Source organism: Lytechinus variegatus, chromosome 14 (assembly GCF_018143015.1).
Source record: "Lytechinus variegatus isolate NC3 chromosome 14, Lvar_3.0, whole genome shotgun sequence".
Taxonomy (NCBI): domain Eukaryota; kingdom Metazoa; phylum Echinodermata; class Echinoidea; order Temnopleuroida; family Toxopneustidae; genus Lytechinus; species Lytechinus variegatus.
The window spans coordinates 19,458,104-19,530,192 of record NC_054753.1 but is presented as its reverse complement, the minus strand read 5'-3'; the positions used below and the strand labels follow the sequence as shown (position 1 = coordinate 19,530,192).

At 36.6% G+C, this 72,089-nt stretch overlaps 2 protein-coding genes across 2 annotated transcripts in view; one reads left to right on the top strand and one right to left on the bottom strand.

Annotated features, from left to right (window-relative positions):
• Positions 1–4,974, top strand: part of LOC121427979 — a 6,261-nt gene extending 1,287 nt beyond the window's left edge. Inside the window, exons 2-3 of the mRNA XM_041624558.1 lie at positions 1–131; positions 1,372–4,974. The exon at positions 1–131 is cut by the window's left edge and continues 224 nt beyond it. Of these exons, the coding sequence (XP_041480492.1) occupies positions 1–131; positions 1,372–2,276 (1,036 nt within the window). The 3' untranslated portion in view covers positions 2,277–4,974. The remainder of the gene's footprint in view (positions 132–1,371) is intronic.
• Positions 4,975–28,520: 23,546 nt separating this feature from the next.
• On the bottom strand, positions 28,521–53,487 carry LOC121427976 (alpha-2B adrenergic receptor-like). The gene is made up of 2 exons (XM_041624555.1): positions 53,436–53,487; positions 28,521–31,134 (listed from the first exon to the last, which is right to left on the bottom strand). Exons 1-2 carry the CDS (start codon positions 53,485–53,487, stop codon positions 29,864–29,866), a joined length of 1,323 nt encoding a protein of 440 aa, XP_041480489.1. The 3' UTR covers positions 28,521–29,863.
• Between the last annotated feature and the right edge of the window lie 18,602 nt (positions 53,488–72,089).

The window sequence follows — 72,089 nt, the reverse complement described above, 5'->3', positions numbered from 1 at the left end:
GCACGTAGGTGCACTGGAACCACTGGCTACAGGGTTCCTCCCCAGCCGCTACTCTGGCCAGAGGAAGAGGTTCTTGACAGGTGCCTTGGAACCCATCAGCAGCGGATTCATCAAGAAAGGTTTTAACGGAGGTAGGCTATACCACACTCTTGCTACGGGCACACCAACGAAATCGTCTCCAATAGGACCGATAATTTGCCATTGCCAATAACCTGATAGCTTTGATCGGTCTGGAGTAGGTTTCGACGGAGTGACTACAGCATTAACAATGCATGCTAAGTTGCATGTTACTCCTTTGATTGTTTGAAGATGTATTTATCAGTGGTGGGTATAAAGAAATCCAAATCGGGACCGATATACATTTTGCCTAGTTGAGATAAGAAATAGGAATTGAAGCTCATTGCAATTTGATTTTGAATCTGTTACAACCCTTCGTGTGGCGAGGCCCTGCCTACCGTTTCATGAGTGTCATCATCATTGGCAGACAAGATATTCACAGGTATTTGCCATAGGGACAAGCTGCTCAGCCAATCATACTAAGGATATCACTGAAATTGTCAATGAATTAATAACAGTTAGTTAGTGAATGGCGGTAGCCATCGTTAAAAAGGGCCAAACGACCCCATGCCTGATTGTCTGACGGTAGATAACAATAACAGAAATTTATTATCGATATATGATACTCCTGCTAATAAACATATACATCCCCCACAAAATCTTTTGATATGCACTGAAACACAAATTGACGATCACAGGTGGTGTTTTTAAGATTAAACTCATCTGAATAAAAATATATTTGCTGACATTGAATTGTATTCCCACTGTCCGAGGCCAAGATCAAAGTAAAGGACCAGACGTCAGAAGCTCCAAATCAAGCCCAAGCAAAGGTTGCGATGGGCACATTGGTCTTTATTTAGAATACATAACCACAATGTCTTAATGATACCAGTTCTTGATAATCACTTACATTCTTAATTGCAACCAACCATGATTCTTTTCGCGTATAATTGAGTCAACTTAAAAACATAGAACTGCTGCTCACAAGCACCTGTGTTCTAACATTTCTAAAGAATAGCACTTGATATCTGCATTGTTTGCAAACTTAAAATATTATCTTCCCAGAACCATTACATATTTAAGACTCCAGCACAATTCTATTTATTTTTTTTCTGAATGAATTTATTTTTTAGAAACAGGGTAATGAAATCCGTTTTTACCTATACTAAACTTTGCTTTCCAGTGGGTTCCCTTTTTTCATTTCTGTATATCATATTTTTGTGTTTTGCAGTACATTGTAACTTTTGTTGAATTTTGGAATGGAAAGGAATAAATGCAATCAATCAATCTTCATGTCTTCTAAATGCATACCAGGTGCTATGGAGCCCTTAGGGTCTGGCTTCTTCAAGAAAGGATTTAACAGTGGTGCCATGGAACCACTGTCGTCAGGGTTTATCAAGAAAGGCTTCAACAGTGGTGCAATGGAGCCTCTGTCATCAGGATTCATCAAGAAAGGCTTTAACAGTGGTGCCATGGAACCGCTCTCGTCAGGATTCATCAAGAAAGGTTTCAACAGTGGTGCCATGGAACCCCTTTCATCTGGATTCATCAAGAAAGGTTTTCACAGTGGTGCCATGGAACCTCTGTCATCTGGATTCATCAAGAAAGGTTTTCACAGTGGTGCCATGGAACCTCTTTCATCAGGATTCATCAAGAAAGGTTTCAACAGTGGTGCAATGGAACCACTATCATCAGGATTTATCAAGAAAGGCTTCAACAGTGGTGCCATGGAGCCATTATCATCAGGATTTATCAAGAAAGGCTTCAACAGTGGTGCAATGGAACCACTGTCATCAGGATTTATCAAGAAAGGATTCAACAGTGGTGCAATGGAACCACTATCATCAGGATTTATCAAGAAAGGCTTCAACAGTGGTGCAATGGAACCACTGTCATCAGGATTTATCAAGAAAGGCTTCAACAGTGGTGCAATGGAACCACTGTCATCGGGATTTATCAAGAAAGGATTCAACAGTGGTGCAATGGAACCGCTGTCATCGGGGTTCATCAAGAAAGGATTTAACAACGCTGCCATGGAACCACTTGCTTCCGGATTTATGGACGGTAAACGCGGTTTCTACAGCGGTGCAATGGAGCCAATAAGCTCAGGTTTCCACGGGGGAAAGAGGGGATTCCACGAAGAGGATATGGAAAAAGACAAGAAAGGGTTTAATAATGGTGCTCTTGAACCGCTTCAAACAGGCTTTTTAAAAGACTAGATGTTCCGTCCAGTTCCTTCTGGACTCAGTTCTTGCTTTTCGGCCACTAATTTAGAGGTATATATTTAGAATATCAACAGCCATCTTGATACTCGTTTATTTTTTCTTGGGAATCGTAATATTAATTTTCATTCTTGTTTACTAATATAACATTTTTTAAACAATAATCTCTTGAATTATTACCTTGAATATTTTTCCTTGACTCGCTACATATTCAAAGTTTCAATGAAATTTATTTTTACATTACTGTTTTTCTTCCATTCTTTAGAGCAGGCGCACAAACTAACACCCCACCAACATGACCAACGGTTATCTCAATGCTTTTCTTTCTTATTGATTATTACTCTTGAAAAAATACGAAGGTCGTTGTTTATCAACCTTATTTTCCTTGGCAATGTTTTTTAAGCATTAAATTATTGGATTAACCGTTTATCAACATGATTGCACATCTGTTCGATATGTAAACATGGATTCTTAATGTACAACCTAAAATGCTTATCGCGAAGGAATACATTGTTTGTTTACCTAAAGAACTATCCCGTTTAATGTGTCCTGTAAAAAAAAAATCCGCTTTGTTCTCGAATTTCAGTTGACGCTTGAAGTTGTCATCACTGCCTAAATGGCCGGCTCTGACGATTTCAGTGAAATCATTACGTGATTTTAAGCGAGGTGTTAGCCTTAGTGTTGGTGTTGAAATTTTGATTGCTTCCCCTAGCTCCAAATCTTATTCAGCGTAATTTGTAAAAACTTATCCAGATCACATTATTGACATCTCATCAGGTAGTGGGTGACTTTTCGGGACCATCCTCATTTTCTGTTTTGTGTTATAATCGTGTGAACATTGACCTAACACCAACACCAAAATGTCAACACTGAACTTGAAAGCACCCAATGGCTGAGAAGCATTGGGCCCTGACAACTGCTCAGTGTTGACAAACTTTGGGAAATGGTGCCTGGGGTTGTTTCACGGAGACTCTTGTCAGTGATTATTCAGCGGCAAACGTTATAAGCTGCTGCACATCCTTGCTTCTGATTGGCCGACATCGAATTAGTCTGTGAAAATTGCTGACAGAATTCTTCATGAAATGCTCCGGGACCGTCTTTATGGTCACAAGCGTAGTCTATATTGCTTTTCTAAAATGTCTTACTGATTCAAGATGTATTGATGAAAGAAAGTGATGAATGGTGGTCATTTGACCAACATGGCTGATGGAATGGATTTTATGAGACACATTCGATTTGCGGCTACAATTTATTCTCGAAAAACTAAACATTTCAGATAATGCATGAAGATTCATAAGAATATAAAATTGTCATTTCTGAAATGTTCGTTTTGCGTTTGTGAAAGGTTTACAATTCGTATTTCAAGTTGATATAGCCTTTGTTCCTCTTTCAAGTAAACAGCGGTAAGCTCATGGGGAAAATGTATTTTTGTTTGATATTTTACTTCAAACTTTATCATTTCTTTTTGTAATCTTAAAATGCGATTTGTTTTATGTTTTATTCTGTCGAGGTAATATAGCTTATTAAAGTTGATAGAGGTTTCACGAATCATAAGAATGGTTGAGATCTTTATTGGGATTTTTTTTTCTGCTAACCTACGAAGGAAAATTCACCCGAGCCTCTATTTCTGTGTTGTTTGTAGCAAAATAATCATATGCACATTCCAGCGCTAGATTGGTGAAGTTCCAACATTTTCTGGCTTGTAATAAAGATTGTTTCAGCCACTTTCAAAAGAGTTCGTTGTCAAACATCAACTTCGATTTTGTTCTGCTTTGTTTTATTCATGATACGAATTAAAATACATTGTGGCTCTTTTCTGTTCAATCTTTCATTCTTTTATTTGACTTCACTTTGTTTCCGAATGGACAGAAACGTATCCATGTACGAACTGTTAAAGGCGTTATGCTGAAAGTGTGAGTGTTCAAGTAGATGTGAATAAACCGGAAAACAAGTAAACGTTAAACCTCTTAGTTATATGTACCTTTTTAACGTACATGTAGAGCTTGTACATTCTTGTGTTGATGTTAAAAGATTACGTTCTTATTTAACTTGTTTGCACCATATCAACAGTACTCGACGATTGGAAAAGAAAGGGAATATATCATGACTTAACAATTCAAAACAATGATCGTGTGCATGCATGTGTGTGTAAAAGCTGGACTTAAATTCATTATTTTCATTAAATCAAACCTTTAAACTGCATTGATTTTATGAAAACTGAAAATGAACAGATTCAATGGTGAATAAAGGCACACGTGAAGTCTAATTAAGTATGCTATCTGTGGAAATATATATAGCTTTATGTTCGTCAAAAAAAATATTTGGCGGTAATATTTAATAATCATGATAGATTAAAATACTTTTTAGGAGCTTGGGTTTTCCAAAATAACAAAGATTTTTTTTTAGATAATATATTGATTAATAAAACTTTTATTATATGAAAGATTATTTCATCCTAGCCTCTTTATTTATTAATAAATCCACGAACATGATCTTATTCTATTTATTAAGTTTCGTATAAATCATCATTCTTCATGCAGCTTTAATGGAAGAGTATTGTATCAGATATTATCAACTCTATATCTGCTCAATTCCTAATGACAGAGGTATTGCTTTAAGCATGCTGACTATATGTGTGCTATGTAAAATACGGTATGTGAATTATATCTATCAATAAATTAAATTCAAAAGAATACTTCTTACAACCCGTTAGGCCTGCAATTGTGTATTGATTTTGTTGACAACCACTTGACTTATACTTTGTAGAAATATAATCTAGTATTTTCCTTCGTAAAGTATTAAATGTATACTGGTTACGAATATTTGCAGCAAGATCTTTATTTCCAAGTTCTAATTACGAGTGAGCAATCGACCAATCATTTTTTTTCAATAGTGAAAAATGGCTAAAGTGCACTTACTTCTCTTTGCAAAATTGAAAATTTCAAGATCTCCCAGATAAGCAGTAATTAAAACCACATAACGCAGTAACTACCCCCCCCCCTCTTTCTTCCACCTTGCAATGCGGAAACTAGCAAAATTAAGAGGCGCTCACCGTAATCTGTAAAAAGGATGGAGCAGTATAAATCTGACGAGGAGAAGATCGGAAAAGGCTGACAGGGAAAAATAGTGGGGGAGAAGAGAGAATGGCAGAAGACTGCCTATCTAGAGAGATAGGGGGTGGAGAAAAGAAGAAGAGAAAGGAGGAAAGAAAAGCCTTATTATATATAGAGGGGGATCGAGAAAAGAGAGTAAGAAAGGAGGAAAGAAAAGCCTTATTATATATAGAGGGGGATCGAGAAAAGAGAGTAAGAAAGGAGGGAAGAAAAGCCTTATTATATATAGAGAGGGGGTGGAGAAAAAGGAGTAAGAAAGGAGGGAGGAAAAAACCTGATATATATACAGAGAGGGGGGTGGAGAAAAGAGAGGAAGAAAGGAGGGAAGAAGAAGCCTTATATATAAAGAGAGATGGGTGGAGAAAAGAGAGTAAAAAGGAGGGAAGAAGAAGCCTTTGATATAGAGAGAGAGAGGGGTGGAGAAAAAGAGGGTAAGAAAGGACGGATCAAGAAGCCTTATATATATATAGAGAGAGAGGGGGGGGGAGGGAGGTGGAGGAAAGAGGGTAAGAAAGGAGGGAGGAAAAAGCCTGATATATATATATATAGAGAGAGAAAGAGAGAGAGAGAGTGGGGGAGGGAGGTGGAGAAAAAAGGGTAAGAAAGGAGTGAAGAAGAAGCCTCATACAGAGAGAGGGGGTGAAGAAAAGAGAGAGAGAGAAAGGAGGGAGAAAGAAGCCCTATAGAGAGAGAGGGGGAGAAAAGAGGGTAAGAAAAGAGGGAAGAATAAACATAATAGAGGGGGGGTAAAGAGAGTGAGAAATGAGGGAAGAAGAAGCCTTATACAGAGAGGGGGGGAGGTGGTGAAAAGAGGGTAGGAAAGGAGGGAAGAAGAAGCCTTATATAGGAAGAGAGAGGGGGTGGACTAAAGAGAGGAAGAAAGGAGGGAGGACGAAGCCTTATATAGAAAAAGGGAGGGAGGTGGAGAAAAGAGGGTAAGAAAGGAGGGAGGAAAAGGCCTGATATATATATAGAGAGAGAGAAAGTGGTGGAGAAAAGAGGATAAGAAAGGACGGATCAAGAAGCCTTATAGAGAGAGAGAGGGGGGAGGGAGGTGGAGAAAAGAGGGTAAGAAAGGAGGGAAGAAGAAGCCTCATACAGAGAGAGAGGGTGAAGAAAAGAGAGGGAGCGAAAGGAGGGAGAAAGAAGCCCTATAGAGAGAGAGGTGGAGAAAAGAGGGTAAGAAAGGAGGGAAGAATAAGCCTTAATAGAGAGAGGGGGAAGTAAAGAGAGTAAGAAATGAGGGAAGAAGAAGCCTTATACAGAGAGAGGGGGGAGGTAGTGAAAAGAGGGTAAGAAAGGAGGGAAGAATAAGCCTTATATAGTGAGAGAGGGAGAGGGGTGGAGTAAATTAAAGAGAGTAAGAAAGAAGGGAAAAGGAAGCCTTATATAGAGAGAGGGAGAGGGTGGAGAAAAGAGGGTTAAGAAAGGAGGGAAGAAGAAGCCCTATATAGAGAGAGGAGGGTGGAGAAAGAGAGTAAGAAAAGGAGGAAAGAAGATATAGAGAGAGGGGTGGAGAATTAAGAAAGGAGGGAAGAAGCCTTTTATATAGAGAGAGAAAGGGTGGAGAAAAGAGTAAGAAAGAAGGGAAGAAGAAGCCTTATATAGAGAGAGAGGGTGGAGAGAAGAGATAGTAAAAAATGAAGGACATCATGCTGACAAGAGAGAGGGGTGGAGAAAAGAGATAGTACGAAAGAACGGCAGAAAAGGGCTGATAAAGAGAGAGAAAAGTTTGGAGAGAGTGCAAAGCATAAGAGGGTACGAGAGAATTTAAGAGCAGAAGAAGGCTGACAGAGACTAGATCCACCGCTGCATGAGTGTGTGGGTGCCGGAACGGGTGTGTGTGCTTAATTGAGTTAGGTCAGACCTGTAACAATCAGGTTTGATTATTTGCGTTAGGGACCGACCTTTATTCAACGTCACCATCCGAAAGACGTGAGCAGGGCTAGTAATGCGAAACTGCATGGATTAATAATGCCGTGTTATTCCTTTCCGCGGGGGAGGGGGGCACTCTCCACTCTCAATGCCGAGTGGGCACCATGCCTGACCAATAAAACAAAAGGGATCTTTTTCCAAGATAGGAAACGTGCGTAACGTAATAAGGGTGCCAAAAAACTAAAATGATGAAAGAATGGTACATATTTCGATTTAGGAAAACTACAATGATTATGGTCTAATTTGCAAGGGTATAAAAAGACTAAATTACTTTATACAGGATGTACTTTTTGCCACAACACTAGGGGAAGGCGGGGTAAGTTGTGATACTTTTTTGAATTTTGCATGTTAGAATCGATATGAATAATAATAATGCAGAAAAAAGTACCTTGCCTTTAAATTTGATTCTTGGGAAATATTTTTCACCTATGTATAACTTTCTACCCCCACACAAATATTCATTGTGACCTTTGAAAAAACGATGTCAAATGGCTCAATTTGCCCCATATGTGGGGTAAGTTGTGCCTCCTTCTGGGGGTAATTTGAGCCACAAAAACTATGTACAAAATCTATGCGGGAAGCACCAGTATGCCAATTTTTATCATAAGTCTTTTCACTTGCTAAATTTCTCTTTAAATACTAACATCCTCTAAAAGCAAAAGAACTGTCACATGGTTTTGCTCCTTTCTGCCTACATATCAATGGCTTTTTAAAGATTGTATTTTTTTATTTTACGTTACCATATGAATTACCATGGCTCAATTTGCCCCATGTTGGCTGGCTCAACTTACCCCAGTCCTAACTTCATGCAATATTTTTACATCCACACATTTCTTATGCATCCATCATGTAAAAGACTATGACAAGAATGAGGATCCATACCTGGACTAACAATGTTGTTCTTATTTCTTTGTTATATTTAAAGACGTGTGTGGGTAAAAAGCACTTATCTATTTCACACCCTTTTTTACTTTTTTGGCTGAAATTTGTATTTTCCCCTCTAAATAAGTACTTTTTGTTTCAAAGATGAAAACAATGTGGTGGGGTTAGGGGTTATGTAATGGGTCTTCAATACATAACACCACCATAATGTCTGACTCATTCATTATTGGCCTGGGACTAGTGGCTCAACTTACCCCGCCTTCCCCTATGTATTTAGAGTCCGATTAGAGCGAGGTATACCCATTGAAAGTAAAGGTAAAGCCGACGTCCGTGACATAACAATTAAGATATCGTTGTACTTATCCAGGGGGGGGGTTAATTCAGGGAATACTTCTCTAGGGTACAGTTATGTTTCCAATACTTGTTAAGCGAATGGTTTACACGCCAATTAAGGGGTGCATTTTCAAAACATGAAAAATACTTGTTTAGGGTGCTTTTCGAAACCCAATGGTCACTCATGGTATCCACTCGAGGAAGTGCTCCCCCCCCCCTCCTGATTCATATTTATTCAGACCACCTATATAATGTTGTAGCTGGTATGTTAAAACGGCGGTTTTCGACTTGCCGTACACCGCAGTAGATCAAATGTGACTGAGGTATAACTTTCCCACATCATGTATTTTTTATTATATAGGCGCACTTCTCAACCGCTGTACGGGTCAATGACTACACTGAGTGTAGATGGCGCTATCTCAGTAACTAAACCAGAGACATACACTGTTAGAAAAAAAAATCTGTAAAATCAGGGGGGGGGGGTTAACAGTGTAGAGAGATTTCGGCCAACCCGCCTTCAAAGGGTTACCAACATGGCGAATAAAACGCCCAAGTCAAAAGAAATTACGCCATGTTGGTATACCCATTTGATGCTTTCTATCAAAACGCAGAGATAGCCAGAATGTTGTCTCGTAAAGGCCTGCATGGTCACACCGCCCGAGCGATGTTGGAGCGGTCGTGGAGCGGTAGCGAAAGAGGGTCGAATTTCGCTCTCAAAATTGGGGAAAAAATCGAAAACAAAATCGAAAAAAAAAATATCGAAATCGAAAATGGTGAACGGTAGCGAGCGGTGATAATTTTTTTTTCTCTCCGCTCCACGACCGCTCCAACAACTTGCGCTCGGGCGGTGTGACCATGCCTTGAAAGTTTTTAAAACTTTGCGATGATGCAGATAATCTTTGGTCAAAAGCCCTTCATTACAAAACAGATTTTGTCGAAAATCGATGAATCAAAACAGCAGTGTCGTCCTGGGGAGCGTTTCATGAAAGGACTTGTCGGACGTTTTATCTGACAAGTCCAATTTTATCCGACAGTTACCATAGTAACAGTGCCTCTCAGCCAATCAAAATCATGGACAGATGTCAGATCTGACAACTTGTCGGATGAAAATAATGATGAAACGCTCCCCTGGACTTTGCCGGTCAAACGACATATTTGAGATTTGTTGTCCGGTCCGAATCTTAAGAAATTACTTTTCCCACACGAGTTCTGTACCCCAATATGAATATTCATGATTTCGTCTTCGGAATAAGAGTACACATGCGCGTGGACTAGTCCTTACAAAATTGTGTAAATGATCTCAAGTCCTCTCAAATTGTGTTAATGATCTCAAATTGAGTTCGATGAGAACAAAATTACCACAAAAGTGTTTGTATGTATATAAAAATATAGCTCTGAAAGAAAATGCGTAAAACTGCTGAGAAATTTTTCAAAAGTTTTCAAAGCAGTATTAATACACTGTCCCACATATGCCTTTCTGTGTTAGTGATCATCAAAATGATCGATTTTTAGCTAAGATCACATGATTCAGATTGATTTGCCTGGGACTGATATAACGTTGATTAACATGAAATTCGTTAGATATTTAGAAATTGATTTCTGTATTGATCTGAAAAATCTACCAGATTTTAATTATAATAGAGTATTTGATAAACTAAAAAGACAAATGATATGGTCAAAGGGTAATATTGGCCACTTTATGGCCACTTTAGGATCGGTTGCCTTTTGTTTGATATGCTTGGTATCATGTCAATTATATCATTGTTAAAATGTTTATGCAATATATGCCCTATCGGAGGGAAATTAAAAAAAATGGAGAAAAGGAAAGATTTCATGATTTTACATGAATAAGTTTACATTATACAGTGCGTATCAAAAAAAAAGTTTACACTTTGAAAAAGCCCTAGGAATTCAAAAATATACAACATTTGGGTAATTTTTCACATCTAATCTTAGGTTTGGGTCTCATCTATCCAATGAAAGTAAAAGTTTTGACAGAATTTTACACTTGAGTGAGCACTGTCCATTTTTGTAAAGCTCGCAGAAGTCTGTTTGCGCAGACATGGCAGAAATTCTCGTTTTCACGCTGTGTCAAGGGGAAAAGGCGAAATCAAACTTACCCTGCAAAACATTTCCCTTGCACTTTTAGTCAATTGAAATAAAACGGATACATTCAAGCATTTTGTAACAATTTTGCCACCAAAATTGAAATTTCAACATTTAGTAAACACAACATTTACCATTTTTGTGCAAGCTGGATCTGAGGACATTAACTAAATCTGAAGAAATGCTTATATCAGACATCTCCAGCATTTTTTTACCGAGCTTTTATCATTTAAAGTGGGTTTACATTTCATTTTTCATCTAATACTTGTTTCTTCACACTTTTCCAAACTTGACAATGATTAACATAAGTAAAATTAAGTCTAAGCCATTTCATGTAAATCACAGCTCAATGTAAAGCAAATATCGTCTCGATGGCCTCGGTGTGTGGGGGAGTGGGGTGGGGCGCAATGCCCACTTCGAAGTGTTTTGGGCATGGAAACAAGTTTTAAAAGGTAAAATATTTCTTCAAATCAATTTTACTAGCTAAAATCCACGTTTTCTTTATGATTTAGGTCTAATTTTATTTGCATAACTATTTTAAAGTTCTGCGCAAATCATTTTTCATTAAATTTTCAAAAGCAAGTGGTGCTCACAGAATCGGAAATATTTTTCGACAGTTATATCGTCATTTGCTTAAATGGATCAATACCAATGTTAAATTGTGGAAAAATCTTCAGGATATTACAAATGTATAATTTTACAGGATTTTTTCAAAGTGTAAACTTTTTTTTTGATACGCACTGTAATGTACCAGATCTAGATTTATGATAATATTTTGACAATTAGCCTCGATTTAAAAAAGAAATTCTCATGAAATAGAAAGACTATCAAAAGAGAAAAATGAATAGGGAAAGGAAAATGTGTGAAATATGGTAATATTATGTGAATATTATGTTACAATTTATTTTTAAAAAATGTAATAAAAGAGGTGACTGGGCTGATGTAACCAGCGGAATACCGCAAGGGGGTGTCCTCGGACCCCTGCTTTTTGTAATGTACATTAATGATCTACCAGATCAGATATTGTAAAGTACTGTTCATTTATTTGCAGATGACACCAAGTTATACAAGCATGTAAAAAATGACAGAGATGCTGAGCTATTACAAGCGGACTTAGATCGTCTAGTTTCATGGTCAGACGAGTGGCTATTAAAGTTCCATCCGGATAAATGTTGTGTACATACACTAGGTAAAAGAAATGATGATTTCAATGACTATATAATGACACATGATAATGCCTGACATAATCTATCACAAGTTGAAACTAGTAAAGATTTAGGAGTGATTGTCGACACAAAGCTTAGTTTTGACCAGCACTTTCAGTCAAAGATAAATAAAGCCATTACGCTAATGAATCTAATTAGGAGAAAATTTGTTTATCTTCACAAGGAGAACTTCTTGCTCCTATACAAATCATTGATTAGACCTCAATTGGAGTATGCTCATGCAGTATGGAGTCCATACTTAAAGAAACATATTCAAGCAATAGAAAATGTACAAAGAAGGGCCACTAAGTTGGTACCTGAGGTTAAGAACCTCCCATATGAACAAAGATTGATTCAACTAAAACTTCCTACATTAGCTTATCGCCGTGCGCGAGGAGACATGATCGAAACATACAAGTTATTTCACAGGTATGACCAGGAGGTAGTGCCAGATTTGGGACAGGTGCAGGGGCCTACCAGGGGTCATGATAAAAAATTGTACATTCCGAGGTCAGTAACTGAGAAACGTAAGAATTCCTTTTACATAAGAATGAGGAAACCTTGGAATAGCCTAAGTAATGAATTAGTAAATGCACCCAGTGTCCACAGCTTCGAAAATGGATTGGATAAGTATTGGAGATGTGAACCTGTGAAGTTCAAGTTTGATGCTGACCCACCAGGACATGATCCGGCCAACCTAAAAAGGAGACAGAATTTGGAACTGAATATAGAGTCTTAGACTGCGTTCAGAAGCATCCATAGGTATATCCATAGGTAGGTGATTTTGGGGGGCTCGCTCACTTCTCTCGCAGCTCTATTTAAATTTCGCCCCATACGCCATGCTCGGCTCTCTCTTTCTTTTGGGGGTGGGCTTGGAGGCATATCATGCTACTCCAACCCCAACTCCAACTTCACCGCCCAAATGAAAAAAAAAATGAGAGAGCCGGACATGGTGCATGGAGCTTAATTTATATAGAGCTGCGAGCGAGAGAAGTGAGCGAGCAAAAAATCACCTTTATCATTACAAATATCTATTCTAAAAAAAAATAACATGATATTCAGATAATAGTGCCATATTCCACACATATTCCTTTCCTTATCTTTTTTCCTCTTGTAATTCTTAGTCATAAATTTTGGACGCCAGTGGGAAGAGTACGAATCAAGTTTTGATTAAGAATGTGGGTATAGATACAGACTTCCATAAAGAGCAGTAACAATATAACGACTGCGTAAAATTTATAAATTCTTATGTTATCTGACTTTATCTACGAATTTATTGACATTTTGTGAGGCTCATTGAGGAGAAAATGGATGATCTTCACAAATTTATTTTTAAGTTATATCAGGCCAATTCAAGAATTCAAGATTCAAGAAGTTTATTTTCCTTTCTATAACAAAATCAAATACAAATACAAATCAAAGTACGAATACAAAATCATTCTGACTTAGCATAATTATATAACAAAAGCTTGTATAAAAAAAAGCGTATATGGAAATGAGGGGATCCACAAAAAAGCATTGCTTGTAGAGCGTGGATCCCCAATAGCAAGTTGAATAAATAATTTGTATTAAACAATTAAGACAAGGCAAAGCAATAAAAATTAAGTAAATATGGAAATTCATTCGAAATACGGGACATGTATTATCAAAGACACACACATACAGACACACAAAACAAACAAAGAAAAACGCGTGTCTGTATAGTATAGTGACATATTAAAGGATGGAGGAGAGAGAGAGAAAAAAAATAATTAGGCTGACCGATACAGAAGTCCAGTAGATGGTCTCATAGGCCATGTACAAGACCTGGAAAAGTTGTTAAGTACAAGGTTTTTTTTGTTGATTCGTGTTCTAGATGGGAATTGAAGTAAATTCAGCTTGGTTGCCACCTTGGCAACCTTGAGCAATTTTTTTAATTAGCCTAATTAGCATAATCATCTAATTAGCATATGTAAGATATGTAATATACTAGTTCTCTTAAACCAGAAAGACTAAAAACATAAACAATATCATTTTTCTAAGAGGTCCAGTGACGTTGAATCCATGCATAATAATATTTTAAATATCTAAGTTATGCAATCATCGTAATCAGCCTAATTAGCTTAATGAGCTAATTAGCATAGGTGTAATACACTGTATATATGTATTTGTGGATGTCTATCCAGAAAATTCCCAATACGTAAATAATACAACCCTTTTATGGTTTTCTATAGCGAGGAATTCATTTATGACATTATTTTTCCATTTTAACCAATGTAATCGCTGTAATTAGCATAATTAGCAAAATGCACTAATTAACATATATGTGTGTAATATATATTAAATACATATTTCTTTTCACATTTCATATCGAGAATGCCCGAAAAATGAATAATACAACTATCCTGTGGTTTTCTATGGCGAGGAATTCATTTATGACATTATTTTTCCATTTTAACCAATGCATTCGTTGTAATTAGCATAATTAGCATAATCAACCTAATGCACTAATTAACATATACATATAGATTTATTTGACATCGTACTACAACAGCCTGAAAACATAAATAATACAGCTATCCTATGGTATTATTCTATGAGGAATTATTTTGTGAAATTATTTTTCCCGTTTAACAAATGTTGTTTTTAATTAGCGTAATTAGCATAATGCGCTAATTAACTTATGAGCAATATTTTACATATGAATGTGTATTCCTTTGCATCAAGAATGCCCCAAAACATGAATAGTACAGCTATCCGATGATTTCCTATGACTAGGAATTCACTGATGACATTATTTTTACCTTTTACCAATGTAATTTTCGTAATTAGCATAATGCGCTAATTAACATATATGTGCAGTATATATATATATATATATATATATATATATATATATATATATATATATATATATTCCTTTGTCATTTTATATTGAGAAAGCCTGAAAACAAACAATTACAGCTGTCCAATGGTTTTCTATGATGAAGAATTCTTTTGTGACATTATTTTCCCAGTTCAACAAATGTTATTGTGTAATTAATGCAATTAGTATACTGCGCTAATTAACATAATGAACAATTACATATATATATATATTCCTTTGTCATTTTATCTTTACAAAATGCCCGAAAACATGAATAATACAGCTATTTCATAGTTTTCTATGACAAGGAATTCATTTATGATATCGTATTTCACTTTAAACAATGTTAATGGTGTAATTAGCTTAATTGGCATAATGAGCTAAGTGGAACGCCTCTGGCAGTCTAGCCTGCATTACGCGATTTTATATAGCAGCAGTTTTGACTTTGAAAACAGCTATTGCATAAAATATTCGCGTAAGAACAATTCATATGATGTCCATTGATCCAAAATGGTCTTAGACCATGATCAAATGACCTAACATGTGTGCAAAACAATCCTTCATCCCTGATTACCCATATGTTTATGTTTCATGAACTAGATCCATAAACTTTCTAAGATATGATGCCAAGTTAAAAAATACCCCTAACATGGCCAAAACTCATTGACCTTACCTTTGATCTTGGTCATTTGACCTGACATGCGCACAGGATATAAAGGGATAGGCCTACATGGTTGCATTTATGTCCAAGTTTCATTAACTACATGTGGATGCACCGAAGTTAACTTTTAAAGTTATGACAATTCCACAAATACCCCCAACATGGCCACAGTTCATTGACGCAAAGTGACCTTTGACCTAGGTCATGTGACCTGAAACTCAAACAGAATATTCAGTATTACTTGATTACCCGTATGTTTTAGTTTCGTGAACTATAGGTCCATACACTTTTTATGGCGACATTTCAAAAACTTATCTTTGGTTAAGATTTCGATATGTATTCCCCCAACAAGATCTTAGTTCATTGGCCGTAAACATGGTGAATGACAATTGACCTTAGTCATGCGACCTGAAACTAAGGCAAGATGTATTACTTTTATGTCCCAGTTTCATGAACTAGCTTCATATACTTTCTAAGTTATAATGACATTGACATTGCTTGGTTTATATGATATCAATGTTGACGACGCTGCCATCGCCGCCACCATCGGAAAAGCGGCGCTTATAGTTTCCCTCTGCTATATGCAGGCGAGACAATAACTTCAGTGACAACGAAATATATGTATTGCACCTGTATTTTAATTACCACTAACCATAGGATAGCTGTATTTTTCATGTTTTCAGGCACACTCGATATAAACTAACATAGAAAAAAAATGAAAAAATGAAAATCCATAATTTATTGTTCGAAATAGACATGAAATACTCCGAAAATTTGCTTTGCCCAATTATTGATCGTGGGCCCGACAGCCGCTGAGCATGGCCAGATCGACGAGGCTCTATCCCTTTAGTCGTTGAACGTCAAACAGGGTAGCACCAACTCCCAACTTTTAACGTCTTTTGGTCTGACGCGGCCGGGGTTTGAACCCCGACCTCCCGGTTGTGAGACGGACGCTCTACCAACTGAGCCAACACACTGGTCGTAGGAATATATAACTGATATATTGCACATGGATGTTAATTAGTGCATTGGGCCAGTAATCCTAATAAGGCATTGACATTGGTTAAAATAAAAAATTACTGTCATAAATGAATTCATCAACATCGAAAAAATTAGAAGAGCTGTATTATATATGTTTTCATGCCGATGTAGACAGTACTTTGACACAGAAATCTATTTATTGCAAATATATATTAATTAGCGCATTATGCTTATTAAGCTAATTATAACAATAACATTGTTTAAAGGAAAAAAAGATAATGTCACAAAAGAATTCCTCATCGAATAACTATAGGATAGCTGTATTATTTATGTTTTCGGGAATTCTCACTCAGTATAAAATGACAAAGGAATATATATATTGCACATATATGTTAATTAGCGCATTATGCTAATTATACTAATTACGACAATAACATTGGTAAAAAGGGGAAAAAATAATGTCAGAAATTAATTCTTCGTCATAGAAAACCATGGGATAGATGTATTATTCATGTATTCGGGCATTTTTTTTTATATAAAATGACAAATGAATATATGTATTGCACATATATGTTAATTAGCGCATTATGCTAATTATATTAATTAGGACAATTACATGGCAAAGAGGGGAAAAATAATGTCAGAAATTCATTCCTCGTCATAGAAAACAAGCATAGGGTAGCTGTATTAATCATGTTTTCAGACATTCTCGACATGAAATGACATAGAAATATATATTTTTATATATGTATTACACATATACATGTACATGTGTATGTGTTAATTAGTGCATTATGCTAATTATGTTAATTACAGCAATTACATAGGTAAAAAAGGGGGAAAAATAATGTCAGAAATTAATTCTTCGTCATAGAAAACCATGGGATAGATGTATTATTCATGTATTTGGCATTTTCGATATAAAATGACAAAGGAATGTATATTTTGCACATATATGGTAATTAGCGCATTATGCTAATTATGGTAATTACGACAATTACATAAGAAGGGAAAATTAATGTCATAAATGAATTCCTCGCCATAGAAAACAAGCATAGGGTAGCTGTATTAATCATGTTTTCAGACATTCTCGACATGAAATGACATAGAAATATATATTTTTATATATGTATGACACATATACATGTACATGCATATGTGTTAATTAGTGCATTATGCTAATTATGTTAATTACAGCAATTACATAGGTTAAGGTTGAAAAATAATGTCATAAATGAATTCCTCGCTATAGAAAACCCTAAAAAAGATGCATTATCTACATATTGGGAATTTTTTGGATAGACATCCACAAATACGTATATATTACACTTATGCTAATTAGCTCATTATGCTAATTAGGCTGATTACGATAATTGCATACCTTAAATATTTAGATTATTGCTATAAATCGATTCCTCGTCACAGGACCTCTTAGTAAAATGACATTATTTATGTTTTTTTAATCCTTCTGGTTTAAGAGAAGTAACATATTACATATCGTAATATGCTAATTAGGCTAATTAAAAAAAATGCTCAAGGTTGCCAAGGTGGCAACCAAGCTGAATTTACTTCAATACCCATCTAGAACGCAAATCAACAAAAAAACCTTGTACTTAACAACTTTTCCAGGTATGAAAAATATCTACTGGACTACAGGGAGAGAGAGATGTTTGGGGTCTCTGAATTAATTTCTTTTTGCCATGATTTTTCGATTTGTCAGAATAGCCATGCAATTTTCTTGATCCCAGGTAGTCTGCAAGGAGAGGCGTTCCACTTAATTTTTTTTGAGGGGGAGGGGCTCCTTTATTCCTCGGGTTTGTCGATCTATTCCAGTAATCTCCCCATGTCTGTTTTTTTATAGCTAAGGTGATTGTCGTGTACAAGATGATTTTTTTTTCCTTCATATATGTTAATGGTTTCTGTCGTGTTTTTTTTTTGGTAATTTCTAATTTGTTTTTATACTGTTTTTGTTTCATTTTGTAAATCGATTTTATTTAGATTTGAATTCACCGATTGAGGGCGTACTGTTATTTGTAGTCATGGCAAGCGTGTCGCTTGCCAGTTCAGTTGTTAAATTTCTGTAATTTCGTGATACGAGCCCAATGACGTAAGTTTCATTTTGTTTATTTTGAAGTTTATTAGTTATATTCTCAGATAAGCCGAGTGGCATGCTGAAATATGGTTTAAGTTATTACGAATTAATATGTCAAAGTTAATGTAGGCTGAGTGAATTTGTTCAAATGAAAACGCCGTATACGTGTAGGTGCATGCATTGTGTAATAGAAAGCGTACGTGGCTGTATACGTAGTTGTGTGTGTGACTTGAATTTGGCGCCTTCGGGCACGTAATGTGTGCATTGTCATAAGCCATGTAAACATAAAGAAGTAAACAGATTCGCATTTAAAGTAGTAGTTGATTTCTTTTATTATGAAAACTGTTTTACAAAAAAGGATGAATTTAGGGAGCATTAATCTATACATGACATTTACAGTGTGCTTAAACTTGATGTGACCTTGAAACTTGTCAAGGTCATTCTTGGTTGTTTATTTGTGTCATGACATGTTGTCATTTCAGTTTATACAAGTATTGTTTATTCTGTTATTAAATTTCAGATTGAACCAGTCAGTCTCATCAACACTATAGTCTAGACTCAGTCTGATTCTTGGGTTTTGTTTCGACGTATCACACGCCACAGTTTCGTTTTCGTTCTATGATCTAAGTTTACGTAAAAAGCGGCTCTAAAATCGTCGTGGAGGAAGTGTTGCCCAGAGTTGCAGACTAATTTCGTTTTTATTTTCATGGCGCAAGCGCAATGACGTGAAAGGAACTACTTGTTATCTTAAGATCATTTAAGTATGTTTTCTTTTGAGCCGATTTGCATGATGAAATAGAATGTTTGACATGAGTGAAAATATTTCATGTTTGTACAAGTGATTGTCTTGGAATGGATAGTGCGAAGTCTTATGTGGTCATGTAAAAGCGAAGGGAATGAGACGCCTTAGCTTCGGACAGATGAGCTTGTAATTTACATAAGAAAAAAATATAAACGAGACACCGTTGTTCTCGAAGATGCATGATATATTTGCTTTATTTTGGCAATTATGACAATAAACAATGACATAAACAGTGTACTTGAAACGACCTTTAATGGTGTCAAGGTCATTTACAGTTGTTGCTAAACATGTTGAAGCAGATAAGTTGCCATGTTGTAAGCCAACATTTGTTTGTTTTGTTTTGAAATCAGATAAAACGGAAAATGTTATATAAGTATGGCATGTTATTATGAAGACAGTTTATGTAACCGCTGTGAATTCTTGATTATTCCTTATGTAATTGCCGATTGAGCCGCACATCGTCTCCATGTCCATCTAACAAGAAGAGTGGTCTGATTATTTTGGTCGGTGCACTTGCTCAGTGCAACCACCCTGTCTGCGGTGGGTCTACATATGCCACGTACACTGCAAGAACTCCGGTGTTGATTTAACACCAGTTCGGAATCATAATATGTCCACACCAGAGAGGTGTTAAACAACACCGATTTCGGTATTAGTCTGACACCAGTATTAAAAGAGCATCGGTTTGACTCCAAACTGGTGTTGTTTGAACACTTCTCTGGTGTCGACATACATAGATTCTGGGCTGGTGTTAAATCGAAACCGGAGTTTTTGCAGTGTACAACGCAGATTTAAAAATATAAGTCTTTAAGATATCATTCTGTAACAAAAAATACTCAGTTCCATTCATTTATGGTTTGTTTACATTATAAAATTGGTGATCATTTTTTTTACTCACCAGAGCGCTCACATGCTTTAATTTTAGCACATTTTTGTGTGGGCCCTCTATTGGTTGAAAGTGAAGATGGTCTGAAAGGGATAATCACATGCATTCTTTTAATTAAGGAAAAATAATTTCAACCATTTCATTTTACTTTAGTTCCAAGTTCTATGATGAATGACTGGAATCAAAATTGACAGTGTCAAAATTCAAGCATTTTATCCATAAGAACAAGAGGAAATAAGCCAAATATTGCTAACCTTATTTCGCCACCTCGTACATTGGATGAGTTGGTCAGAGTAGCAGGTTACCGTATCACACGCCACGGCGGTTAAACTTACATGTTGCTCATTGACATTTGAATGTATATTAAAACTATTTCTTCTCAATTTACCTATTTATATTGCCTATACCTCCATTTATTTGTGCTTGCATTCTGCAAATTATTTCTTGTTACGCAAATTACTAACATGTATTTGGCATACTTCAAGTTTTGCCATGATGCTTGTGCCATAGCGCCATCTCATAGATAGAAAATGTCTCCTAATATTGAAGGGTTGGACAGGAAGATGTAAATGTAACAGAACTGTTAAACAATTATGAATTAATTTCCCGGATTTTTTAAGTATCAATTACCTGCAACATTGCAAATAGAATATTTAATTATCCAATGATCTCGCTCAACTACTATTCAGCCTTCAAAAGCAAGGCTATCAAACGAGATCCGAAAATTTAACTCTTAATTTGATCATAATTATCATAGGTCCATATGTTTGTATTGGCAGGGCAGAGATTCTGAGATAATAAGAATAATGGCTGGATTTATAAAGCGCTTTCTACCAGAGGATAGAAAGCGCTGCTGTTATTACCCCGGCTTTAGCTCGAGCTACCATCATCAGTGCATGCAAGGAATTACTCCTGCCAGGTACCCATTCACCTTACCTGGGTCGAGTGCAGCAACGTGTGGATAAATTTCTTGCTGAAGGAAAGCACGCCATGGCTACGATTCGAACCCAAGACCCTCTGTCTCAAAGGCAAGAGTCAGAACCACTAGACCACGACGCAACCACAACGGCTTTTCCATCCAGTCCAAGGAGAGTGTGCTGAATCAGGATTGCTGGACAGGTGAGGATGCAGTAGGTACATAATTAGAGAACCTAACCCTAACCGCGTACCTAGGGTTTAATTTTGGAGGGGGCGGTAGGTGAACGCGAAGCGTGCCAATATTTACAGAGCGCGAGAAGTGCGCTCCGTGGGGGGGGGTGCAGGGAGGCGTATCTTGTGTCTCTAGTATACCCTTATAAACTCGAACATTGACTTGCTGTGATTAAGAAAAAAAAATCGAAAGAAATTATGAGCGCCCCCAAAATGGAAGATTGAAGAAAGCACGGAAGCTTTAAACGTTTTATAAAAATTGGGAACAGAAATGATTATGCCTACCTTGGTCACATGACATTTGATTGTAAAAAGTGTATCCACATTAAATATTGTTAACTCAAGTCGCAAAACAGAGTAGAAGACTGGTATATACAGGAAGGAAATACGCGCTATTCCTTCCCGCGAATGGCGTTGAAGCCCTGAATATTAAATAATTTCTCTGAAAATTTAACCTGTTCTAATTTTGATATTTCTTAGATTATATAGAACTGGATTAAGAAATGTGAAAGCTCAAAATGAGAAAGGAATAATGCAAGCTAGTAGCGGGATTTTCTTTTCCTGTGCTCGTGAAGCACGTAAACCTCTGTGATTTGTTTTGGAAGAAAAACAATTGTGAAATTTCGCTCATATTAAGCGCTCTCTTTAAAAAAATCAGTGATATTCACAATTTCAAATCAATGGCGCGATATGGAATTAAGTTTTATATCGTACAAACTTTTGCATATAGCACGGTACGAATGTAATGCTTCCCCCTTTGAGCAGATACTTTGCTAAATTGCTGAAAAGTGGAAAAATAGCATTTGGGGACTCAGGGAGTGACAGTAATGTTTACCCGCTCCGAACAGGACAGCCAAAATTTTGTGTCAATGCAATATTTGAAAAAAATGCTTGTCATGCTCTTTACATCCATGTATACTTTATAATGTCTGCCAAGAATATACGATTTTCACAGCCGGGAAGGGAAAAACGGAGAAGAAAAAAGATATGTGAAACAAAAGAAAGTGTCAATTCTGATATTTTTCCAGCGCGGAAGCATAATAATAATGATAATAATAACTTATTTACCCAGGGTAGCCATTCTCAGCTGCTGTAAGCTGTACTTCCAGCGGGCCCTGCATAACATAATATTATATTTTATTATTGCCTTTCGCCATCCTGTACGTCGAGCGCCTGACATAAAGGCAGAAGGTCCAATTCTTAAAAGTCTTTGATATGACTCGGCCGGGGATCGAACCCACGACCTCCCGTTCATGAGGCTTGCGCTCTTTTACCACTGAGCCATCATGTCCGGTGCAAAATTTTGTATGGATAGAGAAAAATGTCTCATTTAGGTTTTATTATTTTGACCAAAATATAAGGGGAAAAAACAACAATGCTATGCCTTTCTTCCTTTATCTGCTTTATCTTTTTCATCTTCTTTTCTCCTTCTGTTTTCTTTCTTTTTGGGAGCGTGGCTAATGGCTTTACCCACAAATGTAATAAATTTGAAGGGATTTTTGGCGAATCCGTTCTAAACTAAAATCCTATAGTAATGCGTTCATATAGCACAAAAGTGCAAAGTCTTTTTTTCAGACCGGGTTAATAAAACATCAAAGTACAAGTCCAAAGTCTTTTTTCCAGACCCGGTTGTTTCAAAAATTATAATATAAATCCAGTCTTTTTTCCAGACCCGGTTGTTTAAAAAATATAAAAGTCCAAAGTCTTTTTTTTCCAGACCCGGTTGTTTCAAAAATTGTGATATAAGTCCAAAGTCTTTTTTCCAGACCCGGTTGTTTCAAAAATTATAATATAAATCCAAAGTCTTTTTTCCAGACCCGGTTGTTTCAAGAATTTTGATAAGTCCAAAGTCTTTTTCCAGACCCAGTTATTTCAAAATTTATAATATAAGTCCAAACTAAGATACGATAATGATATTCCTGTGGAAAAAATGGGAATCGAGCTTAGTCTTTTCTCCAGACCCAGTTAATTAAAACTGGTGGAATTAATGTCTTTGTTGTTGTTTCAACTTATACGGTGTATATTGTGAATATATGAGAGTAAATTGAGAATCAAGCGTAGTCTTTTCTCCAGACCCGGTTACCTGTTATTTAAACATTATGAATAACAGTTTAAAAACAGTATAAAGACCCCATAATCTTATTAATGCTGGATATAGCGTAGTCTTTCAGCCCGACCATTTTTTCTTTAAAAAAACGCTAATAGTAAGAATTAAAAAAAATCAAAGTCTAAGACCAAACAAACCTTCAACCTAAGAACCTGTTTTAAAAGAGGTTTAGAGTGTTGTCTTTATTCCAGACCTAAAACAGTTACGAAAAAAAAATCTTCTAACATAAGACCTTATATTCTTATTCTCGTGGAATAACACGAGTTTTAAAACGTACTCTTTCCTCCAGACCCGGCTATTAAAAAAAGTAACTGAAAAACTTCAAATCTAAGACCAAATTTTCAAAGTTTCACCTAGTAAAAATATGTCTTTTTTTAGATAATACTACTACCCCTACTAATGCGTGGGTAAAGCAGACATCCTTTCTCCAGACTTGGTTACTATTTGAAAAATAAAATAATTTTTACAAATATTCTAAAACGAATACCCAATAATCTAATTACTGTGGAACAACATGAAGACCGATTGTCGAAGATCGACTTTCCTCCAGACACAATTATTTCAGGAATAAAAAATCAATAAAACTCAACCCCCAACAACGAATCTAAGAACCAACAATCCTCCAAATTAAGACCATGCATGTAGAAAAGCACATGTTTAGAGCGTTGTCTTTATTCCAGACCCGGTGATTTAAAAATGATTTAAACAATCCTAAAAACAAAAGACTCATATTCTTATTCTTGTGGAATAACACGAGTATTATGCTTAGTCTTTCGTCTGGACCCGGTTATTTAAAAGATAAAGAAATATTGAAAAAAAATGACAGCTGAGACCAATCTTCAAAATTAAACCCACTTAAAATGCTTGGGCTTAGAGTGTTGTCTTTACCCCTCACCGACGTATATTATAACTTTTGAAACGACCGGGTCTGAAAAAAAGACTTTGGACTTGCATTATAATTTTTGAATTAACCGGGTCTGGAAAAAAGACTTTGGATGTATATTATAATTTTGAAACAACCGGGTCTGGTAAAAATACTTTGGACGTATATTATAATTTTGAAAAACCGGGTCTGAAAAAAGACTTTGAACTTTTGTGCTCTTTGAACGCATTACTATAGGATATTAGTTTAGAACGAATTCGCCAAAAATCACTTCAAATTTATTACATTTGTGGGTAAAGTCATTATTACATTTGTGGGTAAAGTGCATTATTACATTTGTGGGTAAAGTGTTATTACATTTGTGGGCGTTATTACATTTGTGGGTAAAGTGTTATTACATTTGTGGGCGATCAAAAATTATTACATTTGTGGGTAAAGTGTTATTACATTTGTGGGCATTATTACATTTGTGGGTTAATTGTCATTACATTTGTGGGCGTTATACATTTGTGGGCGATTATTACATTTGTGGGTGTAACAGGGGGAACAACCCCTACCGCCCCCGGCTAAGCGCCTGAGGGAATCCCTCTTTCTTTTTCTTTCTTTCTTTCTTTCTATCTTCCTTCCTGTCCTATCCTAACCTATCCTTCCTTCCTTCTTTCCTTCTTTCTTTCTTTCTATCTTTCTTTCCTTCCTCCTTTCTTTCTTTCTTTCTTTCTCTTTCTCTCTCTCCATCTCTCTCTCCATTCCCCCTCTTCACCCTCTCTCTTCCTAGATGTGGGTCTTTCTCAGTGGCGTATCTTGGGTGGGGGAATGGGGCACGTGCCCCCCCCCCCCCCATCGGCTGGTAAAACAAAAAGACGGGGGAAAAGGAGAAAAAGAACGCGAAAAAAGGAGAGGCATAGTAGAGGAAGAAGAAACTCGTACATGTATATTATATTACATAAATATTTTTTTCATAACTTTATGAAACATATTTTGCTGAGGGCCTATGACATTGTGTTCATCATTCCTGGTGCTTGCAATTTTAGTTATTGTTTTATACACTTCATGTTTTTATACTGTTTCTACACTTCATGTTTTTTACCTCTTTCATAATGTTTGTACCTTCTTTTCTTCTGACTTTCTGCTCCACTCCTTCCCTTCACTCCCCCTGTCTCTCTCTCTATCCCTATCCACCCCTCTCTCTCTCTATCTGCCTCTCCTCCTTCCCACCTATATCTTACCTTTCCAAAATTCCACAACAATACCATGCTTTATCCGTATTATTTATTTTGTAATTAACTGTGTTATCGTTTGAATATTTTTTTTTATTATTATTACCTTGTGAATACATCGCAATTCGGCCTTAGCCGCGATGATGTCTTGATTTTTATTAATAAACCATTCTATCTATCTATCTTCTATCTTTATGTAGTGACATGCTTCTCTTTAATGACTACTTAAAGGAGATTGCCCCATTTTAAAGTCTGAATATAAAATATTCCCAGTTAGTGCTTCCGTTTGTATAAGTGGATTAGTGAGATATGTCATATATAATTGGTGATATATGAATTCCTGAAATCTGGTCTGAAAACTCTGTAAGAAATTTTCAGCTTTAATAAGTGAAATACGTATGGTCTTAGTGATTTTTTACAAACAAGCCTAAGAATGCCCCTTTTCAGGTCTGAATTTCAAAAATTTCAGCTCGTGCTTTGCGCTCGTAGTGTTCGATTAGTGAGATATATATCATGTTCATGTTTACAATGAGTACAAAAGTACTTCATGTTTTTAGGTGTAATTCATGCAAAAATCATCAAGCGCTTGACGCACGCATTTCATGACTGGTGAGATATGTATGCTCTTCATTAATTCTCAAAACCTAGTCCTTTTGTCCCTGTTTGGGGTTATATATACAAAACTTTCAGCTTGCGCTTCGCGCTCGAATTGTTTATTTAGTGAGACAGGTACGTATTATGATTACAAATATTGCTTATATCCCTTTTTAGGTCTGGATGTCAGAAATGTTCAGCTCGCGCTTCGCGCTCGCATTATTTCATAAGTGAGATACATATCAGTTTAATGACACAGGCTTTAAAATGCTTCTACTAGGTCCGTATACCTGCAAACGCACTTCGCGCGCCCAGTAAGTGACTCAAATTTTTGTACTAATGCCCCCCATGCCGTGACCCACGGTACGCCACTGGTCTTTCTTACACATTTTTTATTTTGTCTTTCCGTTTCTCCTCAGCCTTTGTAATTTTCATGTCCCCCCCCCCCGCCCCTCTTTCTCTCTTACATCATGTTTCCATTAGTGGGGAATGTCCCAGTCACACCGGCAGACTTCATTCCAGACTGACAAAAATCTATTGTTATTTCCAATGACAGACACTACTATCGATCAGTTTCGAATCCGTTTGTGGTGACTGTAACATTACATATCATTACTTGGGATATTAGGATCACACCCCCTCTATTTCAAACAAATTTAGTCACTTTATACCTTTGATTTATATAGTGGGGTAGTGAGCCAAAACAAAACTGAATGGTTCAACATGCCGTATATATAGGAAAATATCTATAAAGTCACCAGCTAGCTAAACGAGTGAGTGACATTTTTGTTTTAATGAACCTCAAATGATAGATTGTGACTTAACATTCAACAAAATGATATCATAAAATCATCCCTTTTCCTTCTCTTTCGTTTTCTCCTCCTTTCCTTAATTTCCTTGTATAGTGGATTTTTTAGGGGATGGACACAGCCCCTAAACCCCTCCCCCATTTATTAGCCTGTGGGTTCGATAAGAGCTAATAATAGTTTTTAATAAAATATGACACATAGTAGTCATGGTGGTAACAGTACTGTTTATTTACAGAACATTTTCACTCTTTTTTTATTTCCACACTGAATAAAAAAATATTTGATGTACAAAAAGGAATGTTTATTGTTGCATAAAAATAACAAAATAATTTTGTGTAACATCCAATTAACAGATATGGTATCAGTGCAAATTAAGAAGAAAACCACTTAGCAGACAAAGCATAGTTACACATTGTACCAAAATGTAACTTAATCTTTTTAACATGTGCAATGTAGTATCTAAATACTCTGGTAAAATAAATTTATAAAGAAGGAGGTACTCTGGGCTGAAAATAATATAATTTAAATGAATAAAGAGATTAGAGAAGAAAGCAACTGACATTCCCGATGAAAATTACGAAGGAATGAATCGAGGGATCACAGACAGACGCATATACATGTAGACACTGCTTTATATGCTTTTCACACTGCACCTTTTGTCCTAAATAATGTGGCTAAGGGGGGGGGGGGCCTTAGCCCCACCAATTTCTCGGGGTTAAAGGACAAGTCCACCCCAACAAAAACTTGATTTGAATAAGAAGAAAAAAATTCAACAAGCATAACACTGAAAATTTCATCAAAATCGGATGTAAAATAAGAAAGTTATGACATTTCAAAGTTTCGCTTCATTTCACAAAAAAACAGTTATATGAACGAGCCAGCTGACATCCAAATGAGAGAGTCGATGATGTCATTCACTCGCTATTTCTTTTGTTTTTTATTGTTTGAAATATGAAATATTTTGATTTTCTCGTCATTGTCATGTGAAATGAAGTTTCATTCCTCCCTGAACGCGTGGAATTCCATTATTTTAACATTTTGTGCTTCAGGCAAGGAGGTCCTAATCGTCAAATTCGTAAAAATTGAAATATTGTATAATTCAAACAATAAAAAACAAAAGAAATAGTGAGTGAGTGACATCATCAACTCTCCGATTTGGATGTAACTGGCTCATGTAACTGGCTCATGTAACTGGCTCATATAACTATTTTGTTAAAAATAAGCGAAACTTTGAAATGTTATAACTTATTTTACATCCGATTTTGATGAAATCTTCAGCATTGTGTTTGTCTGATTTTTCTCTATTGATTCAAATTAACATTTTTCTGAGGTGGACTTGACCTTTAAGCTTAGCCCACTTCGTTTTTCACACTACGTTTTAGCAAAGTGGGCTAGCACGGTAAATATTACGGTACTATCTGGCCCTGCAAAAAAGCAGGGTTAGCCGGCTAGCACCACAATTGCGGTGCAAAGAGATGCAGTGTGAAAACGAAACAGGGCTAAGGAAAGTGGGGCTAAGCATTAGCCAATCACAGAAGTCGAATTGCACGTTAATCACGCTCTGTTTGGTAAAACCATCAATATTTATGAGCTGAGGGATAGTCCGGGGTTAAGGCATTAACCACGGTTGAGCAGATAGTATGGGGTTAAGAAAGACAGTGTGAATCGAAAAAAAGATAGTATGGGGTAAAGGATAGTATGGGGTTAAGGATATGCAATGTGAAAAACATACCAGCTATGAGACGTCATCAATTTTCACTTTTTTGCATATCAGCGCTTTTTATACCACATTTTAGTAGAACATGATAAAAAAAAACACTACCAAAATTTGATGGGAATCGGTCAATGGGGACCTTAGATATGACCTCAAGAATACATAATTAACCCCATTGAAGTTAGTGTATAATTGGCTTGGTTCTAAACGTTAGGAACTTCTTTGTGACGTCATCACTTCGATACTCTATTGATATAGCACACATTTTCATCTATCATGAAAATTAAGATCAAGAATACCAGGATTCGTTTTATCTGACGAGTTAAGTTTAATCCAAATATGATATTTAGTCCACTTCGGACAAAGATTTACATAAATTCGAACACGACGATAGAATGAGCTCAACTGTTACATATTAAAACTTAAATTACATAGTGAGATTGATCTCTGTCGATATGAATTGATCGCAACACTCTGAAGATGGGACCATTGCCTCATACCATGATATCAGTTTTTTTTTGTTCAAATCTCTTAAGCATTGTTAAATCCTTAAAATCAAAATCATTTCCGGTACCCATGTACACCTGGGTAGATAACGGGGGAAAAAGGCGAGTATCTTGGCAAAAGGAACTTTTCGCAGAGGGACGGGACTTGCATGAGGAAGCGGATTTAGACCTGTCGACTGTCACAGTTTGGTAGATTGTCGACAGGTCTAAATCCGCTTCGTCTACTCATCCAACCTGGTCCAATCTTAGTTTGTCTTCAACCAGTTTGTCTACCAACCGTTTTGGTATCACTGAAATTTAGCACACTAGACCTTTGTCTAATATCCAGTTAGCTTGTATCCACTCGCTATAATACCATGTAGTCTGCAGGCTTATTGTTCGTTTGGCAATGTAAATGATAAGGACACGAAGTGGAAAGTATTCCGTTACACTAGAAGATGGTCTCAGACAAAGTACTGTATAGCCAAACTGCAATAAACCAGATTAATATGCAAACTGTGTATAGTCCATCTGGTATTAGACACTCTGGAAAGTTTATCAAATGATTAATATAAATCCACAGTTCAACAATTACTGTAAAACATTTAGAATACTATATTTAGGGTTCACACAACATTTGACCCAATACCGTAAATTAACAAATATAGTGTACCGTTCGTGCTGAGATGGTTTACCAGTATGGTGTGCATAGTTTTTTATCCATGAGAAGTGGCTTCGTGCAGTTATGAAATAAGAGGTTCATTATTTCGCCAGGCCTTGAATTGTTATCCAACAGATCCTATTGTGGATGTATTTAAGTTTATCCCGTCTACTTGGAATGTAGTGTTACCATTATTGGTTTTCCTGTGTCTCCATCTGCAGAGAATGCTCTTGTAGCCAGCACGGAACCTCTTGTTCATAACCCCGTAGATGATGGGGTTACAGCAACTATTCAGGTACCCCAGAAGCAAGGTGCCCATGTCTACAGGACGTGGGACGGCGTTGTCCCTATTCGAGAAAACGCTCCAGAACATGGTAATACAAAACGGAAACCAGCAAAGAACGAAGACAAAGATGACAACCAAGAATGACTTGGTTAGTTTTAGTTCCTCTTCTTTCCGCCGCTTCTCCGATTCGGATCTGTTTTTCTTTCGCTGCTTTCTCCTCACCAGGTCTGTGGGCGTCGGAACAGCAAGACGGGCAAATGAACTTTTTTCTGTTTCTTTCTGGCTCTTTGGTCTACCGTTAAGTCTGTTGCTGTTACTGTCTTCGCCATCTTTGGGGGATGTTGATCCTGTAATGCTCGCTATGGATGACCTTTTCTCCGGAACAATCCATTTGATTTCTCTTGGCTTGGGTCTGAGTGAACTAATACCGTTTGTTTTTACAGGAGAACTTTCTGCACTGTCGGTCCTATTTTGCCCCGAACTGTCACGTCCGGAATCATCCGAATCGGATTGATCAATTTGAGAATTATTCTGCGACAGGCTATTTTGCGACATTTCGATCGTTTTTGTCCGGATGATATCATTCAGATGGGACCGCAGCATTTGACGGGCATCGCTTCCATTTACCGCTTCAACGGTTGGGTTAACCGAATCGTGGACCGCGCCCTTTAACGGCGACCGCGTTCCGTTATTATCCTTCATCACACAGAACGATAGCGTGGAGTTTTTAGATTCTGCCTTTGGAGACCCTGTACGTTTCTTTGGTTTTTGCTGCATGGTTGGCATCGGGTTACTGGCTACGCGTTTCCTGCTTTGACGGACGACTTTGAGGATGTTGACGTAACAGAAGGTCATCACTGAACATGGTCCACCGAAGCACACACCTACCATGAAGAAGGTGTAGGAGATACTGGTTCGCCACCTGCAGAAGCAGAAGGATTGGTTTGGAAGAAAGCCATAGTCTCCCCATCCCCGAGTGAGGGGTGGTAAAGAAAGGATTACTGCAAGGGTCCACACACCTGCACAAAGAAAAGAGGATAAGATTTGTTTAATATAAAAAGATAGTATGATATAAAGCGTGCATTTGTAGAACAAAGGCAACGATTTTTCTGAATGAAAGGATAACAATAAGTGAATTGGGAAACTTAAAGTAAATGAGAGACAGAAATGTGAATAGAGTGAATGAAAGAAGGACTGAGTGGAGACAATAAAAGGCCAATAAATCAAGATAGTATAACATCACGCTTTGCAAAATAGATCTCGTGTTATATACCAATATAGTTATCGTAATATCAACATGTTGCATTAACATAGTCATCATTCATTGAAAAGGCTAGACAAAAACAGATGATCATGTTGACATTTTGACTTGGTTATTTAACAGTTCATCCGGTTTACGATCTATTTTTCTCCATGTTATGAATGAATTTGATGACATGATTATTGAATAAGTTCCGTGCTTTTGATATTCCTTTAATGTTTCTCATAAACCACTACAGTACTGCGGTGTTCGATCCTCTTCGGAAAAATGTTAAAAAGATCATGTGTTGACGATAATAATAGCTTGGTAATGCACACCAACGGATCAAGGAAACAACATCCAAACAGGAAGATTAGGATGTTTGGCGCCCTCTCCCAGGCACCGTTGACCCCAATTATTCTCGAATTGATCTCTTTGTAAATTCGTTTATGTTCAACTTGAACAGGGAAATGAATACATGTATGAGGAAATCCTGACACTGACATCCTGGCAGGGATATGCTTCATGTTCTCCTGTTTATCGGATAGGAAATAACCGACGAACCCTGCTTCCCTAGTAGTCAAAACATTACTGGTGCCAGAACAAGTAATGTCAAACATTGTCAAAATTGGATTCGGTAGGTGATCGATGTGCAGATCGATCCCAACAAGATATTAGTGTTAATTTGAATGATATTCATTGGTATTGTTACTGTCCCTGCTTCTACTATTGATTTTGAGTTACTGTAGTTGCTCTACCAATATTAAAACACCACCATTTTTTTTCCTATGATAATAATGGAATGACGGTTCTATAATGAAAGGTGCTGTGTAATAATTTTTTCTTTTCAATTTTCTTTAAATTGATTTTTTTAATGAAACAAAGGTTTGACAAATCTTGATTCATTTAAAGATTCACGGATTTCACAGAGCAGGGGGGGGGGGGGCGGATGACTTCTGGTGGATAAAGTAATAAATTAAACATTTAGGAACACATGTTACAGGGTCGATGGTATGATAATTATGCTTGGTCTTTTTTTAATGTTACATTGCATGGCATCCATTTGCCTATTCGGTATTTTGTTTTTCGTAAACAAAGCGGGAAGTGGGGATAGCTCCAGACCAACTCATCCAACTTTTTAAAGCCATGGGGATATTGCGAATAAACAAACCCTCAGCTTGGTCGTTTCGCTCTGTCGCTGGTATGCATTTTAAAAACATATTTCGCCCCCCCCCCCCGGAAAATAACTCTGCGTATGGCCTGCTATATGCTGGCGTCAAGAATTTTCAGGTTTAGGCCTTTTTGGACTGGATTCTAGTGGTGAAGGAAGAGCTGAGTGTCAATCTGATAGGAGATATCTTATCCCAGCGGATATCCGCGAGCCACTGAAAGATTGCCTTTTCGTTTCGTAACTACCCAGATCATGGACTACTAGTCTGCAATCTTAAGGGTGGGAAATAAAAGAGCTGGCCCAGTTTCTGTGGATAACGATGTATTATTGGGTTCGAAATATGGTTAAAGGACAAGTCCACCCCAACAAAAATTAGATTTGAATAATGAGAAAAATTCCCACAAGCATAACACTAAAAATTTCATCGAAATAGAACGTAAAATAAGAAAATTATGACATGTTTAAGTTTTGCTTAATTTCACAAAACACATATGTGCACATTCTAGTCGGTATGCAAATGAGAGGACTGATGGCATCCCTCATTCACTATTTATTTTTGTATTTTGTTATATGAACAATGAAATATTCCAATTGTTGTCCTGTGAAAGAGATTCATTCCTCCCAGAGAATTTGGTATTACTCCCATTGTTTTAATTTTTTGGTTCTGTCAACTTGATCATTATTTTCAAACCTGTAAAAATTTAAGTATTGTATAATTCAAACAATATAAGACAAAATAAATAGTGAGTGAGAGATATAATCGACTCTCTCATTTGCATGTCGCTGGGCTGTGCATAATACGTTTTTTTGAAAAATAAGCGAAACTTCAAATGGTCGTAACTTTCTTATTTTACATCCCTTTTACATCCATTTTACATTTTGATGAAGTTTCAGCGTTATGCTTGTCTGATTTTCCTCTATTGATTCATATCAACAATTTTCTGAGATGGACTTGAACTTTAAATCATAGTAGACCTATTACCGGAAGACACATGCGTTAAATAGTATCCTGTCTAATGCCACTTTTACACCGACGAACCCGAATTAAAGGCCTCCCGTATGCCCCCCCCCCACCAAAAAAAAATCATCTCACAAGTTAATGCGATGCCTTTGCTAATATCGGTGGTCATGATGATGGGGGGGGGGGGCGGTAAGTGGAAAAACAAAAGTTTTGAGCTACATTTTGAAACGCGTTATTGCAGGAAAGCCGAGCAATGAATATTGAGCAAGGCGAGGACCCAGAGACGAAATTCTTCGGGGTGCGACAGGATCCAGGATTTTTGAAAATGGGCGGCACGCTACCAGTTGGAAATTTAACAAGCAAAAAGAAAACCAAGTTTTCACCTTTTTAAAGGTCAATTTGTCTCCTTTTTTTCTTTTTGTTTTACGGGGGGGGGCTAGCGCATCTTCAGCCCGCTCCCCCTGGATCCGCGCCTTAATTCATTAATATCTTCTATCAACCAGATAAACATTAAGATCGATTTCCTAAGTTATATTGATATGAGATGAATCGAAATAAAGCAAACCAAATCAGAGCTTGAGTATCGTAATTTTACACACAAACAACTTGATTAATATCCTGTCCAATGTTTGTCATACGGTGATGAAGTTTCATGCCCGTCACCGGTTGTCAGTGATACGACCGACTGCGAGCATCGATAAGGCTGCAGCCCCAACCACGAGATCGAGTCCTTATCGACCGATTGCATATCCATATGAAATAACGAAAAAAAAACGGCGGTCTGATATCGGTTTCGTCGGTGGGACTGAAGTGACAGGCTTCTGACCCGAGGAAAGGATGTGATCAAAAGAGGTAAAGCTTTCCTTTCCCATGTTACTTACTTTCCCATGACAAATAGCACTCATTTAGGAACACATACCTACGCGTAACGTGCTGTGTCATACGCTATCACGGTTACCGCTATTACCACAAACAGAAATGAAATACCTTGACTTGTTGTCCTAATAATCAGCCACCCAAGGGCCGCAGAACGAGGAATCGTATTGTAAATTTTACCCTTTTTTCCAGACATTTATCAAAAAGCGATGCTTATCACCCCCTCCTCCCCCCCCCCGCCCTCTGGATTCCGAGGCCTCTGAATTACGCCTGTGAAGAGCTACATTTAAACCGTGTTTACATTTGATCGGCTTTTGGTTCAGAACCGCGAGCCGATGCAAATTAATCGCGTTTACACGCTATAAAAAAGCCGATGCAAAATCCGATCACATGTAAACACGGTAATAGCTAGTCTTCGATAGGCGCTTAACCCTGATCAACGGATTTGATCACTCTAGCCCGCTTAAAGAGTATATGGATCAAAACCTACATGTATGCACAATCTCCACTCCCTGAGTATTCGATAAACGATTCCACATTAAAATGATTGTAATTACTGCATTCAATCACATGGTTTATCTTTAACAAAACAGTTGCACCATTTGAATTGAAAAAAATACCTTATAATTTGATTCTTGTCCTAAATTAGAGCCTTGCGCCAAAGTGAAGGACACAGTATGTCGCGGGGGCGGCCCGGATAAAAAGTGCAAGTACAACATTTCCTTCGATGACAGCCCCCCCCAAAAAAAAAAAAACCCAAATATACCCATCTAAAATGCAATGGCGCCAGCCTAATTCCATTTCATTCATATTTTGTATGAAAATGAAACGCGAATATGTGAATAACGCATGAATGCGTTCATTTCTACGCAGTTATTTACCGCCATTAATTATAAGAATTTTTTTTCCAAGACGAGTCATCCAGTAACATTTCTGTATAGGCACTGTATACTGACAGAAAATGGCAAAACGTTCGGCTGAATGGTGTGACCTTTCTGAAATCATTTAACCATTTTTCTACGGCTTTTACGTGAATTCAGAAGTAACTGACGGGTATATAAGTGTTACAGTTATTATGTGATAACTTGTGGATTGGAAGAGGCGTCCGTGAAGGAAGATTTTTATTTAAAAAAATACCGGGAGAAGGGTGAAATATATACAATGAATTTGGTAAATGTATAACCTGATATGTGCAGATGACAAAGTACATGTGCAGATGACAAAGTTGTTCGTGGAAAAGAATGAAGGCTTTTCACCGTCCTTGTTCTACAAGAAATAATTGAAAATAGAGGCATATTTCCAGCATGGGCGGAAATCCCAGGGGGGGCATGTACCCCCCCCCCCCTACTATTTTTGGTCTTTTATGATGGAGAAAAATACTTCACTTCACAGTCGAAATAATACATGTATTTTGGACTAAAATGACCTTACATTTTTGGTATTTTTTTTGTTTTTGCTTGCCAAAATTTTGTTAGGGTTAAATTGACCTTACATTTTTGGTAATAACTTTTTTTAGCTAGTGAAATATTCAAGGCCCTGGTCCCCCTACCTTTGGGGACAAATTTTCGCCCAGAAATAAACAGATAGATCGTGCCTGGAAATCACGTTACCTAACTTCTCTTTCACTTCCGTATTCCGTCTTGGTCAAGAGTCTGACCACGCTGTCACTTGAAAATAGTGTATTGACGAAACTTGAATAACCTTCTTATCTCACGTTAATAATTAGTATTTTAACTTGTATAAGGCGCTTTCCCCGGCATAAGGCCCAAAGTGGAATACAATACAAAAATTCAAAGGAATGTTATATGGCTAAAACTAAAACCTACAAAAGGGATGGATTTTAACGCATACAATTGTAATTCCGAAGCTTCGTTATTCCGAAGGTTCAGACATTGCGAAGGTTCGTTATTCCGAAGGTTCGTATCTCCGAAGGTTCGTAATTCCGAAGGTTCGTCAGTCCGAAAACGAAATGAGGTTCGTTAGTCCAAAAACAAATTGAGGTTCGTAATTCCGACGGTTCGTTAAACCGAAAACGAAATGAAGTTCGTATTCCAAAGGTTCGTCAGTCCGAAAACCTAATGATTAACGAACCTTATTTCGTTTTCGGACTAACGAACCTTCGTAAACAATGAACCTTATTTCGTTTTCGAACTAGCGAACCTTCGGAACATCGAACCTTATTTCCTTTTCGGACTATCGAATCTTCGGAATAACGAATAGGAATAACGCCACAAATGTTCGGATTAACGAACCCTTTTACGTTTTCGGATTAACGAACATCGAGGCATAGGCAATTATGCGTGTTTCGGAATTACGAACCTTCGGAATTACGAAGTGTAACCGGATTTTAATGCCTTTCTGAAAATTGATATTGATGGAGACTGTATTATTATAGGAGGGAAATCATTCCAGTATTTGAAGCTGACACAAAGTTCTATCGCAGGCTAATACACAAGTTGTAATATGAGAATAAAAGGCTAAATGCTTTATTTTCTGTGTAGTAATAGCTCAAACTTAGCTTTATTTGTAAGTAATATTCTTAGAAACTTTATCTTTTTTGCCCTAGGTTAGATTATGTCATCTATGTCTGTATTTGTCGATTATGGACAAGCCTGAGGTTTCATACAGGAAGGGGACATCAGAATGTCAGAATTTCCGAAAGACACCCCCTCCCCACCCCATGACTAAAGTTGTTACTGCTTTAAGAACACAACTGCATCCTTAAAAATCTACCGGCAAATAAAACATTAAAAAATTGTTGTCTCCAAGGGATAATAACAAATTTTGATGGGGGGGGGGGGGCGTTTCATAAAGCAGTTCTCGCTGGTGATCATTTCTTGTGGTAAATGATATTGACCATTGAATGTTCATTATTCAGCGCATGAGATCGGTTCACCAGTCGTTCTTAAAGTCGCTCTCAAATTACGAACAGCTTTTTGAAACACCCACCCGATCTATATTCTTACTAAACCAAAAAGTGGTCCCCATTCCCAAATACGATCCATCTGTTTATTTCTGGAAATCTGCCAGTGAAAATCCTTCATTCTGTTCCACGAAATGCATTGTTTAAATTTCACCTTCGCTCTGTATTTTTGTTATTAAAATCTATTCCATCTTCATGTGACGGACGCCACCTGAACTAGATATATCACCACTGTAACACTATATACCTTTCAGTAACTCCTGAATGCACGTAAAGCAGAAGCAAAAAGGTTTAATACCTTTAGAAAGATCACATCATTCAGAAGTACAGTTTTTTTTTTGGGGGGGGGAGGGTGAAACGTACGTTTCACAAGAACTGTATATAGCAGGGATTCTTTGTAACTGTTGCAGCTAGCTACATTTTGCACCATAATGGATGCAGAGTTGCACCCTCCAAGAAAGGGTCAAAATTTCCACGTTTTTGTTTGTTAATGATTTTGCACCCTTTTACTGTGCAGAGTTGCACCATTTAGGGTGCAAAGAAGTTTTGTTATAACGGCGCAGAGATTCACCTTTTCCATGTGGGGTGCAAAGCTTTATTTGTGTGTAGGCCTATATGGATGATAGTTCTGGACTGAAATAGTTGTGACATTGTATTCACGAGGCGTCGCATTGATCTTGCTGGAGTAGATTTTAGAAGGATAATGTCCCTGAAAATTAATGGACGTCTGACTTCTTCTATGTGTTTTCATTACAAGCTTTTGCTGCTCTTATCGGCAACAGTTAATTTGCTTAGTGTGAAGTCATCCAAATATCTTTCTGAAACGCATATACACACGAGCGAAAGTACAATTTTTGCATGAAATGCAATTAATGCTGCAAGCATTCCTATTCGTTTCTCCTCAGTTCCATGTGCTTATATTTTCACATGACGGCTTTCAGTAGCTAGCGTATTTCTTGGAGTGAATGATCCTACAGAATTGGATCATATGTCATTGATGAAAGCATAAAAGCATAAAGATTTTTTTTTACCGATATACCAATGGCAAAAGCAAAGCATTCAAGAAGAAAATACACCTTCATGATGAAAACAGTCACTCCACATGTTTGCAATGGGCGGCGTATAATGCAACAGTGCCAAATCCAGTTTAATAACCTCTCTATTCATATTAAGTTAGGGATTCAAATTCAAATTAGAAATTCAAATTGAAATTTTAATTTGAAATCAAATTGATCTAAATTCAACTTCAAATTTAAGATTGAAGTCAAATTCGATTTCAAATTCGATTATAAATTCAAATTCGATTCTGAATTTAGATTGAAATTCCAATTTTAATTTCAAATTCAGATTCAGATTAAAATTCAAATTAAAAACACAAACTGAAATTAAAACTAGAATTAAAGAAATCGAAGTCAAATTAAAATTCAAATTTGAATTCATGGCAAAAGATGAAATATCAGGAAAGACTATTTTCTTGAGAGTGTGTCATTCCCTTGGAAAAAACCCAGTTGATGAGCAAAAGAGAAGTTTTACTTGACATGCAAACTACTCATGAGGTATAATTTATTGACGTCCATTTTCTCGATATGGTAATGACAAAGCGAGATCTATAGCATCCACGTGGAAAATATGTCTAGAGACGGGGCTTCAGTCACAACTGCGAAATCTGACCCTAGATCGATCAAAGCTATTACGTCATTACCTATAACAGATCAGCGGTCTGTTTGAGTTGGTTTCCTTGGAGTGACTGGAGCTTCGGGGGTTGGAAAAATGAGCGATGGTGGGTAGAAAAAAAGGGGAAAGTGAGGAGAGGGTGAGTTATGCACAGTTCATGAAACTAAGAAGAAACACAGTTAAGGTTAAATGCAATCAGAGATATCATCCTCGACAAGAGAATTTGAATAGTTCGGTTGATACAGGGGAATTGACAAGCTGACAAAGGGCAAGGCTGTGACAGAAAGGGTGAGCAAGAAGGCGAAGGAAAAAGGAAGGGGTAGAATAAAATATAGAAAGAGGTTGGGGGTCGTAGACAGAGGGGGTTGAACAATAAAGAAATGGGGGCGTGAGAGAGGTAGAGAGAAATGGGTATACAGTTGTATCTGTGAGGAGGGTGTTTGTGTGTGTGTGTGTGTGCGCGCATGTGCGTCAATGCAGGTTTTGCTGCGTCTATTTGCCAAATATAACCCAGCCGTGACTTAGTCCTCGAACATATATTGTGTGCACGAGGGTGCATGTGAGAGATGGTGGGCGTGTGAGGGTGTGTGTGTGTGTTGTTATGTGCATGGACCTTAATTATCCTTCCTTGATCTATATCTACATTACGATTCTACAAAATGGATTAAATGTAAAAAAAAATGTGTCATAGACATGATGAATAAATTCATAAGCAATCCAGGGTCAATTCCAGTATCAACTAACAAGTATATAATCAAAAGTAATGTGGGGTGAGGCAATTAGGAGAAGTACATACCAATCATGATAACTAACGCTTCTACCAAGGTTAAGGAGTAGGCCTGTGCCGTTGATACCCAAACGCAATCAACCTGATTAATTTTTTTTCTGATGAAAAATGGAGAAGCTAGAAATGGACTGAAGAATAAGCCATTGTCTACCTGTTGAATTAATAGAATTCGATATACCTGTATACGGGATAAAGCATTTGAACCCATATGTTTGCGGCGCCCACACATCTCTACAATCCTTATGATAACTTACCGTGACGCGCATTCAATATCGAACCAGCGAAATTGAATCAATAAACGAACACTGTTAAACGATATCGCAGTTAATTGATTATTGGGGATTCGGAGAGGATTAAAATGACCATTATCGAATTAAAATCATTCAATTGATGTGCATTTACGGCCGATTGGATTTCAATAGTATAAAAAAGAGAACGTTTTAACCGAACGTGCGAATGGAGGATTTCGTTGGGGTTAGAACTCACGCTCTTCCTTGCCGAGATTTATTCCTATTCATTAGCCTACCGAGGGGGGGGTAGAGGTGGCAGACTGCCCCCTCCCCCTGACGAGTAGCAACCTATGCAAGGGACGTATCCCTGCCCCCCCCCCCCCCCCCCGACGAGTCACAACGGATCCCTGACGAGCCACAAGTAGCCCGCTCCTTTGAACTTTAAGACCTTTTTTTTGGCTTGTCAATTTTATTTCAAGTACGAAATCCTTTATCAAAGTATCAAAGCGCATTTGAGTATATGCACATAGAAACTGCGCAATATAAATGGACATATTATTATTAATATTTGTGGCTGAAGGCCTTTTTTTTTGCTTGACAATTTTTTTGGCGGACGAATTTGCCCCCCCCCCCCTGTGGCAAATTCTAGGTAAGCCACTGTCAATATTTATAAACTTTTCATTTATTCTTCTTTACATGTTTTTGTCTTACATGTCTCTCTTTCTTTTCCTTTCTTCTTTATCTTAGTTCTCCTTATCCAGCTCATTCTCTCTTCTATCAAACACGCAAGCACCCATCCTCACACCACACATACATACCAACGTCCCCAGGCACGCATACTAAACTAAAGAGCAAGTACTATCACTTTATTTGAATAAAAACAATGTACTGCCCAAAATTAATGTGATCATACAGTATTACTTGACATATCAGTATGCGTAGTGGGAGGGGGCAATAATAATGTAGTGATGCATTATACCATTGCATAAAACTCATGTTAAGTAATTTTCCAAGTATTTTTTTATAAATTATGAACGAATAAAATGCTCAGTTTGATTAAACATAATGCGCTTGGCAATAACCGCCATTTTAAATGGTCATTAATAATCACGATAATAATAAATATTGCTTATAAAGCGCATATCACAGTGATAACATCACGTCTCTATGCGGAAAAGAAAAGAAAAAAAAACACCCGTTTACGGAGGAGCATATTATTCAATAATGTACATGTACATCTTGCCTTAGAAATAAGAATGTCTTCAAAAGGTACTTAAATAATTACTCATTATTAGCCTGCTTAATTATTTAAGTACCTTTTGAAGACATTCGTATTTCTAAGGTAAGATGTACATGTACATTATTGAATAATATGCTCCTCCTGCAAGTTGTTCAAAAGCTCAGCAGATGTCATTTTGAAAGAACGAGAGCCATAGAATTGAGTATTAATTTTCTTTTAAATTACCAGTAGAGATTTCTCATTTGATCTTAATTTTCTTTGGGGCACATATTGATCAATAAGTTCGTTGAGATAAGATGGCTAATAACCTTGCAAGCATCGGTATGTAAGGAGTAATATATTGTATTTAAAACGAGATTTACACGTAGCCAATTTATTTTTTGTAGTGTAAGTGTTATGTGTTCCATGGGCTTTGTTCTAGTTATTACTCTTGCTGCCGAGTTTTGGCTCCATTGTAGTTTGTGAATTTGATTATCAGGAAGGCCATACAATTAGCTGTTGCACAAATCAATGCGCGATATTACAATAGCATGAACCAATTTTCTTTGTGGCTTCTGACGATAGAAATTGGCGAATTTTTCCAATGTTATACAAGGAAAACGAACTAGTTTTACATTTTGAGCTACCATACTTAGTTTTCTATCGAGTTGTACACCAAAAATTCTTGCAGTATCAACACATTTAATATGGGTGTTATTAAGTTTTATTTCTACTATTTGTCTTCTATTTATGAATTTATTAGTGAGATGAAGCATTCAGTTCTATTACAATCGAGCAATACGACTATCCTAAATAAGAAATTAATATAACTTATTCTAAGAGTAATAACAAGCAAATTTATGTGCAGACCTACTTAAATATTGATTATGAACTCTTATTAAATAAAAGAAGACTTGGTGTATTCATTTATGTGTAGATGCAATCGCTGAAAACATAAAGATATCATCCATCTGATGGCAGATTTCAAACAGAAATCAATAACCCAAGTCATTAGCAAAGACATCTCTTAGGCAACAGAGTTTGGTGCACTCCGCGCACCATCTGTTTCTGCTGGCGTCGAAAGGAGGATGCCGGGGAAACGCAATGTATTATTCAGTGGAAGTGATTTTGTAAGGCATATTATCAAATGATTTGACAAGGGACTGCGACACCGGTCGACAGGGGGCGAACACCCACTAGGTTTTGCAAGGTGCATATTAAAAAAGGGGGATAATTCAAGAAATATATAGAAGGAGGAAAATGGAGAAAGGAGATTAAAAAAAGTATAACAGAGAGACGTGTAGGTCGTGTAACTGTATCTTAAATATGTATAGGGGTCCCCCCCCCCTTCATTAAAATGCTCTGGCGTCTCCCAAGACGCACATGACATTTCACTAAAACCACATTGAGAGATAGGTGAATGTATCTTTCAGAGGATATAATGAACCAGCAGACTGTAAAAGTTCTATACTTCCCAGAGTAGAAGCAGAAAATAGATTTTCGTGAAATAAGCAATCTAGTATTCCCTTTTTAAACACGAAACGCTAACCATAATCGGAAACATTGCAATTGTATGAATAATGATTTCAGCGTTTTCATTTATATTAATGTAGTATGAAAACGCATTGGTGAATAAATGGCGTGGCTAGGAATCGAACCTCGGACTTTCATATGTCTCGCCAGGCACTACTCGGTCACTCCACCTCGACCCCCCCCCCCAGAAATCCCCACACCCCGCACACGTACCCACGCACACCCCCATCCACAGACACCCTCTTCCATTCATAAGACACCTTTGCCAAAAGCACCCAAGCTCGTTTTGGCTCTACTTGCTTAAATTCTTCCGGTTTTTTCTTTAGGCATCCGTTGTCATGGCGAGATAAGTTTTTTAATCAGCCTAGGTAACTCTTTCTTGTATTTGTAGAGAGCTAGCTAAATGAAAACGCATGCTAGACGCGCGAGAGAGAGAGTAACCGGAAAGTATACATACCCCTATATCAACACGTAACGTCAACATTCGTATTTACGTATTCTCAAACTTGATTTTGCGTAAAAACAGACGGATGATTTCAAGGTCAATTCCTTTTGTATTCACACGCAAGAATCAAAGGCACACTCAAATTGGTTTGACATGCTGCTTGTTGATATTTCCATTTTATAGCCTACTGTTTTATTCACGTACAAACCGGTAGATGATGACACCTACCAACCACCAACCTAAAACGAGTACTGAAAATAACACAGTAAAATACTGACATACAAAAACATGATGAGCTATGTTGAATTTTCGTCATCATTGTGAAGGTCGCAGAACCCCCCCCCCCCCGTTTACACATTTCTTTTCTACCAATACACATAAAGTAAAAATGATTATCAAATATTGTGATTTCTCCCACCTTCAAAATTGTTCCGCAGTCCCCGCATTGTGGTGTAGGCCAATATGACCGGAAACATTAAAAAAAATCGTAACTACTGATTCGTATACCTATTTAAATAGAAAAGTCTTCTATAAATAGTAGCCGACGAAGCCATAGAATATTTATTTTTGTTAGTTTCCGAAAGGTAACTAAGAAAACCGAAAATATCCTCCCAATTTAGCTTGGATGTCAACGAATCTGAAATAAGGGAAAATGGAATGTTCACTCTAAATTACAGGGATTTAAAAATAAGTCCTCATGGACTGTAGTTAGGGACCAATCGAAGTCCGGATTTAGTTTGAATCCATAAGATTCATTTTTAAATCTCGAAAGTTTTAAATTTAAATCATTTGAGATTTAAATTTAAGTCTTTAGGAATAAAACTAAATCCAGAAATCGACTGGTCCCTAACTACAGTCCAGCTGGACTTATTTTAAATCCCTGTAATTTAGAGTGTTGTTAACAAAGTGAGCGGCGCTACTGGGGGTTACCCTAAAAATTCAAGTAATGAACAAACGGAGAAAGGAAGAGTGAGATAAAAAGAAGAAAGCAACAGAATAGAGAGCATCAAAATATTGATCTTGCACTTTACAGTGCGTCCCAGAAAAAACGAAACCGAGATTTAGCGATGATTTATCATAACTTAATCATAAATAAAATAGACAAATGACCTATCAATGTAAAGCTTAGAATCTCCTCTTTCATCTGGTATTAGTTAGATTATTCCTCATTCACGCATGAGTGAGTAAAAACAATTCGAAGAGAGGATGCCAAAAACTCACTTGGCGGGGAGTATCTGAATTTCAAAAAGAAAATCACATGACTAAAAAGTTCAATATCTGCTCTTTTCTTTGATACCTCAATCACAGAAAATGGTAGAGAATTAAAAAAGTTATGATCCCTCAAAATAATGCTTGTATTTCCCTAATTTCATTAAATAAACTTGTTTTCACCGGTTTCCCAAAGAAGCTATCGCACGGTAACAAAAGACTTCATGCATGGCTGATCGTTAACAAAACGGAGTGTCGGGTGAGTTTGAACGCTAGCCTGTAAAACCTCTTCATTTTCTGAAATTATTGAAATTCAAGCCTTATTTCAAATAACCAGAACTTTGTTATTTCTTGACTATTTTCTGTAATTGAGGTATCAAATTAAAGAGCAGATATTGAACTTTTTAAAAATGTGGTTTTCTTTTTAAAACACAGATACGGCCCGCCAAGTGACTTTTTGGTATCCCCTTTTCAAATTGTTTTTGCTCACTCATGCGTGAATGAGAAATAATCTAAGTAATACCAGATGAAAGAGGAGATTCTAAGCTTTACATTGATAGGTCATTTGTCTATTTTATTTATGATTAAGTCATGATAAATCATCACTAAATCTCGGTTTCGTTTTTTCTGGGATGCACTTTATAATCTACAATACCCCTCTTTATGAATCGAGTAATAAGGGCCAATCTTAAAAGATCGCCATGCCCCCAATCAAGATGTCACCACCTTGTCTGAAAAAAAAACAGGAGTTTCATAACGTGTTACTACACGGTAATAAAGATTTCGAATACACAGAGCTGTAAAAAGAGAAAATCCGATCAGGAGAAGAGGTTTTATCTTTCGCTACAAAATACTATACAATAATCTCAAAGCTCGCGCCTTACGAGGTTATTCGAAAAAATCTTTGGATAGTAAGTGTTTTCAAACTTGCGGAAGAGCTCAAACATGGACTGACTTAGAAATAATACTATGTATGACAGGATATGTAACCGGTGCTACCGGTGTTAAATTAACACCGGTGACTGAGACGTGAAGGCTAAGTTACACCGCACCGAATCAGCTGCGAATCCATCCGAATACACGTATTCGGGTGGTTTCGGAAGTATTTTGTTCCCCCTCCGCGAATGCGAGAAAATTCAGGAAGGATTCGAGAACATTCGAATCCATCGAAACCATCCGAATTAGGCCGAATTCGGATAGAATCGGTTCAAATTTATTCGGGAGAATAGGGTTTTGGTGTTACCCTTGCTTAAGAGAATATTCAGGGTTTTTTCTGCGAAATATAGTGATTTTAAGATGTCTTTCATTTTCACTGCCAACACTTTAACTAAAATTACTTAGAGCTCCTTTCAAAGAACAAAAAATAAATAATTCAATGCATTCAAACAGTAAGTATATTTTAGATCGTGTGGCAAAAATCCGTGGACGGATGAAAAGGCTAGCTCGAAATTTATTTGAACGGGTAAATAATTATAACATGTAATATCAATGGACCTGTACAAATAGTTCTTGATGGCCAATCTCCAGTCCCATAATTCATTTATTTAACAGATGATGAAAATCGGAATACAAAATCAAAGGTGGAAAGTTCAGAACGCCATCTACATTTGTTTTTGCCACTCTTCTTCTTCGTTTGAAGCTGGGGGGAATTGAGTTTGCTTATTTAAAGTTCATGAAAATTTGAGCAGTCACGTTTCCTTCTCCATATTCTTTCATATTAGATTACTTGAAGACATTTATGCCATTTATTGATTTGAAAATGAAAATGGGAAGCCATTGTCTACCATTATAAATTAATACGGAAGAAATTTAAAGAATATTGATAGAAAATATGTTTGTGGAGTTAAGTAGCTCACATGCATCTATGGTCAGCTAGTAATGTTGTAATGATTGAAAAACGAAATGAATCTTAAATAAATGTATAGTGTTTTTATCACCAGCAGGCAATGGCATAAAGATTGGGGAGCTTGAGGAACGGTCCCCCCTCCACTAAAAAAAAGAGACAAAGAAAGAGAAGGGTGATATATGATGTTAATTCTGAATATTACGTCAAAATCTATCACAAAATTGGATTTTCATAATAGAAATGTCGAAAGTTTTGCTCACTTGCTTTGCCATCTCGCAATCGTTTTAATATTTTTCCTGATGCGCCATATCTGGCCCCTCAAAATTTTGGGTCATTACGCCATTGACAGCAAGTCTAGGTTATTTTGAGGTTTAGTTTAAATTAAATCATCACCGTCTAGAACATACTTCAAACATTATCAAAAATAATCCATTACGAAATTAAATACTTCATTCACGATATTCAGTTAAGCTTGTTTAAAAATGTATTGTATTGTATAGCACGATTCATATATGAAATAAAGACCCTATAAAATTAACTGCAGTGAAGGAGAAATCTTCTTTCATTTGACATAGCGTACATGGTTTCCATTAAGAAATTAATTATATTGGTTCCATTTAATTTCAGCCTAATCATTTGAACTACCTTGAAAATAGGAGTGTATCCCCACGGGATTAGGCCTTTGAATTAATTTGTTAAACGTATGCTTCAAATTCCCAATATGGGCCGAATCGAGCCTACTTATATGCAATATGGACAATATGGAAATTAAGAATGGCAAACATTCTAGAGGGTGAAAATATTGGAAAAATCAGATTGCCCCTTCGGCATATCCGGTTGACTCTGTTTAATATAGTGAACAGATATTTCAATTAAAAAAGAAGGCTTTAATACTGTAGCCGTTAGCTTTGACAAAAAGGGTAGGCATGAAGAAAGAAGGAATATTTTTGTCAAGAATAAAAAATAGAAAAGGGCAAGAACATAATTGGTTACGTGACACTTAACCTGCAAATTGCATTTTCCTGAGTCATGTAGTATTATTCCCACAGGCACAAACTTGGGTTCCTTGTTTTTAAATCATGTTAGTATAAAATAGTAATATCAATGTAAGCAATGATACATAAAGAAAAATAACTTTACGAAGTACTAAAGTTTAAATAAGAATCGTTTAGTTACGAACTCTAGACAGGACCTCGCTAAAGGGTGTGGGGTTGCCCCCTGCACTATAAATATCGTCGATAAATCTTCGCTGCTGTCGGGAAAAATACGGAAAAGAGGAGAGGGGGAAATAGAAGGGAGAAAGAGGACAGAAAAAATGGGAGAAAAAAAGAGAGAAAAAAAGGAAAGAAAAAAGAAAGAATGAGAGAATGAGAGAAAGAAAGAAAGTAGGCAAATTTATAAGAGGAAGAGGAAACAAATTGAAAGTAAAAGGAAAATAAAAGAAAGGAGAGCAATCAGAGAGAAGAGGACACTAGGCTAGACAAGGTTTTGAAGTATTTAAAGATGCGGATTCTGAGATGTTGGAAAATTATAAATTCTCACTCTGTGAGGCAAGCACAGGGCAGTAGGACTGATGCCTGTCGGGAAATGACAAACTGTCGGGTCACGGAAGACATATTGCATATTGTTGTCGATAAATTTGATATATTTTTCCGCAGTGCAAAGATGGGCAGCTTTCTGTACCGATAGTGATTTCAATGTCCCGGTTTCAGGTCTAAATCTAAAGAAAAAAAAGCGAGCGCTTCGCGCTCGCATCATATATTAGGTGAGATCGACATCCCTTCCACAAGTTTCTTTCATACAGTGTATATCAAAATCAGATGTAATGTAAGAAAGATATGACATTTCAAAATTTCGCTTCATTTCACAAAAACAGTTATATGAACGAGCCAGCTACATCCAAATGAGAGAGTCGATGATGTCATTCACTCACTATTTCTTTTGTTTTTTATCGTTTGAAATATGAAATATTTTGATTTTCTCGTCATTGTCATGTGAAATGAAGTTTCATTCCTCCCTGAACACGTGGAATTCCATTATTTCAACATTTTGTGCTTCAGGCAAGGAGGTCCTAATCGTCAAATTCGTAAAAATTGAAATATTGTATAATTCAAACAATAAAAAACAAAAGAAATAGTGAGTGACATCATCAACTCTCTCATTTGGATGTAACTGGCTCGTTCATATAACTATTTTGTTAAAAATAAGCGAAACTTTGAAATGTCATAACTTTCTTATTTTACATCCGATTTTGATGAAATCTCCAGCATTGTGCTTGTCTGATTTTTCTCTATTGATTCAAATCAACATTTTTCTGAGGTGGACTTGACCTTTAAAAAAATCAACTCGCGCTTCGTGCCCGCATCTGTTTGGTTAATACATCCAGGTCGAATACATTTCAGGTCGAAATATTAAAACAAAATGGTTTGGTGAGATATGTATTCTATTCATGGATCCATAAGAACTCTCTTTAACATGTCTCTTTGCAGGCCAATATATTGACAATTTCAGCTCGCGCTTCGAGCTCGCATGGATCCTCTAGTATACGCATCTGATTCATAATTACAAAAGCTGCTCAAAATATTCAATTTTCACGTCTAGATATATGAAATATCAAAAAATTTGAGTTCGTGCTTTGCGCTCGCGTGGTATTTTTTATATTCAGGTTACGTGAAATACCTTGTCTTGTTTCTAAGAATGAAGTTTTAGCAAGGACTAACCCCTTAAAAACAAAACTCAGATTTGGGCCACGACGGGGGAAAGCTGAATGGAAATCTTTTTTTCGCCCCTCCCCTATTGATTAAAGCTGGGTCTGCCCCTATACAGGTTTAGCGAAAGAAAATGTGACCAAGGAGAATGAGGAACCCTAGCATGGCACAAGGTCTCCGGACGTCGGTAATCGGTACCGATATTAGTCGGTAATCGTTACCAATATTTTGTCGGTAATCGGTAGCAATATTTTGTCGGTAATCGGTAGCGATATTTTGTCGGTAATCAGTACCGATATTTGTCGGTAATCAGTACCGATATTTGTCGGTAATCGGTACCGATATTTGTCGGTATTCATGGCCTCCACCTTCTCCCCCTTCTGGAAAAGACCTATATAGCGACGCCCTGGCTCTTTTTTATATATTGCAAGCTAGTCAATTAATCAGCTAGAATTAGCGTAAAACATGCTCGTCATTTTGTACCAATGGAACAGATTCGAGAGGGAAAACATGCGTACTCTAGGCCGGGATTGTTTACCATCATATGATTGATCTATAATTTATCGGCTAATCAGCTCTAAAACCTCATCATGGTTTCTCAAAATGAAATTAATCCTCCTAAAGTTGGGGCCAGTTTATGCCGTATGGATGACGATCCATTTACACAAGGCATCAATAATATATTTAAGTATTTCGAGCTAATGAGGCTGTTCTCCCGATGTCCTTGGAAAGACGTAATTCCCCCAACAAATTAGATGATACATCAATAATTTATTCGTTCCCTAGTTAACAAAAACATTGAAAAGTTTGTGTGTCATCTCTATGACAAGCAAAAGCTTCCGTTTATGTTGGATAGAGTATTTTAAGAGACAATTTCTTTTGGGATACATTATATGTCAGGCATTTTCCCCTGAACATCAAATATCGATTTTCTATAAAAACTAAAAAGAAAATAAATATATATATATATCACAAGTGCCAAACACAAAGGATCTTCTTCATGCTGGCACTGAAATAAATTGCTTCCGTAAAAGTAAGTAAAAGTGCATGTCAAAAACGCGAAATCAGCGTCAGTAGCGAACACGTTCAATGCTCTCTTTTTACACTGGATAGAAATGCTGGTCAGAAAGTGCATCAGATTACATTTGACCTTCAACTAAGATAAATTCCTGAAAACACGTGAAGAAAAGTTTCTTTATATAACCAACGCATTACTTTTATGTATTTCTCTTAACACTAAGATTCTAGGAACTTGAATTAAGCCATTTTTGTAGTTGAATGTTTTATATTTCGGTTAACTATGTATATTTCCAACGATGCAAATACGCTACATATACGTTTCAAGGTTTAAATTTCCCTTAAAATAGCGTAATCAATCGTTTATAGTTTCTAAAGAAAAGGAAGTACGATAGGTCAGAAATGATTAAAAATCATTTTGTAAGTTTGTGCATGAATAAGTAAGATATCACGATTTGATTTTTAAATTTGCCATGGGGTTATTTCTATTCATTTATACACATGTTTGGGGGTTTTTTCTATTACTTTTTTAAGTTGATTTCATTCAATTTTATGGGATTGATAACAGTAGTAGACGTATCGTACGAGAAGTTAACAGCAGTAGTAGTAGTAGTAATCGCAGTAGTATTAGTATTATTATTAGTAGTAGTAGTCGTAGTAGTGGTAGTGGTAGTAGCATTAGCAGTATTAGTAGTAGTAGTAGTAGTAGTAGTAGCAGCAGTATATAGTAGTAGTAATGGTGCTTGTAGTAGTAGTGTTCAATGGTCAAACAATTTGAGGGGGCCCAGGAAAGGCGTATTGGGCAAAATTTGTAAAAAGTTGCCAGCGAGCGAAGGGAGCGGGCAAATCTTTATCATTTTGATAACAAAAATCTAATGTTGTGATAGATTTTGACAACTTTTCAGGAAATACTACTTTTCACCCTTCTTCCTTGCCTTTTCTTCCATTTTCTCTTCGTTTTTCTTATTCGTGAAAAAAATTGGGGTCTATGACTTCCAAGCCCCCCTCCAAAACTGTAAGCTAGTTATAGTAGTGCAGCAGTAGTCGTGCCACAGTTACCCGAAGAGCTTGGCGATGTTGGCGGTCAAAACATTCTGGTCGATAACGGCAGATCAAATTTTATTTGGCACCCGTCTTCACGGTCGTCACTCTGAGCCAGTTGTAGTACAGCAGTAGTAGACGTAGTTAGGTGGTGCTAATTTATAGTTTTGAGGGCTTTACAAGAGTCTATGTCAGTGTAAACAAAAAATAAAATATCGTACCTACATATGTACAAAAAACAGATGAAAATCAGCCACAGTCACCCCAAGAGCTTGGCGATGTTGGCGGTCAAGACATGCTGGTCGATAACGGCAGATCAAATTTCACATTTGGCACCCAGTCAGTCTTTATGGTAGTCATTCATCTTGATTCGATAAAACGCTGACATGGTAAATTTTATTCGATAAGTCTGATATTTGGAGAGATCCGCCGATCATACGCAATGGTTCAGTGCACTGGCAGATCCATGGGGGGGGGGCAAAGGTGGCCCGTGACCGCCACCCCCCCCCCACCCTTGATAGGCACAATTAAAATCTGTAATGTAAAAATGCCATTAAAACAGAAGTGTGCGCACCCCCCCCCCCCTTGAAAGGGAAGACCTTTTTTTATTCGGTTGTCAATTTTTTCTTCGAGAAAATGTCTCCCTCCCCCATTCTTTGGAAAATCATGGATCCGCTCCTGGTTTAATGCACATTCAATATGAATTTCCGGTATATCTGTTTCGGTTATTTCAAGAAGGTCTTATGACCCGCTCCATTGACCCACTAATTTGCATTTACGTTCCAATGACCAATCTCTATTTCTCCTGACAGTGTCTTGCCTCGGATCATTCTTGATACCCTTGTGAACCCCCTAAGTATACTTTGTATCTATGCTTTTCAATTATCTTTCAATGAGATTTGATTTTAAATCATTTTACAACTAACCTGATGCCACGTCAAATATAGGTCTTAAATCTTTTAGGTCAGTGAAGATACCTTTTTTCCTAGGTAATACATTAAGTATACCGGAATAGAAGAGAAGTATATAAGCACAAAATGAGCGTTTTTACGACTTGTCAGTTGTGGAAATTCCTGGAACATTTTTAGATCGATATGTCATAGAAAATAAAACTGTGCTTATTGTTTGATTACTCCAATAATTGTAATACCTTCTCAATTCATTGCATTTTCTATGTTATATCTGTTTATGTAAAAGTTTAAAAATCAATAAATCGTCATCATAAAACTTTTGCCAAAGTAAAAGTTAGACAACCGTCTTTCTCAGTCAGTCAAAGTGAAGGAGAGTTGACATATGACAATGTGAAAGAACTCAACTGCAGAAAACGAATGTTCATGACATTACTCACTAATAGCCGTCTTAAAAGGTTTGTACTAAAATCACTGAAGTCGAATAGAACCTTTAACAGTCATTCCTAATTCATATGTCGATTGGTTACCGTCAAGGACATTCCTTGACTTTGAAATGCACCGGCAAAAGTTCTGCCAACACCTTATGATAGGTCTACGACCTAATTTCGGAATAAACCATCCTTATTAGAAGTAAATTGAATGTCTAGTCGTAATGACGTCATAGCAATCGTATGATTTACTACGATTTGAAACAAATTATAGGGCTTCACTCTAGAAAAGCTTGGAAAAATTAGAAATAAATATCTTAGTATCATGACATTGACAATAAATTGAAATCTCAAATCTCACATTTTCAGAAAATAAGCAGAATTCGATTTGTTCCAAAATAGGAGGACCGTGGATTAGTCGTAAGGTGTGCGGAAGATACACATCACAGGGGTGAGAGATTGATCGTACGTTTGAATTCTACGATTGATTGTGCATTGTAGTTAATGCAATTAATTGTAAATAAAAATTTTCAAAAAATATACGGTGATTGCTAAGTTTTCATAAAGACATGGTAATTTTTCAATCATGGTGATAACCATGGTAACACATTAATTGACGCCAAGTAATGATGGCAGAAGTGGGATAATAAAGATTGTAATTTGTATGAATTGAGTCGGTCTCGATACTTCCACCGCTATATCAAACATCATTCTATAGAAAGGAACGAAAAATATCTCATGAAATTAAAGTTGACGTGAATGAATTCCTTGCAAGAAAGAGCAAGAAGCTCGCTTCAACCATGGATATATCGTCAAGAAAGTCAAGGCCGGGCAATATAGAGCTTGACAAAATCAAAATGCATTACTTCAAGGCGATTGAAAAAGCCTTCGTCGTAAGGAATGATATTCATGACTTCAAACAGGTTTAAAAAAGGGTGTTTTTTTTTGTCCGCGGATTAATAGCCATGATAACAGACGAGTTTCTTAAGGAATCGTGACTGATACCAAAGGTCATTGCATACAATATTTGGTTTATGTAATTCCACTTGTCGCAGGAAATCGGCAGTTTGTATAATTTTGTATAAACAAATACAATGATAATGATTTTGCTTTAATATTTAAAGAGAAGGGTCTGAATTAATATCGCACTGGTAAATTGCCACTTCTTGTCATGACAACACGTCCACTCACCACATGGTCTACTTTCATTTAGTCTATTAAATGCAATTCCATCCATCCACATTTCGTCTAAGAATCTTAACATCCAATAACCAGTTGCTCCAGCCACCTCTTCGTCTAACCATCATTTCGTCCATGACCATTTCGTCTCATAACCAGTTGGTCTAATTTCCGCTTCATTTTCATTCATTTTGCAAAATTAACACTTAGTCCAATTACACCAAATGGTAATGGACTAAATGGATATTAGGCCAACTGGGAAATGGCGAGTGGACGAATCGGCAATTAGAACACAGGGATAGTGGACGATAGTAGACTGAAGGCAGACCGAATGATAGTAGACGAGTTGGCAATTGGACGAATTGGCATTAGACGAATTGGAAGTAACGCTATCGCGCTTACCCTTGGTGAAAATCATGTCTCACAATGTGTTCAAAGACTATGTGAATATGCGATACCCAAGGTTAGATTTTGACATTGTTAGTGTGAAAATTACTTCACATTGGCTCCTCACTGTGAACACACTTTGAACACGTTGTTAACACATTCTAGACGAAACGTAGCCAAAATCAGGAGTATCTGATACTATTACTGCCCATTATGTTACTATCTACCTTAGATCACACCCCATACACTGTAAAATCTTTGTGAAACACCCCCCTGGTGACTAGAATAGCACACCAATGAACACTAAATGAAGGTATTTTTTGCATTCCTACTTTGAGTGCATATCTTAGCATGATGCACAATGTACTTGACAAACTGTGAAATACCAGTCATTCGTGGAAGCATTGTTGTTTTTGTGGATGTAAATGAAAACAACAATTCAAATGAATATATGAATAATCAAGACATCAAAGTTGGTGCTTATCTCATTAGATTTTAAAGCACCATGCCACTTTAGTACAAATAACCTTCTTCTGATCATGCGTAGAATCTTTTGATCATGCGCAGAAAGGAACTAGGAACTGGCTTAATGTTACTATCTACCTTAGATCACACCCATACACTGTAAAAACGCTGTTTAATATTTAATATCATACAAATCCCAAGAATGATCTGTAATCTGATTGGTCTGAATCGGATCACATGATATTCAGCGACTTGCACTATATGGCATCGAAAATGCACTATCCTGCACTCTGACATCATACCAAATGTACTATCCGGCACTCTGACGTGACCAGCGTGCAGGATAGTGCGAGGTCTAGAATTATCTACAAGTATCTGAAATTTAGATAAAATATAGCATTCGGAGCAACTAAGTAAGTCAGTAATGTGCTCGACTCGCCAAGTTGATATACCGTTCTCGGTCCTGCGAACCTCGGTGCGGTATATCCATTGGCTCTTCTCGCACATCGTTCATTATTTTGCCCTGCATGCACGCACTTACGTGCATTATTTGTATAATGTTTATCGTTTTATCGCCAAGATGTATGACAGAAGACGGCTTATTACAATTGATGGAAATGGAAATAAACCTCATTAAATTACATTAAATTTTCACTAATTCGGCCACCCTTATTGTTCCACCAAATATGCTGAAATTGAAATGGGGGGAAATATGAGAAAATTATTATTTATAAAAGCCCATTTGAATATTTTGTTTGGTTGTTAAACAATTTCATCGAGTCTGAAAAAAGGAGATTAGTTTTTTTTTCTGAGTATAGATGAAGCAACCTATATATTTTCCTCTGGTGGGACATTAAGATAATCTGCATAATCCTCCAAAATATCAAATTCGTTCAGGTAATTGAAGAACTTGTAGCACGTGTGAAACCAAACTTGAATCACGAACGCTAATCACAATCACGAATTCAAATCCTACTTCGGATGTGAATTCCCGTTAAGTTACACTCAAATAACGGTACGAATTTTATGTGTGAAAGGCTTGACCTCCAGCACATCTTATGGGGTGGAACTTACGTTTCCTTTCAAGCAGTTCCGTAGTATATAATACAATTTGCATGCACTCACCGTATCGATGCAGTGTTTTGATTGACAATCACCAAGGACACATACCGCCTTCGCTCGGGAATTCGAATTCAAATCACAGTTCAAGTGAGCGTGTGAAAGGTCCGGTGATTCTAAAGACGAATTGCAATCATCAATACAGTGATGATGATAGATTCACGTGTGAAAAGGGACGAATATATCTTTACTCATTCACTATTTCCACGAAGAATGTAGCTGCCAATCATTTTTTGCTTTAGTTTTCAGTGATTTTGCAGATATTTATTTCATACCAGAATTTCTTCACTTGCTTTTACGCTCCCTTTACCCGACATCTTTTATCCACTCGCTTGCTGTCTCCTCCTCTCCTTCCCTTTTCTCTCTCTCTCCCTCTGACTCTTTTCTTAGCTTTTCTTACCCTCTCTCTCTCTCTATTTATTTTCCTATTCTCTTCATGCTTCTTTTCACTCTCTTTCTCGATCGCTCATTCTTTCTCTCGCCGCTATAACTCATTCCTTCCCCCTTGTTTTCATGGCCAGCTCTTTCCCTATTTTATCGTATAATACCATGGCGTGAGACAATATAATTTGTTTAATGGGATATCATCTTTCTATCATTATAAAAAAATCCAATAAACACTTACCACCGGCCACAAAATCAGCTACTGATGAAATGGCAATGAAAAGATGAACCTGTTTTACCCGCCCATGCCCCTATACAACCAATTGAAGAATATGAGAGCCACTGTTAACATTTGCAATCGTGGTCTGAAAGTTAAAGTGTGTTTGCAGTTTGTTTTGAAAGGTGAGCCTCAGCGTGCTTAAGATAAGGTTCCATTCGCATTTTGGTAAATATGAATAATAGTTTCATTTGATATCAATTTCACCTTCCTGTTACCTAGCTCCGACATTCAGCATCACACTTTCTCAGATTACTAAAAACATTTTCTGAGAAGTCTAGTCATTGTATAAAGACGTAAGAGCAGTTTTTCATTTCTTCACAGACGGAAATCGATTGCTTTATAATCTATATTCCATTTTCATCACAGAAACCAATGAATAAGAAACGAGCCTAGTGGATGAAATTTTAATTGAGAATGAGGATTCAATTTTCCTGTACACTCTAAAAATTCTAAAGTTCAATCAACATTCGAAATGTTGTCACTCCTCCATCCTTTCAAATGTTAAGTTAACATTTCTTTTTTCGAATAACTTGTCATTTTTATTTTTCATCTGGTTTAATTTCCACCGATCAATGAAGTTGCAAAATTTGATATAATGACATTATTATGCCGAACAACCTATGCGTACATACAACAAGTATAAGATATAATTGACAATCATTAAATCTTTACGCTACATGAATAAAGTGTGTAATGCGAAAAAAAACCTTGGAAATCAAATGATTGAAGACAATTCTCCCTTTTAAACAACTCGTTAAAATACTTTTCTAAATATAAATATTCAATGAAATAGGAACATTTCACTCGTTAATGTGCTTCTAAACCGTTGTAAAATTTTCTAGACTTATAATTAAAAAGGTATACAAAAGATCAAACATAAAGTAAATGCTTTCATAAGAAAATTTAATGCACAAGGTCTCGTATAAAAGATGACAAAATGGATTTTTAAGTTATGAACTTTGTTTTCCGAATTGATAGCACAGTAAAAGCAAGAAAAGCTCACTTATTTTTATAATTTGCTCGTGCAAATGGATATTTACCGGCCCCTTTTTCTATTTATCATTTATTTTCGATATATATGTGTTATATAAATGTGTTCAGGGACTCGCACCAGAATACTACTCAAATTATTTTCAGGATCTAAACAAAACCCATTCGAAAAATACGAGACAGTCCGTCAGACACGATCTTATTCCAAGGTGTAGTTCTGTTTATTGTAAGCATTCCTTATTTGCTTGCCGGTCATCATATGGGAATGACAAAAACAGGTTGATTAACAATTAAGGTTTACGCTGACACTTTGTAAAATTCATGTATTTGAATGTTTGAATACCATGGAACAATCTCTCTAATTTTGCAATGTTCGTTATTAATGTCTTCGCAATTCAGCTTGTATTGCATTTTTTGCCTATGTTATTTTGAATGTTTTTATCTGAAAATATTTTCTGTTATTACATTCTTGTGTATAGGGGCCCCATGGGAGCTCAACTGATGTTGAATGAGCTACCCCTTATTGATAAAGAATAAACAATAAGCAATTGTTCTAACTCAATCACGCATGAATTATTAACATTGGGATTGACTTTTAAATAAAAGAGTGGAAACATAATTTATCTCTTTATTGGTGTACATCTTATGAAGCAAAACTATGATCATAAAATAGGAAACAACAATAATAATAATATTCTGCATTTATATAGCGCCTAATCATCGGAACGACGTCTCTATGCGCTTTACAGACATATTATTACCCCGGTCATCGGATCCTTGCATGCCCGCATACAATGTATCCACCTTCTCCACTCCCTGAGGAGCATTCCAACAAGAGTTCAAAGACTCAGTTGCAAGGCATACTACATAGGCTTTTGGATGTACCCTTATATCACCTGAGTCGAGAGTGGCAAAGCGTGGATTAACGCCTTGCCAAAGGACGCTTGGCCATGGTGGGATTCGAACACACGACCCTCTGATTACAAGGCTTGATAATCCCACTGAATCCTTTCCCTTTTTTCCTGGAAAGCACGATGTACAATCATGGATTTTTCAGATGAAAAATGGAGAAGCATAGAGTGAGCAAGACCGTAGTATGAGAGTGCGTCAATTGAACGTCATTCAGTATTTACATTATTTGCCAGAATTTATCCATATCAAGACTACTTCTCCTACATGGCAGCGGCCTGCCGGGAATTCTCGTTCAATTTGAAAATATAATCGTAAGCCACCGGTTACAGCATCATAAAAAAACAATTTTTTTCACCAATCAGAGCCACGCCCGTTGATTCTTTTTTTAGAGGGGGGGATCTAGTAAAAGGTCTGTTTCTTGGACAGTACACACGATTCTTTCGACAAGAGGACCCAGATGGTATTTCAAATCGTAATGATCATTATATTTTTTTCCACATTGGCTTGACCTTTAAAGCAGGTGGCATTAGAAAATGGATCATGGAAAGGTTCTGTATTTCTTGCTTCAAAGTCAGGACGCCTGGTGCGTCGTAACCTCTATTGCTAATGTAAGCTCATGAGCATTTATGAGAATAGACAAATTAATGTGATTCACGATGTGAGTCCTCGACCTAGCCTAATTGGACTACTCTTAGTTTGTGGATCTGTCAGTTCAAAGTGGCAAAAGAAGCGGAACACCTGCGAAATTCCGAGGAAAATGACCCTCAATTTGAATGTAACGTTTTCTGGGTTTTACGCCTTCTCTACACGTAATTTCAAATCTGTATTTCGTAATCATGTTTTTTTTTTTTTTACTGTTGTCTGTATTATGTACTTTATGTAACAAATGTCGATTGTTATGATAAATGTTTACTTGAATTGAATTGAATGGACGTTTAGTCATCACACTAATGGGGTATTGCAAGAAACTTGCGATCAATGGCAAGTCTGTTTTCGGTCCCTAAATCAACCATAATAATCTGCTTCTTGACATTTGCTACAGTTAAGATTGATCTATCAATTTAAAAAAAATCAACAGAATATTTGCTCTCGATTGCAGTTCCTTTCTTGCAACAACCCCTATGAATGTTTTATGAACAATACAATGACATTGAAAAATCTAATTTTATTCATGTCTAATTGTGTTTACGACCTTTAAATATTAACTCTTTGTGTAAGCAACCATCATAAGTATAAAGTCTGTAGCCTGCAGTTGTATATACTTGGCGTTCCGTTTTGCATGTTTTGGGAGCCTTGAAAACAATACTGAGGGTTAACTGGTTGCACATGAAAATGTTACCAGCAAATTTATCAATATAGCCCATGGTTGCATAATGACCATGTTGCCAAGATAATATTATCATTGTCTAAAGAAATTTTCCCCAAGCTCCAACCGTCATTATGATTATATCATGTGCATTCACAGATTATTTTTCGAGTAGTGAAAAAAAAATAAGACAAGCAGAGATTAAGAAAGGGGGAGAAATGGTTAAGAGGAAGATAACAAAAACGGCCATGTCTTACAAAAACTTTTCAAGAGGGCTTTATAGATCCATTGTAGTTTGTTTGCAAAAGAGGCTACATGTAGATCCATAAAGGGAAGAAATGTTTGGGTTTGTTTATAATATAAAGACAGGCAGAATTTTTTTTAAATACTAAATGTTTACATGGTAGGGTATCATTACAATTTAGTTTCACATGAAAATAATGAAATATGGGAGAATAAAAATGAATTTTACAGAGTGGTTCTTATCCCATCTGCACACTATCTCTTCAGAAGAGCACATTTGCAATAGGGGTTAGATCACTTTTTCATAAAATTTAATACTTGTTTTTGTATAGATTTTTAGTCGGTCTGTAAGATGATTTTAAAGAAAAGTTGAATTTTCCATGAAAAATTGATATCAATAACACAGAAAATTAACTATTTTCTTAAGAAAGTGTTGGATCATTTTCAGTTTGTTTGCAAAAGGGGCTAGATCCACAATGGTAATTTAACATATTTTAAAAATTAAGACAGGTGGATTTCTTTTATACCCGATTTCATATTCACATGGTAGGGTATAGAATATAATGACAATTTAGCTTTGCATTAATATTGCATATGGCAGAATAAAAAATCTTGATTTTCTCAGAATAACCTAAAGTAGATCTAACCCCTTTTGCAAACAAACTATATTGCAGAGCTACTGGCTTCACTGGCGTGAAATCGCCAAATGAATTTGTGTCACATGGATATCCGCTCCGACCCATTAAAAAAAATCAATATCATATGAATTTACGTGTATATCCACTCAAACATATCAGGTTAAAATAATGCGGGGTTGAATGATATGGGAATAATGTGTGATAGAATACTGTTGCACTTTATTGGCCCTACATCAAACAGATGGAATGAACAATTACAATCGGGTGTACTTTTGGTTGTAAACTTGTAATTGCAATATAAGAGTTTCGTCCAAGACGAAATATGTTTACAATTTTTCGACAGCTCCGAAACTTGGGACGAAACTGCTATTCCGGTTCACTAATTTTCGACAAAGGCCTCTCAGCTGTTCATTGTCATTTGACGGGCTTTTCCAATACATCATTTTACTGTGTTCTTGAATTACTGCGCGCGACTAGACATTTAAGTGCGACTCTAAGTCGTACTTAAATCTTTGTGAAACACCCCCAGGGGCCAGTTTCATGAAGCTGTTCGTAAGATACGAATGACTTTCCGCACGACTGGTGACCCTTTCTTGATCTCCCTATGTCATGTATGGAACTGACTTAGCGCCTAAGAACAGGTTCCAGTCGTGCGTACAATTGTGTGTAACTTTACGAACATCTTTCTGAAACACCACCCTAATCTATAAACATCTTTCAGATAATTATCAACAGAATAACCTTGAAGCGAAGGGAAAAGCGTCTGCACGCTCTGCACGCTATCCACCAACCAGTGGGACTACCTTGATATAGAAACATCTTTAAGATAATTATGAACAGAAAAACCATGAAGCGAGGAGAGAAGCGTATGCCCGCTATCTACCAACCGGTGGGGTAAAAAGACAGAGAATTCGATTATAAAAGGCAATAGATTAATCTGTACTTCAACGGATATTTTTGTTTCAAGATAATTCTTGTGAATTAACTAGGGACAAGTTCGTCCCCACTCATGTTTAAAGACGCCAATACAGATATTTTTTGTCCTCACTATTTGCACAAAGACTGCTACAAGTTAATGTAAATTGATTATAATAAAAAGAGGCGGAATGACAAGTCTACTGTGTCTACCATATGGTGATAAAGGTGTTTTAATGGACATGATGTATGGGTAATGAGTTTTCACCCTTTTCTGTTTTCGATCCTTTCGCGTGGGATGTGAGTTCACATGCGGTGTTCAGTCACACCGTTGAAACCGACTCCAAATCGACCGATGGTGTGTCATTGGTAATAATGTAATAGCTTTGATCGGTCTGGTGTTGGTTCCGCTGGTGTGCCTGTAACATGAAAGCTGAGGAGAATAAACACATGCTTTCCTTCCTGAAATCTTAGACGAGTGACTAGTCGAATTTGCCTCTTTGTGTTTTTGCATGTCTCCGGATTTTTTTTCGTAAGTTCACATTTGACAACGTTCGAACTTTGTTCGAATGTTTTTGTAAACGTCATTAATTTAGAATATCTAGGCCTATATTTCTTAAACCCACTATTTTCTCGATTAGATAGTGATGTGCGTTGAGGGTTGTTTCTATAATTTCACCTAACTTTCCGAATGCTCATGACGGTGTAAATGTTTTTTTATCAACCGGGCATGATTTGACAACGGTATCAAAAACACAGATTTTCAAGATAAAGGGTGGTTTTGGAAGACTGGTCAATGATTAATCGCGGGGTCAACCGTAATTAGGAGGGGTTTTTTAACCTTTCTTTAAAGACTAGCCAAACGTGTTTAGGGCATGTTTTTCCCTAGCTTTTTCAACGGAGTTATATTTTGGCGACAACTTGTTTAGGGGCCAAAATGTGTAAATAAATCCCGCGAAAAACTTGTTAAGGGTGTTATTTTGCACACAGAGAAAAAAACTCGTTTAGGGGGTGTTTGAAAATAATTTGGTCGCGCGTATGTACAGCAATACATTTGATTCCCCCGGGGGATGGAGCCACTCTCACTCGATGTTTAAGTAGTGAACAAACCATAAAAATGAAGGAATAAATGATTTTTACAATGAAAGCTCTGCATGGGCCACCTAAGTCTATAACATCACCCTTTAATAACTTAAATATAGGGCGCCTTGCCCCTCCCCCGCTTCTTTTACTCGTTTCTTGTCCTTTGTTTCGTTGGGGTTTTTTTTATTTGTCATGCCTGGATCTTGTACCGTTTTGTCACGTCCTGTTTTTGTAACGTTTTGTTTTGTGTATCCCTTTCACTTGTTCTTCCTATCTTGTAATATTAACAAGTATTTACATATAATTTCTACAAGAAAGATGCGATGATTTATATATTATATATGCTTGAATTTCTACAAGATAGAGATGATTTGTATATTATACATATTTTTGAACTTTGTATTTTGCATTATGTCTTATTATTTATTGAAGGAAACCTTCAATAACAAGCTTTGCTTTTCGGAAGATTTCTTTTTCGCTTCATAACGTTATATTATATTTGGCTTTACTTTGTAACTTTGTTGAAATCGTGAAATGAAATAAATTCGTTATCAATCAATCAATCATATTCGTCACTTCTGCCCTAGATATGCATGTATACACACTAAGAACAACTCACAACCAGAATTTCCTTTGTTAAGAAGGACAAGAATGGGTCCCACTTGTATGTCTTTCATAACTGCACAGAAAAAAATGTGGTGTTAACATGTGAACATAGAGGACCACACCAGTTATTTTACATCGGTGTTAAAGTGGTAGTGTTAGTTTTACACCTATAGGTGTTATTACAACACCTATGGTTGTTACATTTACACTCTTTGGTGTTATGTTCAAAGCAGGGTGTGGTCCTCTATTAACACCGATTGGTGTCAGTTTTAAGAATGGGTCCCATTTTTGTGTCTTTCATTTAAATGTCAATATCTGAATGAGGATAATGGAATCAAAACCATCTTAGTTTTGTTTTGTCTCCCTAAGAGCTATAGTAAGCCAGTAAGCTATATGGAGATGAATTTAGCCACAAACCTGATATTCACTTTACCAAATTGATAGCTGTCAGTGTTTCAACCTACACAAGAACTTTATAATGCTTCATAAAGGTCAAGTCTACCTGAAAAAAAAATGTTGATTTGAATCAGTAGAGAAAAATCCGACAAGCACAATGCTGAAAATTCATCAAAATCGGATGTAAAATTAGAAAGTTATGACATTTCAAAGTTTCGCTTATTATTAACAAAATAGTTATATGAACGAGCCAGTTACATTCAAATGAGACAGTCGATTATGTCACTCACACACCTCCTTGCCTGAAGCACAAAATGATAAAATAATGGAATTCCACGTCTTCAGGTAGGAATGCAACTTTATTTCACATGACAATGAAGAGAAACTCAAAATATTTCATATTTCATATAACAAAAAGAAATAGTGAGTGATATCATCAGTTCCTCATTTGCATACCGACCGAAATGTGCATATAACTGTTTTGCGAAATGAAACGAAACTTTAAAATGCCATAACTTTCCTATTTTACATCCGATTTTGATGAAATTTTCAGTGTTATGCTAGTTGAATTTTTCTCTTTTTATTCAAATCAAGTTTTTGTTGGGGTGGATTTGTCCTTAATTCTGAATAGGTTGTACACCATTGGAGAGTTTCATTGGAGGACTTGTCGGACTCTTTTCCCGACAAATCCTGTTTTATCCGACAGTTACCATAATAACAGTACATGCCAGCCAAAAACATTCAAGGAAAGTTGTTAGGGGCCCCGTCTTACAAAATTGATAGTTAAGATTGATCCAATCAATCGTAACTCTATGGGAATCCATCAGTACCATAGTTTCTACATGATGTATACAAAACACACCAAATTGTCAATGAATCAATGAATTCATGGATATGCATTCATATCTAAAAGATCTTTTGAACAAACATGCAATTTATATGTTGACTTTGCTGGTTTTCCCTAGTTTCGATTGGTCAGATTAATCGCAACTCTTTGTAAGATGGGCCCCAGATCTGACAACTTGTCAGACAAAAATCTTGGAGAAATGCTTCCCGGGGTTATACAAAAATTGTTATTTGGTGTAAATTCAAGATTTATCAGTTATTATATGCATTAGAATATACATTTTTAAGACCAACTTGGGAATTATAGAGAATTATAGACACCGTGCTGACGATCTGATTCAGCACGACAGAGTTTGGTTGGTGCTACAGATCTTAGACGACCATTAGAATTTCCGGATATTCGTGTTTAAAAAACCTACACACTAAGTAATGTTTGAATCCTAATGAAGCACTTGTACCAACCTTTATTGGTGTAATCTTGCACCCTAAGCGGCAAAAGGTGAAAAAAGCACATTTTTGTCATCAAATGCACCAAGAAATGCTCGCTCGCACCCTAATAGGTGCAAATATGAACCTGTTAAGGTGCATAGTAATTGAAATTAAAAAGGGTTCAAATTTGAACCTTTATTACATTGTTCATTTTTGCTCCCTATAGCATGTATAGGGTACTTAAAATTGCTAAATGCACCCTAAAATGAGCATAATTACACTCATTAGCACCCCTTTGGATGCAGCTATTGTACCAACCCGGATGGTTTAAACTTGATCCCATATTTCTTAGTGTGTATATGATCAGCAACTGATCTACGGCGCTATAAACCCCTTTGGGTGCAGCTATTGTACCAACCCGGAGGGTTCAAACTTGATCCCATATTTCTTAGTGTGTATATGATCAGCAACTGATCTACGGCGCTATAAACCCCTTTGGGTGCAGCTATTGTACTAACCCGGAGGGTTGAAACTTGATCCCATATTTCTCAGTGTGTATATGATCAGCAACTGATCTACGGCGCTATAAACCCCTTTGGGTGCAGCTATTGTACTAACCCGGAGGGTTCAAACTTGATCCCATATTTCTCAGTTTGTATATGATCAGCAACTGATCTAGGGCGCTATAAACCCCTTTGGGTGCAGCTATTGTACCAACCCGGAGGGTTGAAACTTGATCCCATATTTCTTAGTGTGTATATGATCAGTAATCTAAGGCTCTAAGGCGCTATAAACACAGTTAGATCATGTGGAGGTGAGCTGAGCTACGAGTCTGATATTCACCTCACCAAATAGCTGTGGTTTTTTTTACACCTATACACTCTAAAGACAGTTTACCCAATAGTGGGTAAAATGGGAACGTGATTGTATGCTTGCTGGGTTTCGTAAATATTACACCTTGTTGCGTTGAAATTTACCCTTTAAACTTGCATTTTACCCAATACGAGGGGGAAAATTTACGCAGCAAACATGCTTGTTCTCGTTCTACTGAATATTGGGTAAATTTGTTCTCAATATTTTCAGTGTAGTAAGGAAAATAAATATACAATTTGAAGGTCACAATCCCAAGCTTTACCTTCTTTTTGTTGAAGATATCACTTATCTGAAATAGAAATGAAACCAATTACTTATCTTGTGATGTGGGATTATACAGCCAGTCTCTTCTCCTACCTACCTAGACCGTTATAGCAAAACTTGTCCAAAAAAAACCCCGCATAATCAGATTCATGAATTCTTCGCTTGTGTTAAGTTCTAGAAAATTTAATGATTCTTTATCATGTTTATTTGATTTCAAAAGTAATAAGTGTTTCTGCTTCTGTTTGTTTTCTTGTTCATGGAACTTTTGAGGAATCCAGTGCCCTTAGTCCAAAGTCCGCACCTCCCCCCCCCCCTCCCGCTACATACGCCAACGAATACTCCTTGGTATTATTAGATTTCTCACTCCCTGGAACATAACTTTCTTGAAACCAACTTGACCTTTCATTAATTACATGAAACCGAATCTACTCCGGCTTTCACATCTCTTCATTCAAACCACAAATGGAAAAGACAATCGCTTTACTATCACTCATAAGAATGCTCTGTTTCATTCATTTCCTCTCCTTCTTGTAACAAACCCTGTCATGCCTGAGGTATATATTTAGTAGCTTCCTTCAATTTGTAGAGCTCTGATTGGGGTTACGCAGGTTTTTATTATAGATTTGATGATTGCTCTCACTTAAAGAGTGGGATTCTGACATGGTGACTTCTGAAGGAAAAGGCTAAAGTTGACATGATGACTTTTAAACATCTGAGTTGCAATGTCCCAGTAGTGTCTGCGATATGTTATAAGAATGAAGCCTGGAAAAAATAGAGCGCCCAAAATTCATCATTAAGTGCTTCAAAACGTGCAATATAACATGCCGGAAACGTCTTATTAATCTCGCAAAGAGATTTTGTAAATGATGACTATTTTTCAGTCACAAATATTTTAAAAGTATTTGTACGATTATTCTTTTTCACTGTGTATTTTGTCATTCGTATTAACGATATTACATACATCATGAATCAAAGTTCAGTATTTTCTTTGTTTTGCCTATGTCTTTAACATCTTAAGGTCGCTGAATAAATAGGAAGCGGTATTAAGGAGTTTTGTTCCACGTCGCAGAACGGAAGGAAATAGATGCCTGTCATGACATATAACAACCAAGTTTTTGTCGAAACAGTTTTGAAATGAAACAGCAGTTTCGTCCTGGACTCGGGACAAAAAACATGATTTTGCAATCGTCAGCTGCGAAGCTAAGAATGAAACTGCTGTTTCGGTTCACAAATTTTCGACAAAGACCTCCCAGATGTTCGTTGTAAATTGACGGGCATTTCAAATAAATTTACTGTGTTATTGAATCCGTTCTGCGTCGTAGTGCAAAAACTCCACAATACTTTGGAATAACAAAAAACTTTCGAAGATATGATTTTAAGATCAAGTTTATTCATACTGATTGACATTCACTTGGCGCATGTGTATTATATACAATGATGAACATGATGAAATGGATTCAAAACAAACGATTGGCTGCGCGCGCACATGTCCGGGCATATAGTGCAGTGATGATCGGCCATAACAAAGGGTTATGAGAGGTCATTGTTTATGATAATTGTTTTCAATAACAAGGATCTACATCATGCATATAAAAATTTTCGGGTATGAAATAGCCACAATTTGTACTTTCGTATAACAGTCATTAACACCACGCGCATTCTCTCTATATAAAAATGGTTCAATAATAATCATTAATTCATCATCCTCATTGCTAATGCTGTTTTTACTTTCAGCTACCTTGATCATGAACAAAAATCATCGAAATCGAAAGTTATTCAACATCCAGATATATACACTTCGCATATAATATTTTGAAAGTGAGGAAATTCCCGATTCCCTGTTTGTAGGATTTGATCAGAATTCCAGCAATCTATAAATACATGGAAGTAGTTTCGACTTCTCTTTTTTTTATTATTTATAACGCCATAATATACAAATATATAAAATTTAAAGAAAATCCCTAGGAAAACGACCATTTTGGTTCCATTAAACATCCTGCTCTTCACTGAACTGATTTCAGATTGGTTCAACAACCCGCAAAATCGACTTGCTTACGAAAATCACTCTGACATCCTTAAGTGGTTGTTGTGTATTATATTAAGGGGCATCAGTCATTAATGCACGTGCACTTTAAATATTCTATCGTATTTTTTTATATTGAGAAAAAGTTCGCTGTCAGTCAATATGAGGAAATATCAACCGGGTGAACTGGGATTCCATTCCAGAGTAATTAGCTATGTTCGTTATGGAAGAACCAGGACGCGACAATAGCTTTCAAAGTTAAGGTAATATATCTTTCTATTACCTTAATTAAAATAATGAATTGTTGCCATAACCTCAGCTTATGCACACTCCAGTTATGAATTTGGGTTGTAACTAAGTAACATCAGGGCCAGGGGTCCGTTGCAGAAATAGTCGCGATTAAACGCAAGCCAAAAAATCAATCGCAAGTCCCAAATGCGCGCTGCTGATTGGTTGAAAATCAAGTTGCGCATGATTTTTAGAGTTGCAATTGATTGCAACTCTTTCTGCAATGGCCCCCAGAAGAAATTTTTAATTTGTATTTTGGCTAGTGGAATTTCAGAGAGTGCCGTGCACTGAGTAATTAATAGTGTCATTGGTGTAACGTTGTGTTACTTGGTAGTTGATCGCCGATAACTTATTTCTTTGGGTAATGGACTGCAATGCAATTAATTACAGCATGCATATTTATTTTTATTAATGATTTGGCTCGACAGTGGTGCAAGAGACAAAAATGAAACACGGTTTTGCTCTTTCTTCACAATATGCAGTGACATGCATCGCAATGTACTATGATCGAATCAGGTATAACACTTTAAATACTGATAATTTCCGGTCTTCCTCTAACGAGTCAATACAATGCCATAATTACAATTATTAAAAAAAAAATCAAAAAATGAAAATTACTTTTTCTATTTTTCGATATAGAAATGGAATGAAATAAAATGCTTTGCCCAATTGATCGTAGGCCCGGCAGCTGCTGTGCAGCGCCAGATCAATGACGCTCTATCCCTTTAATATAGTTGAACGCAAAACAGGTCTTTTGATCTGACGTGGCCGGGGTTTGAACCCATGACCTCCCTGCTATGAGACGGACGCTATACCAAGTAAGCCAACACACCGGATATTTCACCTGACATAATATTAGCTTCGCTGTTACAAAACAATGAACATTTGAACAAAGTATCAAAATATCATCTCAACTTCATCATAGAAAAAATCATGAAGTTATGGGGTGAGAACAATTGAAATACTATAGATGTCCAATCAGAACAAGGTTAATGAACCACATTGAATGCATCAAGGTAAAGAATACAATAACGGTTTAATAGGGTAATAATAGTCGAAATCGCCACTCACCAATTATGAAAAATCCGGTATTCCTTTTTGTATATACTCTTTTAAACTTTGAGGGATGGACAATTAAAAAGTATCTATTGATGCTAATGGCACCGAGGGACATGACTGACCCAATGAAGGTACACATGCTGATGAACCCCAAAGCTGTACAGAGCTCGTCGCTGAAGAGCCATTGTCCTCGAGAGATGGTGACTATGGTCACCGGCATGCTAACCGTTGAGACAAGGAGATCAGCAGCGCTGAGGCACAGGACTAAGGCATTGGATGCAGTCTTCAAGGAGCGATGCCTCAGCACCACCGCCCACAGGAGGGAGTTCCCTGATAGGGCCACGATGCAGATGACCGTTAGGATTAGGGCTTCTATGACCCTCTCCGCTACGTGGGGGATGGGCATGTCGCTGGCATTGTCTGTTGGGGAAGGAGAAGTACTGAAGTTTGTGAAGTTGACATCGGAGGCACTTGTTGTGAAGTCTCGCATGTTCGAGTACCTTAGATCAAAAGTTGCATTTGCGGTGGATCGGACTAACCTAGAAGTCAAATAATCTGTCTCTGGCATTCCTTCTGTAAGTGGCGCTGTGGTATCCATTTCTCCCGCCACTGCGTTTAATCAAATCAAACTTTATAAAAAAAAGTCTTTGTTGCTTCCTTACTTACAAGCATTCATGTTTCTTATCAATCGTGAAAATAATCACCACCAAATAATCCAAAAGATCGTTCTTCAAACAACTCCGATTCCAGCAGAATACCTTCAGCTAGACAGAGGGAGACAGTATTGACGTGCAGGTGTGATCATTCGCTGAGTGCATATCGCGGAATGGTGAACACCATTTACAAATCAAAGTAGTCACGGACAGTTGTTAAAAAATGACGGGGTGAGAGAGATAGAGAGATAAAGACAGGAGGCTTTCGACCAACCAGCAGAAAACGTAAATTGTACAATCACACTAGTCTACAAAATCACACCCCTAGCTTTTTCCTGTGTGTACTGAGAGCGCATTACTGACATCCGACATGCATATAACCAAATTATCGGTATTATTTTGCGTTTTAATTATTTCAAATTTTGTGGTTATTATCAATCTTGATATTGATATGATCATTATCAATATAATCATCATTATTTTGCATTATTATTGATTTTATTTATTTATCATTATTGTTATTGTTGTTAATACTATTACTATTATTGATACCACCACCATCATCATCAATACCATTTTAATTATTGTTATCATTTTCATTATTTTCGTCACTACACAGCAAAACTCTGGTGTTAACCGGTGTACATAGAGGACCATACCAGTTATTTTACACCGGTGTTAAATTGGTGGTGTTAGTTTTACACCTATAGGTGTTATTATAATACATTTTGTTGTTACATTTACACTCTTTGGTGTTATGTTTAATTTCTAGGGTGTAATTTTAACACCTCAGGGTGTGGTCCTCTATTAACACCAATTTTTGTCAGTTTTAACACCGCAATTTTTACAGTGTTTATCATCATTATTATTGTTATTATGATTATTGATATCACACTCATCCCCTGTCCATTCTTCCCACTATACTTACATGACTATTGCGCAGACATGGAATTATTGAATAATGGGGGGTGAACGCATTGATTCAAATTCCGAGTATATGAAATCCTCAATACGTACAATGCGTAGGAATAAAGTGCTATTAATTAATTCATTTACAAGTAATAGGCTGCCCGTAACACCTCGGATATCTCCCTCTCGATAATGAAAGGGAAATGATTCATTTGGAGACGAACTTTACCATGTACCAACCTTTTAAATGGCAGTAAATTGCAACATTACAAGTAAAACAAGACAGAAATGGGGATCAATGAATTTACGATCCACCCTTATTTAACTCCAAATTTAGTTAGTTAACTTCTTCACACTTCGGATTTCAAAATAGATTTTGATTAACCCATAATGTTCTTCGTCGAGGTCATGTTTTGTATTATCTTTATCAATAATAATGTTCATATTATCATTAGCAATATTTTTATTAATTATATTACAATCATCATCATTATTATTTTTTTATTATAATTATTTTTATCGCTATCATTATCACCCTTCTTTAACATTGTAATTCCTGTATTACCATCTTAATAAATCAATATAAATACCATTCCAATATTTTGTTTAAGATTTGAGGTTTGCTTCTTGTGATTTTGAACCATGACATGAGTATTCATGCTGGTCATAACTTCGTGTATTTACAGTGAAAATCGACTCCCAAGTGGAATCCCACCCCTGTAAAATGATTATTTTATGCAATTAAGTAACTTTTGTAAAATAATTGAAAAAGAAATACTTTACAGAATACATGAAAGTGCTCAATCCTGAGAATTTACTGTGTTAAGAGTCCCTCGCAACCAAATGGAAGACGAAACTGCTAAAACCGATAAGAATATATGACGAGCTCACTCGCAAAAGGGGTTCGGTCCGATTTTCATCAAAATGTATTATTATGTTTCATTGTATAGATTTTTAATAGCTATGCAAGATGATTAAAAAGTTATTTAAATGCCAAGTAAAATTACTTATTTTTTTCAAAAGAGGTTATGTCTATTTCAGTTTAGTTGCAAAAGGGATTAGGTCCACAAAGATTTTTATTTTTAAGAATATTTTTTAAAAATGTGAAGACAGGTAGATTTCTTTTATACCCAATCGTATGCTCTTATGGTAGGATATCATGAAAATAGTTTCGCATAAGAATATTGCAATATAGGAGAATTAAAAAAATCTTTGAATAGGCCTAACCCCTTTTGCATCCAAACTCTTCTGAAGAACTCATTTGTCAAAAGGGGTTAGGTCCATTTTTCATAAATTTTATTGTTTTCTGTCTCTAGACCTCTAAATTTTTATCACTCTGATGATACCAAAGAAAATTTGCAATTGAAATGAAAACGTGAATGAAAGCGGCAAAGGAAACTCACATTTGTAATAAAAAGAGATTGGATTCATTTCCGTTTGCTTGCAAGAGGAGTTAGGTCCACAATGATATTTTTTTGATATATAGAAGGAAAAAAATGAAGACAGGTTGATTTTTTTTACCGAATTGTATGTTCACATGATAGGGTAGTACATCATAACAATTTAGTTTCTCATAAGAATATTGCAATAAGAACAAA

What these genes read in the sequence shown, in the direction of transcription:
- LOC121427976 (XM_041624555.1), bottom strand. Translation starts at nt 53,487, where the DNA reads ATGTGGATGGATGGAATTGCATTTAATAGACTAAATGAAAGTAGACCA. An exon ending in AAATGAAAGTAGACCATGTG is followed by an intron (nt 31,135 to 53,435) that starts GTGAGTGGACGT and finishes CCTTTCATTCAG; the next exon opens with AAAAATCGTTGCCTTTGTTC.